This window comes from Prunus avium, chromosome 6, assembly GCF_965620075.1.
Source record: "Prunus avium chromosome 6, drPruAviu1.hap1.1, whole genome shotgun sequence".
In the NCBI taxonomy this organism is placed as follows: Eukaryota; Viridiplantae; Streptophyta; class Magnoliopsida; order Rosales; family Rosaceae; genus Prunus; species Prunus avium.
Genome location: NC_142289.1, coordinates 9,751,321 through 9,822,862, shown reverse-complemented (window position 1 = coordinate 9,822,862; position 71,542 = coordinate 9,751,321). Strand labels below are relative to the sequence as shown.

At 36.0% G+C, this 71,542-nt stretch overlaps 7 protein-coding genes, 1 long non-coding RNA gene and 1 pseudogene across 10 annotated transcripts; 4 read left to right on the top strand and 5 right to left on the bottom strand.

Moving 5' to 3' along the window:
* The first annotated feature begins 5,666 nt into the window (after nt 1–5,666).
* Nucleotides 5,667–6,544, top strand: LOC110746106 (phytosulfokines 3). 2 transcript variants are annotated; one of them, XM_021946324.2, is made up of 3 exons: nt 5,667–5,880; nt 5,979–6,112; nt 6,407–6,544. In XM_021946324.2, exons 1-2 carry the CDS (start codon nt 5,764–5,766, stop codon nt 6,105–6,107), a joined length of 246 nt encoding a protein of 81 aa, XP_021802016.1. In that variant the 5' UTR covers nt 5,667–5,763; the 3' UTR covers nt 6,108–6,112; nt 6,407–6,544. The 2 variants fall into 2 exon arrangements, with proteins under 2 accessions (XP_021802016.1, XP_021802015.1); XM_021946323.2 differs by lacking the exon at nt 6,407–6,544 and having other exon boundaries at nt 5,672–5,880; nt 5,979–6,189.
* A 4,313-nt stretch (nt 6,545–10,857) lies between these two features.
* Nucleotides 10,858–14,660, top strand: LOC110746107 (uncharacterized). The gene is made up of 2 exons (XR_002524927.2): nt 10,858–11,977; nt 14,284–14,660. It is a non-coding gene; the product is annotated as an uncharacterized LOC110746107 (long non-coding RNA).
* A 979-nt stretch (nt 14,661–15,639) lies between these two features.
* Nucleotides 15,640–17,922, bottom strand: LOC110746188 (protein PHLOEM PROTEIN 2-LIKE A10 pseudogene; annotated as a pseudogene). The gene is made up of 2 exons (XR_015836675.1): nt 17,700–17,922; nt 15,640–17,523 (listed from the first exon to the last, which is right to left on the bottom strand). The product of XR_015836675.1 is annotated as a protein PHLOEM PROTEIN 2-LIKE A10 pseudogene (transcript).
* Nucleotides 17,923–32,602: 14,680 nt separating this feature from the next.
* Nucleotides 32,603–37,053, top strand: ACR1 (ACT domain repeat 1). Its single transcript, XM_088254351.1, has 8 exons — nt 32,603–32,774; nt 33,357–33,534; nt 33,632–33,677; nt 34,543–34,657; nt 34,888–34,955; nt 35,324–35,959; nt 36,076–36,180; nt 36,354–37,053. The coding sequence occupies exons 2-8, from the start codon at nt 33,464–33,466 to the stop codon at nt 36,741–36,743; spliced, it is 1,431 nt and encodes a 476-aa protein (XP_088110477.1). The 5' UTR covers nt 32,603–32,774; nt 33,357–33,463; the 3' UTR covers nt 36,744–37,053.
* A 1,077-nt stretch (nt 37,054–38,130) lies between these two features.
* On the bottom strand, nt 38,131–40,488 carry LOC110744319 (BSD domain-containing protein). Its single transcript, XM_021944296.2, has 3 exons — nt 39,818–40,488; nt 39,206–39,393; nt 38,131–39,075 (listed from the first exon to the last, which is right to left on the bottom strand). The coding sequence occupies exons 1-3, from the start codon at nt 40,386–40,388 to the stop codon at nt 38,377–38,379; spliced, it is 1,458 nt and encodes a 485-aa protein (XP_021799988.2). The 5' UTR covers nt 40,389–40,488; the 3' UTR covers nt 38,131–38,376.
* Nucleotides 40,489–42,944: 2,456 nt separating this feature from the next.
* EMB2001 (P-loop containing nucleoside triphosphate hydrolases superfamily protein) lies at nt 42,945–45,885 on the top strand. The gene is made up of 4 exons (XM_021944297.2): nt 42,945–43,577; nt 43,668–43,737; nt 45,176–45,338; nt 45,422–45,885. Exons 1-4 carry the CDS (start codon nt 43,115–43,117, stop codon nt 45,629–45,631), a joined length of 906 nt encoding a protein of 301 aa, XP_021799989.1. The 5' UTR covers nt 42,945–43,114; the 3' UTR covers nt 45,632–45,885.
* Nucleotides 45,886–46,343: 458 nt separating this feature from the next.
* On the bottom strand, nt 46,344–47,277 carry LOC110744321 (uncharacterized). Its single transcript, XM_021944298.2, has one exon. The coding sequence runs from the start codon at nt 47,166–47,168 to the stop codon at nt 46,581–46,583; it is 588 nt and encodes a 195-aa protein (XP_021799990.1). The 5' UTR covers nt 47,169–47,277; the 3' UTR covers nt 46,344–46,580.
* A 4,085-nt stretch (nt 47,278–51,362) lies between these two features.
* On the bottom strand, nt 51,363–52,263 carry LOC110744322 (VQ motif-containing protein). The gene has a single exon (XM_021944299.2). It carries the CDS (start codon nt 52,121–52,123, stop codon nt 51,539–51,541), a length of 585 nt encoding a protein of 194 aa, XP_021799991.2. The 5' UTR covers nt 52,124–52,263; the 3' UTR covers nt 51,363–51,538.
* Nucleotides 52,264–59,313: 7,050 nt separating this feature from the next.
* On the bottom strand, nt 59,314–62,009 carry LOC110772858 (U-box domain-containing protein 30-like). The gene has a single exon (XM_021977338.2). It carries the CDS (start codon nt 61,266–61,268, stop codon nt 59,919–59,921), a length of 1,350 nt encoding a protein of 449 aa, XP_021833030.1. The 5' UTR covers nt 61,269–62,009; the 3' UTR covers nt 59,314–59,918.
* Nucleotides 62,010–71,542: the final 9,533 nt, after the last annotated feature.

Here is a 71,542-nt window from a genome sequence, read left to right as displayed (position 1 = left end):
AGTAATAATCACACACAGTAATTACATATATATGTCATGCATCTCTTCCTAAATTAATAGTTTTTCAGAAACCACAGTTGCTATTGAGTTTTGAATGCCACCATCCTCCTTCTCCTCCTCCTGGCTGCCATTAAGAGGGATGTAGAAAATATCATCAAGGTCATCTTTTGTGTCGATGTGAATGCAAGAGCAGCGTTGAAGAGATGCAAAGAAAGCTTCTGCCACGTAGTGGAAAAGCCAGGCTGCCAATCCGTCGAGCTTTTTGCAGACGGGAGGAACTCCACAGCTTGTGTTTGATGATGCTGTCATTTCTTTGGGCTTGCCGTCCACATTGGCGTCTGCGCAGCCTCTGAAATAGCACAAGTTGGTGCAGCCTTTTGGATTGCTTATTGAATCCATTGATCGAGAATGAAGAGGATGGTAGCTAGCCATACCTGTAGAAAGTGGTGAGAGAGAATTTAATATTGGGGTTTTTATGGCAGTTTGGATAAAGAAGAAGTTTCTTCATTCTTTGTATGGACTTTGTATGGACAATTAAAAAGTTGCGTTGAATTGAAAGCTCAATATTACAATGGTAACAGCAAAGTGGTGTAACTTGAAATGGAGAATAAAATGGCAAAGGAGAATCAGGAAAAGGATGGCTTCATCTTGGAGTAACTTGAAGAATTTACACTGGAATCTGAGCACCGTTAGTTTTAGCACTTGTGGGTTTAGAAGCCATACTTTGCCTACAAATTAGTTTAAGGATCAAAGCAGCAGTGGAATCGGGACTGCAGGTAGAAATTATAAATGAGGAAATTATGAATCAGGCAAGCGATGAATAAGGAGAGAAGGAACAGATAAGGGACTCTCTTTTAATCAATCTAATTCGTAGTTTCTCACTAACGTGGAATCCACATACTTTTTAATTCTTTATGTGACACATCTGAAATTAGAAATTGAAATAATCTCAATACCTATTATACGTAAACATGTCAGAGATGAATCTTGTTCCATGAAGTTGACTGGTATAGGCCATATGGTATGGGAAAATGGATATTCTTTCTGAAAAGTTTTATACCGCACAACTTGTTGGACCACTTTTAATAGATCACGTTGGGCTTGTAGCTGGTCTAATTATCTCTATTCCTTCTTATGCGACGAGCCCAACTCAAACAAACTTACGATAAACACACAAATTCATGATTTGACATAGGGTTCGAACTTGTGCAAGGGCAACTGGAAGTGAAGTGAACCCAACTTTTGAAGGGGTTGTTCATGAGTGGGAGAGGTGAAAAATCATTTCAACTACTAAGGTAAAACTTCTATTTCCGGTTTGGAATAATACTCTCAACACGCACGCATCTCACTCACATGTGAGATTTATCAAGTTAACACATAGATAACACATATATGATTGTTGGGTCTATTAGGTAGATAACATGCTCTTATGATATTATAATAGAATGTGGACATTCAACTCAAAATCAACTGATGATAAACGTAGAGATTCAAAATTATTTAAACCAGTAAAACAAGACTTCAATAATTCGATGTGATATACTATCAATTCAACATAACCCACCTAACTTACTCAACCTGCAACATTAGGAGGTGCGCGTAAAAAAGATTTCTTTCAAGTTGTTTGCTTACATCGAGGGTCACCCTTGACGTAATTCCACTAGACATGAACTATCAGTTACAGAGATTGTTTGCACCTCTATATTGGTATAAACTCTCTTTTTGGTTCAACCCCTCGGTCTTGTTTTTACATGGAAAAAAGAGGGCACGAGTAAATGACAATCCATTTTCCAGTTCCACTCAAACGAAGAAGAAACCAAAACTGAAAACAGACAAGACCACACTAAACAAAAGTTTTCATTGTTTAATTGTATATGTTGTTAGTCTAAGTCGTGCTGGTAAATTTATCTTTATGAAATTCTAGTAGTATGAATCGCATCCCTTTGATTTGAGGGCAATTGATCAATGCAATATGAGTGTGGGGCACAACTGATAGGGCCTCTTTTCTTTTGTCATAATAAATCCCTTTCCCCATATTTGTCCTCTGCACTTTATATTAAAGATGTGTAGCATAAGTTGAGAATCATATTTTTCTTTTGTTTGATTTGATGTTCTGTTCACACTAAAAAACAAGCACCAATTTCTACTCTTTGACTCTCTTTGCATATAAGTGGTGATCAGTCATTGATCAGTCTTCCATCCAAATCCCAATTATTCAAGAAAAATTTATGTCATGACAGTAACATCGTATGATATTACGAATCTACTCAAATTATAATATCTAATATGCGAATAGTATAGTTAATTTTCGTATTAACGATCAAAACTTTTCATATATATGTAATAGTTTTGCAATCATTTTCAAATCTCCCCTCCTAAATTATTACATGCTGATTGCACTACACAGCACTTTCACTATGCACCTCTTTTTTGTTGCAAACGATGGAACGTATGTATTGTCAAGTCCAAAAACTTTAGGTGCAGCTCTATGTCCTAATGCGCTGATGAGACAAAATTAAGGCTTGCTAATTTCCACCGACAATGGCAAGCTTGAAAGGCATGTCCATGAAGGCGAAAGACAATTATAATAAAACCATGCATGCTTGAAAATCGATTAAGGCAAGCAATGAAAAAAGGGCAACTGGGAAAATGACACGAAACCACATCTTTTCTCTTGCATATGGCAAAATCTCAGCTTGTAATGCAGACCAAGAGCCAAGTTTTGCATGTGTTTTTATGCTGTAGTCAAAACTCGTTTTGGTTTCATATGTGCGAGTTCAGCCCAGGTGGGGAAGCTCTTATGATGGTTTCTGTCATGGAGCCCACGGCCAACACAATCATGCAAAGTTGTGGAAAAGCATTTTTGTTTCTGTTAAGTCGTGGCTGATTACATATGTATCAGTGCCAGAGACGATCACTATTCATCTTAGGATAAGGATTGATTGGAAGGCGACCTAATAATTGAAGATAGAAGGAAGATTTCACATGTGTTTTTCTAGGTAATAATTTAAATTGGATTTTTCGTTACAATTAACTTTGATTGGTCTCATCTCATCATGAACTATATATAGTCTGTTACTTCATTAATTATCAACCTCATATGCATTACAACAATTGAGTGAATCAACTATTAAATTGTACTGTTTTGTCCACTCGAAAAATTAATCTATATATGTAAAGGGAGAACGAGAGTATGGTGAAACATTCAAAATCCTAAAAATACCCTAAATAAGTTCGGAAAATTTTACTGTTCTGTATACTTCAGACTCAATATATTTTGCAAATTTGCGACTAAAATAAAACCATCCATGAAATCAAAACCTTTGACCTAAAACTACAAAATTGCTCTTTTAAAGATTAAAAGTTGTATTTCTGTCAAAACTATAACAATCCACAGTATTTCACAAATCATACAAGTATGTGATATTTTTATAGTTAAACCATTAAGTTTTCTATTCACATTCCTCTAGTACTCACCAAGATTCATGCACTTCAAAATTCTCCAAACCATATATTCTCAGTCAATATTTCCAACGAAGTATATGGAGTTTGTCTAACCAAATGCTCACTTTACCAACCGAAAGAACTTCAACTATAGAAACTCTTTTGACTCGTTCAAACACTGGCTTTCGGCCGCACAAAACCACTAGCATTATAGCATATATAGGCAGGCATGCCTTAACCCCTACTCTATTATCCAAATATTCTTTCTTTTAGCAGCTGCAATAATTAATATGCTTTATTCATTGTCACTGTCTTAATTTGGTCCAATTTCAGTAAACGAAAGGTGTAGATTTTCTGCTCTCTTGCTTAACCACACGGCTACAGAATTGTCTTCTCAATCGGATGCCGACCTTACGTACAACGAATTAGGTGATTTCATTTTTGCATGCCGCCAAAATAACGTTCGTATACACAAAGTTATATACATAGTTTCATTTCATTTTTTTTAAATTTTTCTAGAAGGTACGTCATCACGACTCATGATTCACGAGGCCATAACATATACATACATACGTACATATTAATTAATAAGGATCTCAGTTGATAATCGGTATAAAAACAAAACAAACTTATGCTTTCATTAACCTTGATTGTTTCCTCTGTCAAAGTAATACGGCATGTGTCACGCATCGGATTATGTCATGGATGATGGGTTCACAGTTTAATTGATTTTATTTTTTTGGTCGACACAGTTTAATTGATTGTTGTTAGACTACAGGTGTGGATGGAAGGAAAACTTTTGATTCTTATATATAGCATATATAAGATTGAATCAATCTTACTTTATCTTCCGTGATGGAATATCTTTTTTTAATTTTTAATTTTAATTTTTATAAATTTATAAAATTTAATATTATTTTAAGCTTAGAACTTTCCAATGGGGGATAATGGAAATATCTTAATGTATGCCACTCAACAAGCAAAAAATTCTTAATTGGGGCCATGAGCTTGAAATGGGCTCGGATATTACGATGAGATCATCGTACATATTTTCACTATTTTTCCTTCTGACTTTGAGCAGTTTGTAGCTAAGGGCCACCTTTGAAGAGATCACACAAGAATTGAGTCAACATCTATCATTACACATAATTCTTCTGAGCTATTTGAGGGTTCTGAAGTCGATCGGTTATTTTGCCACTCAATTATTTTTGTTTTTGTTTTTGTTTTTTTTTCATGCTAAAAGTCATCATATTTGGTCCTGAACGAACAAAAAAAGAGAGAAAAAAAAAAGTACACCATACCCATGTCATGGTGACTCAAAACATGGTTCAGCAAACGCTGAAAAACGAAGGAATATGAATGCTAGGGCGTTCTAGAATACACGGCTGTCAATTGGATTTGAATAATCAACCAAATTAAAAAGGTTCAAGAGCATTCTGAGTACCATATTTACTTCTCTGGTCCTTAATGTTATCTGGTCCATAAGAAAAAATGTTGATCGCCGAAAAGAAAAGAGGATTTATGCAAACTCTTGGTTGTCTGTGGAATGGTTGTGTGAAGATGTGAAGAGAAGAGTCCTAGATCGGAATGTTAAAGAGACTTTGCATATTGCATGAGCTTATAAGGAGTTTGGCAACTCCTCCATTGTCAATTGGTTTTGGGATAGATCCTCAACTTCCTTTATGATATCAGATAGGATTTGTTTATGTTTGAAGCTCAACGACCAAACGTGCTCCACATCACCCAATAAGAGCCTTCGATTCCAAAATCAAAGAGAAATCAAAATGTAACATATGTACATAAACATTTTTAATTACGTCCTTCATTTTAAGCCTCTAGGAATTGAGTACTGTAATTGTAAAATCATACCAAAACAAAACTTAATTACGTCGCTGAGAGTCTGACATCATTAGCTGGTGTTTATTGTTTAGCCAACAAGGAATCAGTTTTGGATTCTATGTCTCTGTTTTTTTAGTGGACCGAAAAAAACCTCTTCATGCTGCCAGTCTACAAACAACATGCAAGCAATTCAAATCCCCGGCGATATCAACGACACCAATTTGTTAATTTGGTCATAGGGTAGAACAATACAAAAATTAAAATAAAAAATTGGAAAAAAAAAGAAAAAAAAGTCTCTTTTATTAATTATGTCATATCCTATTAAATACAGAGAGTTTGGGTCCAACAGACTCTTGCTACAGAAAGTCTGCCTCTTCCCTTCTCCAGTTCACACGGCCTTATCTCCTTAGTCCTTATCTCATTTCTATAAATTCATTCAATCTGACCCTTGTATAATACAATTTAAAACAAATAGGAGAAATGGCCAGAGTTAAAGCCCTCTTCTTCCTAGCCGTCCTCCTCTGCTCTACTTTAGTCTATGCAGCCAGACCAGAACCAGCTTTTTCTGCAGCCACTTCTGCAAAAACCCAATTTGAGGTTTGTGGAATTTTCATGTTTTTAAAGTTTACTTGTGCATTTTCATTATAGGGTTATGAGTTTGATATGTGGGTTTTTGTTTTTTGGGTGTTGAGTAGGGTGTTGAAACAGAGGTTGATGAGGTGGTGAATGAGAGCTGTGAAGGAGCTGAGGAGGAGGAGTGCTTAATGAGAAGGACTCTGGCAGCTCATGTGGATTACATCTATACACAGAAGCATAATCCTTGAACTTGGTTTGTTTTGTTAACAATATCTATTTGTGATTATGTAATACTTGTAAGCAATATCAAGTTTCCCCTGTGTTTTTTTATTTATTTTTTTCACTTTTTTCTTCAGATTGTCTAGCAATGTGAGACTGTGAATTTGAACCATTGATCAATTTCAATGCATGGTCCAAATGTACAGTTTCACAAAGTATTTATCTTAGCAAGAGAAAGCATAATATGAGAGTAAGATAGTGGAGATCAAGAACACAGTTTATATATACAACTGTCATTATTAATCTCTCTTTACTACTGCATTTATAGTTCATTCCTACAGAAGAACTGCATGGTAGTAAAGAACGATGATCAAACGGGAGAGACATATGTACACAGTTTTCTTGGTTCATAATGTTGAATTCTTGATTTAATTATAAATAAAGCAAAATACCACAGTTCATGAAACCCTTCTCTTGTTCTTATACTAAATATCCTGTAATCTATAAAGTTGGACATCACGTTCTAAGGTCATTTTTTCAGTTTGTTTTCTGGTCTGTATGGCAAAGAAAAATAATGGAAGAAAATCATACCAAATTTTTATCTTTTGGAGAGGAATGCGATGGATTGCATTCATAATGCAGGGTTAAAGGCCCGTCAGTCACAAAGACCAATACAAATAACCACAAAAGGGTTTTTACAAATACAAAACAAAGTAACCACAAGGGGTTAATTCAAATACGAAGGCTCTACCAGCAACATGTAGCAAATACAAATACAGACTAGAAACATGCAACAAGTATATAGAAGCCGACATGACACCGCGTCGTGACCAAGATAGCCAATCAGAGACCAAAACGTCCAAGCAACCACACAACGTAGCCAAGAGGAGGGGAAGGACTAGAGGGGATGAGCGAGGAGGAGAGGTGGAGAGGGGAGGGGAGGTCTGGGAGGGTAAGGAGGGGAGGGAAGGGGAGGAGGAGAAGGATGGAAGCCACCAACCAACATGGGGAATGGCGGCTGAAACTTTTCTCTTTTAAAATCATACCAAATTTAAAACACCATGTAATACTTTTACCAGGCAGAACAATATTACAGATTGTTCCAACTTACATAAGCTTAACATTTTCCCTTAAAAGACAATAATTAGAGTCAGTTTAAACCCGTAGATATTAAATGTGACTTTCCATCTGTTGATCTTGATTTCTCAGAAGCTACCCGCTGCTTTCAACTGCCACTTTTTCTTTATTGATTTTAATTAAGAGTTACTTAGGAAGTAAATAAATGGAGTGACAATGAGTGCGAACAACTTGTAAATTGAATGCTGGCTTGTCTGCCTTCTCTCCATCCACCTGTAAGATATTGAATGTGAACATAAACTTTTTTCTTAGAGAGCCATAGTATTTTATTGATAAGAGGACTTAAGTAAGTACAAAGTAATTATGATGCTAAATATGAATAAATCTTCTCAAGTGACTAAATCCAATAACAAGTTGCATTAATCTGAAGAGAGTTACGCACAAATCACGAAGTGATTAAAATTCTTGATTCAGCAACCGAAAGCATGCCTACTCATACTTGCAATACAAATGTATCGTACGATAAATACGTATTGGAGGTTGAAAGCTCAAAAGAAATAGTCTGCTAAAGTGAAAATAAAGTCTCCCAAACCGAAAGTAATTTCGGTTGGGGTTCTTGCCTTTTAGTTTCCCCTTTCAAAAGATGAAAATTAAAGCAATAAAAGCCACAAGTAATTGCTCTCACCTAAAACGAAAAAGCCACAGAGTTGCTGAAGATGGTAATGGTTGAGTAACAAAAGCTTAAGTAATTGTAATAAGTATAGCGTGAATAAGTGATAGGAAAACATCCAACACAAAAGTTTCAAGCTTTTAGGTGAAAGTACTTATCTCATAAATGCATACGCTAGATCCTACTCTTGTCTTGACAATTTTGGTTTACTAATATAAGTTTAACGATGATATATGTTTTTAATTGTACAATTAGATTTTAAACAAGATTAAACAACTTAGATTAGTAACTAAGGATTTTCAAGACAAAGAGATAATCCAAACAAAGTGTATGTTAATTAAGCTTTTTTTTCTCCTTTGAAATCCCCTAAATAAACATCTACTTAGTCTACAAATGATATGTGATAATTGTTGGAACTTTTCTTAAACAATTTAAAGACGGGTTAGTAGGCAACCAGGCAACTAGGCATGAAAATAAGCAAGAAACAAAGTGGAGGAGCAAGATGCCTTGAGAAAGTTGTGAAGCGTGCATGGTAGGGGGGATTAAGATTCGAAATAATCCAAGTAGTTGGCATGCACTTCCGCTTTTGCAGTTTGCCTTTTTCAGTGAAGCTATATAAAACCAGAGGAGAATGAAGGTCTTCTTGGGAGTTGTAGTGGTCCTGCTGCTCTCCCACTTATGCAGCGCCACTCTAACTTTTGACTCATGACCATTCACGCTTCAGTTCAGCATATATGCTCACATTCTATGGTCCTTGCATTGCATCAGTTGAACTCTATTGGTAACTCGCATGGCTGCTAATTAAGTAAATTAGCATGCAAAGTATGTATAATTGCGATCAAACAACAAATTATGGAAAATCTGTATCTCACACCATGCAACCCGAACATCCTCACAAAAGCTTTTAACATCACTGAGCCATAAAATATTGAAATAAAATTAGAAAATGTAGATATGTCGTGCCGTAATTAAAAATTGCTAACAACCAGGCTAGCAGTTTGAATTATATAGGTTGGGTACAGCCTAAATTAGAATGTGAAAAGCTTATTAACCTTTTACCAACGCTTCTTCTTCTAGTCAACTAATGTAATTGCAAGTTGCCAATGCGCGTGAGCCCAACTGGTATACAAGTTTGGTACACTCCTCCAACCAAAGTTCTCTCCCACTGAATATACTCTACCTTTTACTGTGGGTAGAGGTACTGTTGCTACTGCTGCTGCTGCCATAAGTAAACAAAAATACCCACTTTCATCATTGTTTTTGAACCTTGTGTTGGAAAATTACTAACCATTAATTAAGTTTCCAGCTTCATTTCCACAACAATTTATATAGAGAGAACTTTCTGCATGAGGACAAGCTGTGCAGTTCTTGGGAAAATATTGAAAAAACTATATTGTTGGTTCCTCCCCCAAGTAATAAATATATATTGTTGGCCTGCTAAGAGCAAGGCAGATCTACACCTCCAGTCCAATCCTGATTTTTGACTTAGAGGTGCAACCCAACTTAGGTAATTTAAAAATCAGCCCAGCCCTCTTGGCCATCTTGCTTCACCCTCACACACATCATACATTTTCTCTACCCCACACACATACATACATCGTATTTTTGTTTTGTTTTTTTAAAATATAATATAAACAATATTTATTAAGAAGATATCCAAGATAATAAAGGGCGGTCCACTAAGCCCAAACATCCCAACGAAAAACGGGAGCTTCTATAATGAGGATGCTATTTGAGGAGTTTATTTGAGGAGGCCCATCTCACCATCAAAAGGGGTGTGGACCCCCCAATGCACACCCCCCCATGTGCTTTGTTTTTTGTTGTTGATGGTGAGATTTCACCTCCTCAAATAACCTCCTCATTCTAGCCTTTCCAACGAAAAACAAGCCAAACAGACAGACAAAAAGGCCTAAGCCTAAAAGCACTAGAAAACCAGAGATATCAGCCCACCTTTAGAAAGTTTCCTGGGTCTGTCATGGGCTAAGAGCATTTATAACAAGCACCCTAATCACCTTCATAAACAAATTTTAGGGAGAAATTTTAAAAATAGAACTCCAACCATGGTCCTTACCCTCTCCTAAAATAGAAAGATCTCTATATATACTAAATATCCTGTAATCTAAAAAGTTGGCCATGACCTCTTAAGATCATTTCTTAGAGCATCTAAAAGAGAGATGTTAAATCCAACGTGACATTTTTAGCATGTAGAAAATATAGTTGAGACTCACTCCAACAGAAATGTCAAATTTTACGTGGAATAACATTTCTTTCCCTTTGTGGTTATTCTACTTCTGAGTTTTTATTAACCCCATGTGGTTATTTGTATTTGTATTGGCTAACAGCTTTTTTTTAGCATAAGCAATAGTTTAAACTACAGGGGAGATGAGTTTCTCACACACGCACACAACTAAGATGTCATGAGGGTTCGAACTCTGAGACTTCTTGTCTGCAAGTAAAAGCCCTTTTTCACTAGGCTAGACCCCGTTGGCTTGGCACTTTTAAATTTAAATTATGAATGCAATATTGCCTTTCTGTATTTTTTTTTTTTTAAAAAAAACAAGGCTTAATTGTAGCAATGGTCTCATCAATTATACTTAGAGTTATATTTTGGTCACTCAACTCCAAAAATAGTTGCAAAGGTCACCCAATTACTTGTCGTGTTGCATCATTGGTCTTTTCGTTAAACTATGTCAAATTTTCTATAAAAAGTGAGGGTAAATTCGGAAATTCATCCACAACTCTCCCCTTCCTCCGCAACCCTCCCTCCCCTCCGCAACTCTCCCCTTCCTCTATTGCCGCAACCCACGCCTTCCTCCTCCAATTCCTCTCAACCCCAATCCCTCTCTCTATCACACTGGGCACCCACCCCAGCCCGTATTCCTCAAAATACACCAGACCCAATTCTCACCGTAACCCTCTCCCTTCCTCCTCCCCCTTCCCTTCCCCACCTACCCCTTCTTATCCAACAAAAACTTTAAAAACCTATAATTTAAAATCAAACAAAAATAACTATTAGAAGTTTTTGAAAAAAAGGAGATCTCCAATGAGCTCACATGAGAAAGCGTGAAGTGCTCTCTCTCTCTCTCTCTCTCTCTCTCTCTGGGTAATTACTATGATTTTTCATTTATGGATGTTTATGGTTGATAGTTTACGGGTTGGGGTGGGAGGAAGGATTGGGTGGCGAGTTTGGTACAAGGGAGGAGAAGCAATCGAGTTGTCTTTCTTTTTTCCTCTCTCTTTATTTTGGTTTTAGTTTTATTTAATTTTTTTTTTGTTATTTCGTTTTTATAAATATTTGGAATGAATTTCCAAGTTTACCCATGGATTTAATGGAAAAATAGACAAACTTGACGAAACGGACCAATAGTGCAACACGATACCTAATTGGGTGACTTTTGTAACTATTTTTGAAGTTGAGTAACCAAAATGTAACTCCGAGTATAGTTGAGATTGCTACAATTAAGTCAAAAAATAAAAATCATCATTTTTGGGTAAGATATATTTTTCATTAAACTCGGGTTTTAGATTGAATTAAAAATTTCATTTTATTATTTGTGCCAATGAAAGTTGGTTCAGTTGGTAATGTCATTGCACTGTGTGTAGCCCCACTATTGTTCGAGTTTTGCTACAAGCAGTTCTCATTGGTGCGTGATCCATAATTTCTTATATAAATTCATACCGGTGGCAGCTTGTAGTTGGATGTCATGCTTAAATCCTTCTAGTTCGAGATTGTGGGTCTACCCTGACGTTGGTGATCAGAGTAGCCAATCTCCCCCTAAACTTTTAAAAATTATATTTTATTATTTGTATTAGTATTAAACTGCATTGAATATAGAGTAGAATCAATACAGCCCCTAAAATGATTTAAAAGTCCTTACTCCTAGTCAAAAGTTTAAAGACTGTTTACGCATTCACAAAAAGGGTAAAAACACATCTGGGTGGAAATAGAATTCACCTCCGAAAAATTGCAGAAACCGGTCCAGAAAAAAGGATCTTTTCATTTCTAAAACCCTCGAAGAGCAAGAAGCTGAAAAACCCTAAATTTGAGAAAGCATACAAATTGCAACAAAAACCAGAACTTTTGTATTGAAATTTGAAAATGTTTGGTCGAAGCAGATTCCTCTCGTTTCCTATGGTAATTGGAGCAGTCGTGTAAGTCCCTTTCTTTACAAATAAATTTGAGTTTTATAATTATAAAATCGAGCATACCCTTTATGTTATACTGTGTTTATCGGCTGTCCTGCACTATCTGTAAGTCCAAGAACGCTCTAATTTGGTCTTTTGGGTTTGCCCCAGCATGATATGCTTACACATTTAATGGTTTTGTTGATAAATAAGTTAACTTTCAATGACCCATTATTAGGTTCCTTTTCTCCTATCTGATTTGCTTGACTATAAAATTAGCAGAATCATTCACGTATTGGGTTTTGGTTAAATACTGTTTGTTTTGTTTTGGTTAAAAATTGTTTGGGTATGACTATGTGAAGATTAAGTAATTTACTTAGGTTTCTGTATTGCATGACTGAAGTTCTGTCATTGTTAATTTTGTCATCCATTTCCAGTGAATTAGATATGTAAAATGGCGGGAAAATGGCAATGTGAAGTTTGGTATGTTCAGTTGTCACAGATAAAATCAATGAAAAAGGAAAATAAATCTTTATGTGGTGTTTGTATTATGAGTTAGGACATGAGACATGGCTTCTTTACGACCTTCGTAGCAGAACGTGGTTTTCAATGCTGCGCTTGTAGGACTGCTAGGCTTAGTTCATGAATCATGAGTGAATCCTTCACAGTGACAAAGATTGTTTCAAGCAATCCTTCTTTTCTTTAAGTTTTTTCCTTTGTTATTTCTTTTTCTCATTTTTCCTTTCCTTTATATATAACATTGGGAATTTGGGACCCAGGGGTTGATATAAGAATCTGCCTCTTACAACGGTCTAAATTGATAGCCGGGACCCTAACAGGCTAACACCATGAGTTACTTTAAACTCTACATGGAGGTTTAAGTATTCAAACTGGATCTGTCTTTTTGGTCCTATGCAAAAATCTGGTTGTCTACTTATTGTAGGTTTAATTTTCTGTCTTGCATGTTATGCAACCAGTGAATCTGGTAGTCCTTTTTTCATTCTCGTATCTCTTTACTGAATTGGTGAGGTTACTCTCTTGAAAAATAGACGTACTTCTGTCTGCGTGTATGATTGTGAGGGTGTGTGTGTATCATTTCTGTTTTCAAAGTACCGGACGATAAATCACATAGTTTGGTGGCCGTGTTTACATTCTACCATCTGTTTACTGGATTGGTGAGATTACTGTGTGCTTGAGACAGGGATGACAAGAGGTAGTGATTGGGAAATCTTGAAGGATACTGATGTAGTGGGGTGACTTTCATACAAACAAATGAATTACTAAACACAACTTGCATCGATTTAGCAATTTTTGCCAGAAAGCGTATATCTATATTGTTCTTTTTTACTACATATCTATGCATGAGGAATCTGTATTGTGCACTGAGATTCACTGCACGCCCACTATTCTAATTAATATCCAAATTGCCTTATTGTTCTAAATGCATTACATCCCATGGCTAATCTTCTCCAATTCGTTGATATTGTTACTGTTTTTTCAGTCCTCGTGTCTAGAGAAAATGATCTAACATCTTCATCTAGTTGGTTGTTAACGAATGAATCATTAAAAAAAACACATTTCTAAAATAAGATGGTGCCAGAAGTGGTTATGTATAATGACGCAGAACAGAAATGAAGGTAGGCTACATTACATTCCAGTTGGATAAAATTACATCTAATTCATCCATAGGCTTCGGAAAAACTTTACTGTGAAGAAATTACCTTGTCAAAACAACCCCAACTTGTATGGTAACTTTATGACTTAGATTTTACCAGAAAAAGAATAAAACTTCATATAAAAAATACATGAAAAATATACAATTTTTGAAATATATGAAATAATTAGAATTTAGAATACAATAACGTATATCCTGCGTCAATTGTTAGTCCTGTATGGTAATAGCTCTGGAGCACTGAATCTGCACAAAAAAGTGTCTCCCAGAACTTTGTAAAGATGTATATGTGTGGCATTTTTAGGTATAAGATACAAGTGAGAAAACCTAGAAGCTGATAAAGCATTGGTTTAATTTCTAAAACATTGTGGCCAACCTTCTGCTATGAATGTCCAATGGAAAAACGGGAGCCATAGTGCTTATTGTCTTATTTTGGCTGAATTTTCTGCTGAGAACGGGTTAACCAAAGTTTTAGTGCTGTGTTATACATGTTTTTTTTTTCTTGCGTTAGTGCCTTAATATTGCCCCCTCAAACTTGCGGGCAGCTATATAAACTTGTATTCCTGATGAAATCTACTTGGAATTTTAAATTCCAATGTGAGTAATGTGATTTTAAGTGACATTTATTCTAACCTAAAGAATTGTATATGGGGTTTTGCAGGATTGGAGTTGTTTCAGGCAAGGCAATATTTGGACCCCCACTTGATGAGTACTGGAAAAAGAAGCAGCAGGAAGAGGCAGCTGCAAAGGAGACTGATGCAAGCTCAAGTTAACCAATATATACTGATCTTCTCATGTTTGATGACGTCATAGAGGAGTTTTGCGCAGTGATGCGGGTCATTCATTAATTCAATTACGCACGTTTAGACACTAGGATCAAGGCAACTGCTAACAGCTAGTATTTTGAATTCATGGGATCCCCGATGGTTTGTTGAAACAGTCGTAGTTGAAGAAGGTACTAACTACTTTGCATTTGCTGAATTGTATTTAAGTTGTAACATTCCAATAAATGGTGTTTTTGAGCTTTGCTTTTTACAAGGAGGAAAATTTCCCTATTATATAACCTTCAAGCAAACTCATTTCTTTGCACATTTTTCACGACCCCCAAAAATATAATAATTTTTTTTTCTTTCCTTATTTTCATTTAGCTCAGATTAGAGGTAGACGACAGTCGAATTCTTGTCGTGGATGGGGTGTGACCATGTCATTGGTCAATGACTACAACTTTTGCAAACCTTTGATTGTTTAAGGTGTTGGATAATTTTTGGAACTCTATCTATGCAGTATTTTCTGTTTTCAGAATGACGATGCAAAATCCTGTAAGGAAGTCCAATCTTCTACGAGGCAAAACCATCCAATATAGATAATCTCTCGACATCATGTGTGGATTAGAATCTGGATAGAATATTGGACTTTTCTATAGTATAACCTCTCAACGGAATGGCTGTTCCTTCTCGACTTGTTGGTTCTTCCCAATAAAGCAAGCAAATTTCCATGCAGCAGACAACTAAGGCCTATCTTTTTAGGCTGATTTATATGTCATCTCCATCACGAATTTTCACACGGATTGCAATGAACTTTATAAGTACACCTAGAACCAAAGTTGCGACAGCGAAGACCCCAAGTACACATATATGTTATGGCCACAAAGAAAGTTAAACTTTTCACTAATGTTTGATTAACACAACAGGATATGTACCAATCTACAAGAATCAAATGTTTGAACGTATTTGCAAACAATCGGAACAGATGTTTTGCTTCTTTTTAATGTATATGGATTGCAACAAATTCACTGTGAATTGCAGTGGAACTTAATCTTCTCTTTGAGGCAGTCGCGCCAGTCTGGCAGAAATGAGAACCGCAAATTGAGAGGAACTGTGAGCAGGTTTCCGTAGCAGAGCTCTAAAACATCTTAATATATGAACTGCCATGTGACTCGAAGAACCAACACCTCTACCCGTCACTCCTAAAGAATGCAAAAGATATTAAACAGTGACGTGTTTGTGCTCTGTGCAGATGCGCAAACAACCATATTGACAGATAGCTGTATTCATATAATGGAAATGCTAAATATTCTAGCTTTAAGAATGCTAATCTTTACACATGACCTAAAGAACAATGAAGTTTCTTTCTTTACAAATTCTAAAACATTCGATCTCACAAACATCATCAACCAGTGAAGACCAGCATGTTAACGAGGTTGGATCCATAAAATCTCCTCCAGTCATAAGCAGCATTCCCTTATCAGTCCATCAATCCTAATGAAATTTACGGATTTGGGTGAAATATACACAAGCATCCACCATCCAAGCAGTTGCAGAATGCGATTTTTTGCCTATATGCACTTGTCAAATGAGAATATACTTAACAAGCTAAGCTGGCACCAAAGCCCATGGGCTGTCCATTATGTGTAAACACAAAGATAGCCATACAGTAGCAATAACAGAGGACTTTCCAACAGCATATCTCACTATCCCAAAACCCTTGTCCATAGTTTCCTCACGAACAGAATTAGCATATCTCACTATCCCAAAACCCTTGTCCACGGTTTCCTCACGAACAGAATTAGCATATCCTTTCATCCCATCAAATAGTTTCTCCGACGAAAACTCCAAGAATGATCTGACGGTTTCGGATGCAACCCTCCCAGTCACATCAAGAACAAACCTCCTATTGCTTGGCACTGCCAAAGAAGAAGACACTTTTCCAACCCAACCACTGTCTTTCGTCTCATCATCCACATTTGTTGCCTTTGAATGCATCGATAATGCCTTTTCGCTGAAGCCCTCATCTCGAGCTGGAGTTTGGCTTTCATCAATTGCCAGATAAGAACTCGAATTCAAATTTGAAGGATTGGCCTTTGAAGTTGAATTTGCCAACACTTGGTGAGATGTTGTGATAAGAGTTTCCACCGCACCATTACATACAGATGACAACATGTCTCTCACTTTTGTTTCATGCTTGGGGTTAGTTAACCCAGAGAAGATGTCATCATAGGTGTTGATATTCACAGTCTTGTCAAGATAAACAGCAACAGCTGTGCTTACAAATAACTGGATACAATCACCAATCAGGTCTCTGCACTTTTTGTCACAAACCACATCCACCCATGTTGGAACAGAATTTGTTTTCGAAACAAAATGGTCCATACTTGGGGAATTGTTTGAATTAGATCCTCCACCAGACTTCTCATCAGAATAGAAAGCTAATACCAAATTCCTAGCAAAGCTTCCAACAACAACTGAAACAAAACCAGACCCGGCAGTGGTAAAAAGCTTATCCATAACCTGGTCTGTAAAGCTTGAATTACTAGAAATTCCATTGTCACCATCATTCCTTGCCTCCGATCGATAACCCCGCAAAACTCCCAAAGTCACAGCCTGTGTGAGCTTAACAACAGATTCTGAAAACTCATCCGACCTTGTGATTTTGGAAACTTGCTTTAAGCTATTTGGAATTTTGTCAGAATCAGATTTCAGAAAGCCCCTCAAATCCTTAGAGACAACTCCAATTGACTCAGCAGAGTCTGAAACTACTTCAGCTATAGAAACTAAAGCTCCTAAAAGCTTTAAAATTCTTTTTCTTTTTTGAGATACTGAAGGCAAGTTATAAACCCTGTACACGCCATAACCAGAGAAGCCTAAAGCGGCAGCTACAAAGAGCCATTTCTTCCTTTTCCGGGCATGATCAAAACCCTTTTTCGCCAATTGATGGTCCATCAAGAACACAAAATCTCAAGTACCCAATTTTGATTTAGATTGAAACTTTCCACCCGCTATTTGGTTGGTGATAAAAGTGTGTAAAACTTACGTCTTACGCTGTTCAATTTGGAGAGAAAAGGAGAAGTATTTACCTTAACTGAGACCAATAGTTGAGCCAAGTTTCTTTGTTCTGCATGGTCCTAGACAAGCAAAAATTTAAGATTATACATAACAAGCAGAAATGGGCACTTGGGTTTTTCAACAAACGATTGGCTGTCGTTTATAAACCCTAAGACTACGTCAGAGAGAGAGATATATATATATAGAGAGAGAGAGAAAGAGAGAGAGAGAGAGAGAGAGAGAGAGAGAGTCGAACCTGTGAAAGTGAGAAGGGGATGACCTAAAAGCCGTTGCAGAGAGATTCGTGCAGGAAAGGAAAAGCTATGTGTAATTGTGTATGCGTGTACTTGTCTCTCTGGTTCAGATATCTGAATGGGTGAGAACGCCCGACGATCTTCAGCTTCATGTTCCTAATGTTTAACTACCACCATATGCTTTATTTATTGGTTTTCTGTCTACATCCAACAATTATATATAAATAAGTGATAATCTACTTTAAATAAATCTGAAGTGCCCTGAAAATTGAACTTGAGTGTAAGAGGGTGGACTTAAAGATGGCAATGGTCAAATTGAGGGTGGGTAAGTCATTCCCTTCCTCATCCTTTTTAATCATTTTTTCTCATCCTCCATTCTTGTAATATTCAAATCGGAGATTACCCATCTCTGCCTTCGGTGGGGAATAGACTCCCCAACTCACCCCATTACGAAATAAATAAATAAACTACTTTGTTGAACGAGAAAAAAAACACTATAAGTACAACATATGTATCAATTCAATTTTTATTATCTAAAAATATTGACTATTTAAAGAAATTAATATATGTCAAAACTACATCTTCAAGACATGATATCATTATAGAGGTAGCACCACCATCACATAGCTTATTTTTTTGAGTTGATAGTTTATTATATCATCATAATTTATTTTTAAGAACATTATATATGGTATAACAATTATTTTAACTTCAATTTTGTTTTTTTAGGTACATTTTTTTGTGTTGATTTCATGTTGTGTATTCAAGTTATTTATATAAAGTTAAAACAAATCTACCTAAAATTTTAAAGTTCCACGCAACCTAGACATAGAGACAAATTAATGCGTGTTGATGCTATGATATAGTCAACGTGTTGTGCGCTCTTGGCCAACACACATGATATCTGATCCCCAAGTCCAAAATTCTTAGAACCCACCACGCGGCATTCATCCAGCGGACGAGATACAGTTCAAATATGTACCGTTCGATTCAGACGATCCAGCAATCACAGTCTTCCTTCACACCAAAGGGATCATATATTTGGAGCGGTTCTGTAGCACGAACCCAATAATAGCGGGCCGGTTCGGGCCAAAAACTCTCACATCTAGTTTGTTTCAAAAGTAGCTTGCCCATGTTCGAATCTCAGGATTGGCTTCATGTTCATTGGTTTTTACTCGAATTGTTTTGTTTTTAAGTTTTCGAAAAGGTTATAATGAGGAGTTTAGAGTGATGAGCTTATTTGAGGGGTTTAATCCTGCCATCAACAAATGTGAGGAAATCAATGAACTTAAACATTTTAAATGGTTTGATGGTTGGATTGAATCCTCAAATAAGCTCCTCACTCTAAACCTAATTTAACAAGAATTTTTTTTTTTTTTAAAAGGAAAATGCTTTTAATTTCAAAAGCATATCATTGAATTTAATGGAACCAACAAAGACCATATGAATTAATTTAAATAAAATGATATTTTCTTTCTACTGATTTACTTGATATACAACCTCTTTAAGAGGTATATACAATTTCTAATTTTTCTAATGAATTTTTATTTTTTATTTTTTACACTTTTCTAATGGCTAATTAGTTAGACAGAAGCGTAATGAAGGTTTTTAAATTCTTCTAAATTAGAAAACCAAACAGAGTGTGATGAGCTATCTATAAAATAGGTATTCCATGCCTCCAGTTTCTAATATGATCAAACTAGGGGTTATTGACCGAAATGGTCCCCCAAGTATTGCTCGAGTTTCCTTTTGATCCAAGAACTAAACTTTTTCATTTCAATAGTCCTCCAATTCTCCATGTAGTATCAAAACGGTCCTACTGTCAAAGTTTGTCAATTGTTCTGTGAAATCGAGGGGCAAAACCGTCTCTCTCTCTCTCTCTCTCTACACTCTATTCCCTTCCCGTCCCACCCCCATGGCTATCCTGATTTTGAAGATGAGAGAAGGCTAACCATCTTTATCTTGCCGCATGTCCATTTAAGAAGCTATCAAATTTCTTCTCAAATAAGACAATAATGAATGTAGCTGAGAAAAGCAACAAGGATCCACATAATTGATTTTGGTATCCATTATGGTTTTCAATGGCCTTGCCTCAAACAAAATCTCTCTTCTACGTCTGGTTACCTTAAAGCTTCGGATTACTGGGATTACTATGATTGATCTTCCACAACTAACTCCAAGAAGACGAGAGAAAGAGGGGACAAAGAGGTGGGTTGCACAAACCCCACCTCCATAGCCAAATCCCATTCCCACCATCAAACTTTTTATTTTATTTTAAATGAGAGCAGAGAATGTAAGAATACACCTCTAGCGGCATATCAACATCACAAAGGATTACAACATAAGACTTATGCAATATTAATAACAGATTCACTATTGATACATAATTGTCAAGGAATACATAGATGAAACAAGAACGATCTTCTACTCTCTGCAAGTCTCAATATGTTCTAGCTATCAATAGGTCAAGCCCAAAATAGAACTTGGCGACTTGTGAGTGCAGGGATCAGGTCCTTTTATATTGATCAAACCTTAACCATATCTCTCCTATTATAGATAGAGTTAGTGTTTAAACAAACTGATAAACGTAAGCAATTGAGTCCTTATCAATATAATATAGCTACCAAGTCTGTCAAAACTAGGAGTCTTAGTACAACTGATAAATACAAACCCTATTATCTTGTTCTAATATGATAAACACAACATGTGATTATGCCAACTCACATAAGTCATCTTACATTCTCCCACATGAGTGTAGCATAATTACATTTTACCATATCAAAACAAGACAACAATGATCACTGGGTTCATCAACCATCAGTGTTACTCCCAAAACAGTTGTCGAAACTGATGCATATGCAGAATCTTAGAAAACTTGACACAAATTCAACTGTACCAGCGCTCCAAGATCACATACTCATACACCAGAAACACATTACTGTAGACATAACGGTATAAGTGAAGAGTTAGGTACCAAAATAACTCCCACATTTCTGATCCAAATAATAGAGTTCCCAAGAAACTCCTAACATTGTTTCCAGTATGGAAATTCAAGCTTGAACAACAACATAACTTAAAATAAACTTGCAAAGTTCAATAAAGAAAATAATAATCACGAGGAAAAAGCATTGCATTAAAGAAATAAGCTAGGTATGTAGAAATTACCTTGCTCTTCCGCATTTAATTTGAGTCAAAAGACTCATGTAGACCCATGTGCGTCACAAAATTCTTAAGAGAAAAAAAAACTTCACAACCAAAACCTCAGTCAAAGAATCTTAACACCTTCTTAGCTAAAACCCAGTATGACTCATCACGATTTGCTTGAAAACTAACAAATAAGCTGAGTGCAAATGACAAGTCTTGATATACATATGCATATATATATATATATATATATATGTAGAATACAATGAAGTGCTGAAGTGTGGCCATTGAATTCTGTCCAAATTATGGAGAGACAACCAAACACCCTTAATTTTTTTATTTTATAAGACAGAAACTTACAAAATGAGTGTCTCTGATGAAATGCTTGATAGTAGGCCTAGTAATGAGGTGAAGCGCTCCTCGTCCTTCACACTTGTGTTGTACTACTCATCTTTGTACCATGCAACCGACTCACAAAACAAACGCATACCATAATATGATATATTCTGAAATCTCATAAAGTAGTGGCTGCATCTCTGGTAACCTTAATTTCCTGTCAAAAAACAGCTATATATTGCACAACCTCTTTAGTTCCCTTCACCTCATCAACCTTTAGATGCTACTGTCTTTAAACCTGTTTAAGACCATGAAGAAACTTATAATTTGCACTCATAACTTTCTTTCCCCTTTTCAACAAATCCTGGAGGCTGCTGCTACATATATCTTCCGTGAGATCCCTTTTCCAACTTCTGATATGTTTATGAAATTCAGGAAATTGACGCCAAACACTGAAGACTTATTAGATTTCATAGAACCGTTACAACAGAAAACTATGACATAAGGTTGTCTGTTGTATTCAAAATATAGAATACGGTTTCACCTTTGGGCAAGAAACTATTCTAAGAAGTTTTGCATAGCCTAGCATAAATTCACAAGAACCAAAACTACAAATTCCAACACCTTTAGGCAAGATGAAATTTATACCTTTCAAGGTCTCCATGACTCACTATACATTAGTTTATAGTAGAACCCAGTAGATAATTTCTTTGGAAATCAATCTACTAGTCATATTCCATAAACTACAAATCTGAGTTTTCTAAATAATCCTCTCAGAACAACATCAAATAAGCTACTTTGGTAGATTATTAAGTTGGTCCAAAATAATTTTAAACAGATATCGAGTTTTTGAATAACAAACTAAATTTCTTTTAATACTTTAAAAGAACATAAAGCCACCAGCCAAAACAATTGAATGAGTCAATTGAATCCTAGTGTTTGTTAATGCATTAAAAAACACAGCAATCATCACTTAATTGAATCGAACTCAATAAACAATTTTGTGATGATTTTGACAACAGCTGCTTTTCCAATCATAAACAACATGAAATATATATATATATAAAATTCAATTTGATACCTATCACCAAAAGGATGCATATATATACACATATATTTTTAAATGAAAAATAAATAAATAAATGAATAACTCTTCGATTTTAATTGCGATACATAATCAAGAGATGGGTTTTCTTTTATATTACAAAAACTATTATAGATTTACCGAAACCAGAAGGTAAATGTTGCTCAATATGTGTCAAAACAAAATGTATAAGGACACACAAAAGTATATAATCACATCACAATTTTGGTTTATGAGAATTATTAAACCACTTTGGCGAGGAACGAAAATCCTGCTATTAAACTTTAGCCAAAACATATCTGCTATTTGAAGGGAATCAAACCCTTTTGATCAAACTTAGGAAAGCTAACAATAATCAGGCATTAACCAAACATAATCGAACCAGAAAATATAATTTGGTATTACTTTATGCCTAAAACAAAAAACAAAACAACAAAAATTGGTCCTACAATATAAAGAATATAAAGAATCGACAGTAAGGCACTCTTGATAATATGAAAACTTTCAAAACATACTGCAACCTTGCAAGTTATTTCCATGTCAATGTCAAAAGTGGAAAAGTTGCAGAAAATACCAAAATAATAATAATCTGATTATTGTTCAGAATTTTCCTGAATGCAGCAATCGAAAAACATGAATAACTATAACTCAATCCAATCTTTATTCAAATTATATAAAATTATTGAATTGAGTGTTCGTATGGAAGAATCAAAATTAGTCCTTTTTTCTCCCAATACAGAGCTTCGCGGCTCTGTCATGCTTGTTGCAATTTATATTAAATAATTTTAGCAACCGTAACTGATGAATTCTAAGAATCTAAACATTAATTTATGAAAAACTTGACTAGGACAAGCAATTGAAAACAACAACATTGCCTTTCGTGCCTCTATGTACCATGATAATTGGACTAGGAGTTCAACAATATGGGGAAGCGAAATATCCAATTCAATCGATTTCAAAACGAGGAGGATAGATAAACCAAATCAATTGAAAAAAAAACCTGTCCTTTGATACTAATTGAAAAAACGATGCAAGCAAGTACAGATAAATTCAGTAGCATCTCAATCACATCAATAGAATGGGCAAAACTCAAACTGAACAAAAATTATACCTTATGTCATGCCCTGACAATATTCATCAATGCCGTTAGTCACAAATATAACATAATAGTTGGTTTGATACTTAATAAGCCAACATCAAAAGTTGATTTGTGCCATAGAATGACAGATTCATCATTAGCATTATTGATGAATATAGTTGATTTTATTCATTAGGAAACCAATATCAAAATGGAAATGTGTCATACTAGATATATTGACTCAAATCATGAAAAAAGACTCTTGCAAAATTAGTTCATTATAGAAAAGAACTAATGCATACAGAGAAACAAAAATGTAAAAGAAGAAAACAATTGAACTATAACATAAGCTTTAAGCAAATACAAAATTTTCAATAACTGCAACTTTTCAGTGCGAATCTTAAAGTGATCCAAATAGAGCACAAGGACAAGGGAGAGTGCCCATGAATTTGGTGAGTCTTTGTACGAGGCTTAAGTACATTAATTGAAAAAACTCATGGTACAAAATTCTGACTTGTGCCAAGAAACAAATTAACTCAAAAGTAAGCAAAATAGTAACATGTTCATCAAAAGAATCATATATCAAAAGTGTCTATGCTCGTTGATGACAAAAAGAAGTTAAATTGTCAAAATATACAACAGAAAAGATCTAAACAACAAAAACAACAGATTTGAAGTATTAAGTAATCATTTCACGTCAAATCCACATCCAATAAAATTTTACAAAGTGAGCAACCCTAAATTTACAGCCAAAACCAATCAAGATCCAAACTTTTGAATCAGAAAATTGAAACCAAAATTCAAAGTAATCTCAACCCAGAGGTCGAGTTGTGGAAATAGTACTACACGATAAGCCAAAACAAAAAATTGGTGAATGAAATGATAAATAATTTGCGGAAGCAAAACCAGAATCATAAATAAATAAAAAGACGATATGTTAATATCAAAAACAAAACCCATGCCATTTTATCCATCTCATTTGAGTTTCATTGAAGGATATTAAAAATTGAACCCTAAGGATGTTGAGTTGGCTCTGATACCACATGTAAGAATACACCTCTAGCGGCATATCAACATCACAAAGGATTACAACATAAGACTTATGCAATATTAATAACAGATTCACTATTGATACATAATTGTCAAGGAATACATAGATGAAACAAGAACGATCTTCTACTCTCTGCAAGTCTCAATATGTTCTAGCTATCAATAGGTCAAGCCCAAAATAGAACTTGGCGACTTGTGAGTGCAGGGATCAGGTCCTTTTATATTGATCAAACCTTAACCATATCTCTCCTATTATAGATAGAGTTAGTGTTTAAACAAACTGATAAACGTAAGCAATTGAGTCCTTATCAATATAATATAGCTACCAAGTCTGTCAAAACTAGGAGTCTTAGTACAACTGATAAATACAAACCCTATTATCTTGTTCTAATATGATAAACACAACATGTGATTATGCCAACTCACATAAGTCATCTTACAGAGAAATCATAGAGAATAGAGAGGTGGAGGGAGGGCGAGGGAGGGAGGGGTGGGGGGAGCCAGTGATTGATTTGGGGATGGGGTGATATCTGGGTGGTTTTGCCAAGAGACAAAGAGTAGAGAGAGATGGAGATATTCTTTTTAGTTTTATTTTTTTAGATGGTTTTGCCCAAAAAGACGATTTTGCCTCTCGATTTCATGGAATAATTGACAAACTTACACAGTAGGATGATTTTAATACTAAATGGAGAGTTGAAAGACTATTAAAATGAAATTTTTAGTTCGTGGACCAAAATAAAACTCGAGCAATAGTTGGGGTACCATTTCGGTCAATAACCCATCATACTAATATACAAAACTTGCACCAAAATAGAAAATAAACTAATATTCAAAATAAATAAAAAAAGACTTGATAGACCCTGCCACTAGTGGACCCATGAATTTTTTAACGGAGGTGCAATTTTGAAAGGCTAAAAACTCTTTCTGGATTGAACATCTAAGATTTTTTTCATACCTAGATTGACCTTAGATCCCTTCATGCATTCATATCATACATGAAAAATTGTTTTATGTACAAATATTGACTAAGTATGAAAAATGGTTTTCCAGAATAATCATTTTCTCAAGATAATTTTTGGCGGCTTTTATTCCCTACACATCAAATAAGAAAACTTGATTTTATGGGATTTTAGTATGAAGTATATATTTACTTAATGAGCTATCATTTTTAGCCTAAATCGTATTTTGCACTAAAACCAATTTTTCATATTTTGATTTGGTGGGAATTTGATTTTCTAGTATTTTTATTTGAATCCAAATGGGAGGTACTTCCTTATTTACATTGTAAACTTAAGTAAATGGAGTAATATAAAATAAATGATTGAATGTTTTTGTTTCAAGGATAACTAATTATTAATTTTTGCACCGTACGTAGCATCAATCCTTTTGATTCTCTTTAGGTTTTTTTTTTTTTTTTTTTTTTTTTCTGGTTTTGTTTTTGAGAGGTTAATGCATTCCTAATATATTAAGAGAAAAAAAAAACCAAGAAAATATATGGAATATCTGGGAGATCAACATGAAATTGAATGATCTTATAAAATATAAAAACAATTCATAGATAAACCTGAAAAAAAAATATAACAATAAATAAACATGATTCTATCGAATTGTTAGAATATAAAAAACTTAAATAATTTAATAATATAAACATATGACACATCTTTTCGAAAAGTGTAAACTACGAATTATCTTTGTATAAATTCTGGAATTGAAGTTGAAAATTAATCTCACTTATATATTAGCAATTCTGGAACATGATGATGAAAGAGGCAATTTTTGTTATAATTGTGGCAGCAAAAACAATTTTGCTGCCTACAACAGAAGCAAAATTGTACATAGCAGGAGAGAACCATGGTTGGACTGTACCTCCATTCCTGGACTTTTATTATCATTGGGCTTTACGATATAATTTTTTTGTTAGGGACGAACATCGGGCTAGCATTTCCGCTAGACTAAACACCTCATGTTTTCATCTACACATAATGCATCTCAAATATGCATACATATATATATATATATATATATATATCTGTTCTCTTGAATCCACCCTTGGATTTAATTTAAGGGCTCAGAAAAAACTACATTTTGTTTTATTTTTTTACTGCATGATATATTAATTTAACTTAAATAAAAAAGTGAATCAACATGAAACACGTTCTTTTGAGAACGTGTTCTTCCTCTCATTGCTCGTCATCACAGCACCTCAGACTCCCACGTCACAAACAAAATTCCAGAGCCACCCACCCCTTCGCACTTCAACGGGATTGAACTTCGAGGCTCCGACAACCAAGCTCATTTTCTTGCTATTCTTCCCATTTGCACTCAATTTTCTGATTTGAAATCCAAAATCTGAGTGGTTCATGAACCTAGGGAAATTTTCAATTTTTTTTTTGGGCACTTTTATTCGATTTGAAGGAATATTTCTGCATACTATATTTTGACGAATAACCATAGTTAAAACTTTAAACTTGGTATTCTAATCCAAAACATTCATGAATGGCATATACAGGCAATCAAACCACAGCATCTGAAAGATCAAATTAAACACCTTTTAGGTTTACATATTAACTCCATATTTGAAAGCATACAGAAAATCAGAACCAAACGCAATCACTAATCCAATGGATCAAATCAAACTAAATCAAAATCAAAACAAATTTTCTCCATGGATAAATCAGAAGTATGGGGATGGGTGTTGTGTCGGCGAGCGGTGGGAGGAAGATGAACACATTCTTAATTTTTGGGCTTTGGGCTGAGAACATGTTTCGCTATGAGTGACTTTTTTGTTTTTGTTTAAGTTAATTTAATATGTCAGTAAAAAGTAAAACAAAATAGATTTTTTAAATTAGTTGTTTTTTAGCCCTTAGATTAGATCTAAGAGTGAGTGACCACAAGTCTATTGGACCATAGGGATCCAAGAGAACGAGACTCTATATATATATATGCGGACATCCGAATGTTATTATTGTGCGGACGCCATGTATTTTGTATTACCCCTCTCTGCTTTCCTGCCTATTTACAATAGAATCCACACGATAATAACATACAGACATCCGGATAAGAGAATAACTGTATATATATATAATGGTTGATCTAATCATGCAAGTCCTCATTTGAACTTCTCAATTTAAGTAACGTCAACAACATCAAACACGAATACTAGTGATATAAAAAAGTTACTTATCTTTTTAGGTGCTCTTTGTCATATTTCCTTAAACTTAAAAGTTTGGCCACTATATAATATTTTAATATATATTATTTGTATTTAATAATGTGTATAATAAGTGAATTTTGTGTGCATTATTGAAAATTTTGTAAAAAATAAGTGTATTAAACATGAAAAATATGTACGTACATGTTCAATACGAGTATTGTACATTTGCTTTTTAAAAAATGTGAATTTTACCGCCCGGCTATATTGTTTTAATTTTTTTTGGAAAAACCGAGTATAGTTGCATGAATATACAATTTCTTTTAAAAAATAGGAAGAAAAAAAAAAGTATCGCTGCCCATCTATACAATTTCTTTAAAAAGAATTTAGAAAAATACGAGTATAGTTGGGGCCCTATACTGTTTTTTAAAAAAACTAGAAAAATCCGAGTATTGCCGTACAACTATACTATTACTTTTATAAAAAAAATTGGAAAAAAACCCGGTATAGCCGGTCGGCTATACTATTTTTTTTTTAAAACATTGGAAAAACTGGGGAATAGCCTGGTGGCTATACTCTTTCTTTCACAAATAATGGGAAAAAACCCAATATAGCTGCGCTTTTAAAAAATATTTCGAAAAGATTTTAAAAACCATAGTATAGCAGAGCGGCTATAATATTTAATAAATAATAATAATTAAAAAAGGATCATCCTAGTTGCATTAGTTTATCCTTTATAGATATAATTTTGGTATAACCTCACGCCTATACAAATAAAATACGTATGTGTTTTATTTGGCAACATTTTGGCATATTACAACTTAAAAGTTTGGCCACAATATAATATTTTAATATATATTATTTGTATTAAATAATGTGTATAGAATTTTATTGCGCGCCTATACTCTTTCTTTAAATAGAATTTAGAAAAATACCAGTATAGACGGGCGTTTGTACTGTTTTAAAAAAAAATTTGGAAAAATCCGAGGATAGCCTTGCGGTAATACTATTTCTTTTTGAAAAATTAGGGAAAAACCTAGTATAGCCGCATGTCTATACATTTATTTTATAAATAATTGGGAAAAGCCTGTATGGCCGTGCGGCTATATTATTTCTTTTTAAAAAGTGGGAAAAAACCCAGTATAGCCGTGCGAAATACTATTTCTTTACTATTTTGTAAAAATTTTTGGAAATATCCGAGTATAATCGTACGACTACTATACTATTTCTTTTTAAAAAATTTGGAAAACCCCAAGTATAGCTGCCCGACGATACTGTTCCTATTACAAAAAATTGGAAAAACCCAATATAGCCGAGCTTTTGAAAAATATTTCAATTTTTTTTTTAAAACCGTAGTATAGACCCGTCTATACTATTTAATAAAAAAAATTATGAAAAAAGGACACTCCTAGTTGCATTAGTTTATCCTTTATAGATATGAACGGCAAAGTACACCTTAAAAAGTTCAGCCACAATATAATATTTTAATATATATTATTTGTATTCAATAATGTGTATAATACATGAATTTTGTGTGCATTATTGAAACTTTTGTAAACAATATTCTTATAACCGGACGTCTATACAATTTCTGTTTTTAAAAAAAAATTTAAAAATACCCAGTATAGCCGTGCGAAAAACTATTTCTTTTGAAAAACTTGGTTAAAACCGAGTATAGCCGTGTGGCTATACTATTTCCGTTTCGAAAACTGGTAAAAAAACCCGAGCATAGCCTATTGACCCACCTATTGACCCGCGGCTATACTATTTCTTTTTAAAGAATTGAAAAAAACCCGAGTATAGCCTGGACCCTATACTGTTTTCGATTTTTTTTTTGGAAAAATCCGGGTATAGCCCTGCGGCTATACGATTTCTTTTTGAAAAATTATTGGAACATTAAGGAAAAACCGTATCGCCACACGGCTATACTATTTCTTTTATAAAAATTTAAAAAACCCAGTATAGCCGACCGGCTATACTATTTCTTCTTAGAAAACTGGAAAACAAACCCGAGTATAGCCGACCGGCTACTATTTCTTTTTTAAAAAGTTGAGAAAAACCGTGTATACTGTTTCTGTTTTAAAACATTGCTAAAAAACCCAGTATAGCTGTCTGAGATACTATTTAATTTATAAAAAGTTGGAAGAAACTCAGTATCGACCCGCGGCTATACTATTTATTTTTAAATAATTGGAAAAAACCCGAGTATAGCGGGGACCCTATACTGTTTTCGAATCTTTTTTTGGTTCTTTTTGAAAAATTAGGGAAACATTAAGGAAAAACAGTATTGCCACACGGCTATACTATTTCTTTTATAAAAATTTAAAAAACCCAGTATAGCCGACCGGCTATACTATTTCTTTTTTAAAAAGTTGAGAAAAACCATGTATACTGTTTCTGTTTTAAAAATTTGCTAAAAAACCCAGTATAGCTGTCTGAGATACTATTTCTTTTGAAAAAATTAGGGAAAAAAAAAAGTATATCCGCGGCTATACATTTAATTTATAAAAAAATGGAAGAAACCCAGTATCGACCCCTGGCTATACTAATTATTTTTAAATAATTGGAAAAAACCCGAGTATAGCCAGGACCCTATACTGTTTTCGAATTTTTTTTTTGGAAAAATCCGAGTATAGCCGCCCGGCTAGACTATTGATTTTTGAAAAATAAGGAAAAAACATAGTATAGCCGGTCGACTATACTGTTTTTTTAAAAAAAATTGGAAAAATCCGAAAGGGAAACATTGAGGAAAACAAGTATAGCCACACGGCCATACTATTTCTTTTATAAAAAAAAAAAAAAAACCCAGTATAGCCGTCGGCTATACTATTTCTTTTAAAAAAATAAAAAAACCCAGTATAGCCGAACGGCTATACTATTTCTTTTTAAAAAATAAAAAAAACCCAGTATAAGGGGGAAAACCGGGTATAGCCTATACTATTTCTGTGTTTAAAAATTGGAAAAAAAACCAGTATAGCTGTGCGAAATACTATTTCTTTTGAAAAAATTGGAAAAAAAACCCAGTATAGCCGTGCGGATATACTATTTATTTTATAAAATAATTTGGAAAAATCCGCGTATAGCCGCTCGGCTATACGATTTCCTTTTTTAAAAACTAGGGAAAAAATAGTATATCCGCACGGTTATACTATTCCTCTTATAAAAAATTGGAAAAACAAACCCAGTATTGCGAAATACTATTTCTTTTGAAAAAAATTGGAAACAAACCGAGTATAGCCGAGTGGCTGTACTATTTCTTTTTTTAAAAATTTGAAAAACCCTGGTATAGCCAGGAAAAATGCCATTGAGATTGTCTTTCCTAACACTAAGCATCGTTGGTGCTTATGTCATATAATGAAGAAGCTTCATGAAAAGCTTAAGAGTTACAAACACTATGAATCTATTAAATTTGCCTTGGAGAACATTGTGTATGATTCATTGACCAATATTGAGTTTGAAAATCATTGGAAAGAGATGATTGAGGAGTCTGAGTTACAGAGTAATGATTGGTTACGAGGCCTATATGATGAAAGATGTCGTTGCGTGTCAAGCTTTGTGAGAGTATGAATGCAATTTTTGATGACCACGTAAATTCTAAGACTACCTTGAAGCAATTTGTGGAACAATATGAAAATGCATTGATGACTAATGTTGAAAAAGAGAACCAAGCAGATTATAAGTCTTCCTCTGCAGATATCCGATGTAGCACCCATTACTTTATGGAGAAACAAGCTCAGAGTGCAACACAATGGAGGAATGGAATGCTGGAGACGGGAGGAAGAGTTGAGAACAGACGTGAGGCCACTTACCAGGGACGCTAGGGTTTTTTAATTTGTTTTTTCAGTTTTTATTTTTTTATTTTTTAAGGATTATTAAAGGGAATAAATAAAATAAAATAAAATACACGTGGCAACATTCATTAATTAACATAGCATGACATATCAGCTGCTACATAAGGTGGTCAGCTAAGGTGGTCAATGTTGTGTGTCTAAATAGCATTACTCCTTCTGAGTACAATAGCAATGGTGTCAAATATTAAACATAATAAATGTTAGTAAATACGAACAATATTTTAATTTCATAGATACATAATATAATTTTTCACTTGAAGTAAAATAATTTTATAAAATTGAAGAAAACTCATGGAGGCTTCTAACTCTAGTAGTAAACAGTATTTAAATCCTCTACTGTCAGCATATTACACACATCTTTTCATGAATTGTAAAATAGGAGGAAGGTGCTCTCTATAAATAGTGAAATTTAAATTGGAATTTAATCTCACTGTCATCACTCATCAAGGCATGATGAAGGTGGAAACAATTCTTGTTATAATTGCGGCACTGAAAGCAATGTTACTTAAAGTTATCAACAAAATTCAATCGACTACTTCCGTCAATTAAAACCCAACCCACATGCTGCGTGCGTGCAGTGACATTATTGCCCTTTGACCAAAGATGGTAGGAGAGAACTAGAGTGTTTTTCATTCCATGGTAGAATTCTAGAACCACATATATGACTTGGGTAGAAGACCCACTGCAAGTGGCACTATATTCCAATCCAAGACTCAAGACTCAACCAACTCCAGTGCACCATGATCTTGCCACGCCAGCACAGGTGCAAACAGACCTGTCTTTGTGGCCATTGGATTGCGTGCGATGGTCACTCTTATTGGAGATGAGATGAGATCAGAGCCACATCAAGGCTGACTGGGTAAAACCTCAAAATGACAAATGAGTCCTAGAAACCTCTGTGTCTTCCAAAGAATTAGCTGTAAATCCCGAAATAGATTCTAAACCACAATTGTGAACTTGTTTTTGATGAAATTTGATGCCGAGCCGCCGCAGTTGGAAACATCATATGATCGTGTAAATTTGAAGGACGTCGGTCCCTCTGCCACGTGGCGGCAAGCTTGTACGTGGCTCAAAAGCAACCAAACTTCGAGTTCTCCTAGGAAACCTCAATCGACCGCGTGGCAGCACGTGTGTTGAATAAAAACCTAACAACAAACTATGATATAAATGTGAATGGAAAATGATTAAAACTTGTCAGCTGATGAGGCAAATTGAAAAGGAAGAAGAGTTTTGGGTGGGTTATATAATTGATCAAGGCACTCATTCTTCATTTATATATACTATATGCATATATAACAGAGAGCACTGTTGTTCCAAGCTGCGCTGCGCGTTCGCATTTGCCAAAATTGCAAAGATTTCTGCTCCTCCTCTATCTATCAACTGGTCAGTATTGATTTTATTTATGCTTTTCTTTCCAAGTTTTGCACAAGAGTTTTCATCCATAAAAATATTTAGATCAATGTTATATTATGTTGATGGAGTTCTAGAGAGAGAGAGAGAGAGGGTGCATGTGTGTTTTGATCTGGGTTTTATAAAAAGTTTTCAACAATCCTGGTTTTCTTTTCTTCTTTCTTCCTTAATTTCTGGTTAGAGATTTGGATATATCCGAATGAATTGCCACCAGTATTTCCGGGTCAAACCAATTATATTTCTATACAATGCATTTGCCGTCCTTAAAACGACTTTGAATATTCCAAGCTAATCATCGACAAAATCTTGGTCTTTCTAGCTCCTTCAATAAGAGCAAAGCTGGGGATCCTAGATATTCATGAAATATTTTTTATTTAATGATAGTATATATGTGCTGTAATTCATCTAATGTCATATGATTTGACTTAAGAAACAAGCTTTATATAGACGACGCCGCTGTCTTATCCCTTGTACAAGTTATTTTTTTTAGACGCGTTGTTTTCAGCATGTGTTTTGAAAGGTCTCAAACTCCTCCATATATGTATTCATATACAGCTATCAACAAAACCAGCAATGCTATCTCCTTGTCGTTGTGATAAAGTAGCAGAAAATTACTCCTACATTCGCTAAGGAAGGAAGGAAGGAAGAAGAAGAAGAAGAAGATGGAGATTTTTTACCGGCCCTATATCGACCCCGAATTCGAATGCCTTATTGAAAGAATCTACCCTCCATGGTATTACATTAACTTTTATCATTCGTAAACTTAATTTATTTTATGCTGGAAGCATCGATAATGAATGGCTGGTATGGTTTGGTTTTGCAATTTGCAGGGTTTGTATCGACAATGACTCATACAAAGATTGTACGCTTGTGAAGGTTAGATGCATATCATCAATAGTATTAATTAATTAACAAATTAAATTCATTCATAGAGTCTATATATATAAATTATCTTGTTGGTGGTTTATGGATGTAATTCTTCGCCGTTGTTTTCTATTTGCCTAGTTGGGTGTCCATGACCCATAGAGATGTTAGAGGAGATTAATTTATTGTTTCGTCGCTAATCTGGTTTAAAGGTCATAAACCCATAATCCCACTTCCCTGAACTCAACTAGACTTATATATATACAAGGACCAATAATAGAGAGAGAGAGAGAGAGAGAGAGAGAGAGTTCTGTGTTGTCTGATATCCACCGACACCGAGTGGAGGGCCACTAGAAAACTAGGAACCATTATTATTTTGAGAGAAAGTGTAAGCTTTTGTTGTTGTCGTCATTTATTTTCTTTTTCGCTTTTCAGTTTTCACGCCAAGCCAGGCCTTGGTTAACAGTTTCCATGCACGTTATATATCGTCACTACAACTTAATTGTCTATCCATACACAACTAAGTCCTTCACAGGCAGTGGCAAACCCTAACCAGATGACGCCATCTAGTTGTACAGAAACCTAACTAGACCATAAAGCCTTGAATTTAAACTATCTGAACCTCTAAACCTCATGGCACTTTAGTATGTAGTGTGTGTGTGAGAAATCTCCCTCCCCTTATCATTTAGACTATCGCTTGTATTAAAAAAAAAAAAAAACCTATCTGAACCTTGACCCTATTATTTTACATGCAACAGAGTCGTAGAGTTGAAAAGGTTCCTTTGTTAAGACATAAGAGTAAGAAAATGACATATGCATGAGAGGAAATATACTGATGTTGTTGTCGTTTATATATTGATTAATAATTAATTTACAGGTTGACAGTGCAAACAAGCACGGGATTTTGCTAGAGATGGTCCAAGTTTTGACAGATCTTGACCTTGTTATTTCCAAATCATACATATCCTCTGATGGTGGATGGTTTATGGATGGTAATTACACTTCCTCGCCACCTTCATCACACACAGTGGAATTTTATTATAATATTATCCAATTTTTTATTTTTTATATATTAGACATGCTTTAGATAATTTTATTTACTCGTTTTTATTGAGTTTTGTTGTATATAATTATGATCGCTTTCTGAGCTATGTATGAGTTATCCACGAGTAGTGGCTGCCGGATTTTCATGTGGGTCTGTTTTGATTGCATGGTGGTGCAGTGTTCCACGTGACGGATCAACTCGGCAACAAAATCACCGACGAAAGCCTCATACTTTATATTCAGCAGGTCTTTCTCTCTCTCTCTCAAAAACTTTTTTTTAACCGACGTAAACACTATGTGGCATGTTGTTCGTGTCCACCTAAATTATAACATAAATCACATAGGTATATGTGAATTTGTAACACCACATTGAGTTATCACATAGGAACTAGCACAAAGAGTAATTTTTCCTCAATCCATCCGGCTAATTTTAGAGGTGTAAATTGAGAGTCGAACTGAACCAACATGATCCAAAACATTTGTGGCCCGGTCTCTTCTAAATTGGCCCCCAATGAAGCCATGTCGTCCCAGACAAAGCGCATAATATATATTTCCTCCTCATACACTAGTTCTGTTGTTTCGTTTTGTTTTAATCATAACTAATAAATTTGCAGGCACTATGTGCTAGCAGGGGAGGGATTTCAAAGGAGGTTAGACTATGCCCAGGAAGAAATGTGACACCCGGGCTGAAGGACCTAGCCCTAGAAATGACCAGCAAGGACCGACCGGGCCTAGTGTCTGAGATATCCGCGGTCCTTGTTGAGTTGGGCTGCAACATCACTACTGCCGTGGCTTGGACCCACGGTACCCGGGCGGCCAGCATTTTCTATGTTGAAGATGGGCTGGAAGGTGGGCCCATAACAGACCCAATTCGGCTGGCCCATGTACAGGAGCAGCTAGAAAATGTAGTTAAAGCCCATCATGAGGAGGGGGAGAAATGGAGTGTAAGGCTGACCACCCCGGCAGGTGGCCACACCCACAAGGAGCGGCGGCTCCACCAGTTGATGTATGCCGACGAGGACTATGAAAGTTGTCGTGGTTGTGACGGTATTGGCAGCAGTGCACACAAGAAGGGTTGTGATCGGACCCATGTGTACATAGAGAGTTGTAAGGAGAAAGGGTATTGGATTGTGAATGTGAGGAGCAGAGACCGACCCAAACTACTGTTTGACACCGTGTGTGCCCTAACCGACTTGCAATACGTGGTGTTCCATGCGGTGGTTGCCTCCAGGGGCACCCTGGCAGATCAGGTAGGCACGTTATTAATTGAGCTTGTGCATAGCAATTAGTAACTGAAATTTGTCCCATGTTCTGTCTTTGTATGGTGTTTGATGTTATTTGAATGTGAAATATGTGACATGTACAGGAGTATTTTGTCCGTCATAAGGATGGCTACACTTCGAATAAAGAGAGTGAGAGGCACAAGCTTACCCTGTGCTTGATTGCTGCAATAGAGAGAAGGATCTCACAGGTATGTCTTAACTTGTTATCTATTAGATTTTCTAGTTATGATATATATGTGCTCATTATATAAATTCTTATAGTCATTCCACATATTAATTATCATATATCAAGTTTGTAAATGTGATATTTCTAGCATTACTCGTGTGTTACTGAGTGATGACGGAAATAATACTTTGGCAGGGCTTGATGTTGGACCTGTGCGCTAAAAATAGAATGGGATTGTTATCAGACATCACAAGGGTTTTCCGAGAGAATGGACTATCAATGTCGAGGATTGAGATTGGAACACGTGGTGAAAGAGCAGTAGGATCAATCTATGTAACGGATGCTTCGGGGGATGAAGTAAATCCAAACGCAGTGGAACTGGTGAGAAAGGAGATTGGAGAATCCATCATTGCAGTTCACAAATCCCACAAGTGGGCTCCACAGGCCTCCTCCTCCTCAAGGACAAGCCACAAAATACACAACACAAGAATAGAAGAACAAGACAGGCCCAGATTCTCACTTGGAAGCTTGGTCTGGTCTCATCTGGAGCGCCTTTCTAGCAGTTTTGGGGCCATCAAATCATAATTAAGCTCCTAAGTAATCAATTAATTAATGTGGTGCTTTTAATCAGGCTTAAGGTTGTGTCTGTAAATAAGTGTGTGATCAGGGGTCAAGGTAGTTCTCTTCCTAGACAGCTTGTGTTTTTTCTTTGTACAGATTTGTTTTATTACTTTTTCTTTTTTAAGTAACTGTAGGAAGATTTGAACCTTAGATTTTAGCTTCAGCCTCATCCCACGCCACTTGAGCAAAGTCTCATGGGCATTCATTGTACAGATTAGTTTCAAATCCAAGAATTTTTATGCATAATTTATCTCTAAAATGAGGAACATATTTACATTATACAATCTGCACTCCACATAAACTATCAAACCAAAATATGTTAGGAGAACTACAGGATCAGCTGATTTAACGATTTTTCTCTAAAAGCTAATGGAATGGAGCAAGTTGATCACAGAATGGAAGTTCAGGGGGTTTTCGAAAAACCACAGGAGTATTTCAACAAATAAGCCTAAATAAATATATATTTGTGGAACCCCTTGTTCGAGTATTTCTATATAAATATATGTTCGACCCGACCCAAGATATAACCCTTTTCACATGCAAAATGAGTTATAAAAGTAGAATTTGGCAAACTCAGTCAAAATAGTTTGTCACTCATTAAAATAAGTCATTTTCATACATTTCCCTAATATATATTGGCAAAAATCAGAATTAACTTATTACCAAAAAAATTGATTTGCATTAGGGTTATGCTAGGGAGACCAACTTGGGATACCAACTTGTGTACCAACTCTCTAATAGAGGTGAAGCCCACCAACACAATGGGTCCCATGCTCTATTAGAGAGTTGGTCTCCCTATCATTTTCCTTTGCATTAACAACACCAAAGGTTTGAACAGGAACTGTTATACACATCCTCTCACCCCCATTTGGTGTGAGGAAATCACCATTCTATTAACGACATTCACCAAATAAAAAAGAAAAAAGAGAGAGAAAGAAAAGGCATTCACACCTACTCATGAACATTTTACAAGAATGGAAACCAATGGCTAGTACAGGTTTGAACCAAACCAATGCAAGACCAAGACATAATCAGAATGTATTGAAAACTACGCCTATCATTTTCGAAGACATAAAAGTAAAAGTTTTCTATGTTATATGTTATATATAATTGTCAACACGGTTTACATCTCTCAGGTCACCAGCTATTACTGAACTTCTCTACACAATCAAACAGCACATGCAAATTTTCTAGACTTCTTTTAACAAGCGAGGCCACATTCTTTTCTGTTTTAGTCTTATAAAAATCTTCAACCTTGATCTTGAACGAGTTTCTCACGAAACTTAACCTTCCTGAAGGAACAAACAACTATAAGAAAAACAAAAACAAACACTACCAGTACGGACCAGGATGAGCATAACAAAGCACAACTTTATATGAAATAAACAAATCAAGATTATTGCGTGGTGCTGTATTTTGCTACACTTATAAATACATTCTTCATAAGAAACAATTATCCAGTATCAGGCGTTATGTACAATAATACAGTTTCCATAGCCAAACGAAGACTAAAGAAACCTTCCACAATCTATTCACAATAACAGATGAATGGGAAGAATAGGCCATATTGACCTAAAAAGGGTTCTTATGGAAGTAATCATATAACATCAATGTCTTCAACGTCAAGCCAGTCATTAGATTCTTTGGTCTCCAGGTTACAGGAACTTACCTGCTCAGACCCAACATGTCTAATCTCAACAGAGTTGATTTCCTTGTCTGAATCAGCAGAGGTTCTGCTTAGCTGAACCCAATCTCTTGAGTCTTTTGTTGAAGAATCAGAGCCAGATGTGACCTTCTTGTAACTTGAGGGCGCCTCTCCATCATCATCCTCAAGATCACTGAAAGATACATCCTCGTCATTCTCTATAGGGATGGAGGTTTCCCCAACACCATCTATCTCTGAAGTTTCCTCTTTCAACCAATCATCAGCATCATCCTCATATTTCTCATCCGCAACTTTGGAGGAAGAATTAGAAAGTGGCTGTTGAAATTTGGTCTCTTTCAATGGTCCTTCCTCAATAACAGGCTTGTCAATAATTTGGATCTCACTACTCTGAACTGTGTGCTTCTCAGTCTCAAGATCAACTGCCGCTGGTTGAGGAGCTGATCTGATGGTAGATGCATGGGGAGGCACTAGGTCAGATTGAACACTAGGCGGCACAGAAAGATGCTGTTCTTTTGGGGAATCAGCAATTCCTTTCGCATAAATAGTGCCACTTCCAGAAGGGTCTGATTCTTGCTTTTCATTAGCTCCCTTCTTCAACTCATAAGACAACATTGCTCTAGCTTCCACTATCTGCAGACATATCATTAAGTCAAGCAAAGCATTGTTGCTGGCAAAAAAATTAATAACCCACCAAAAAAAGGCAATGAACAAGAACAATGAAAAGGGAGTTTTGGGTCAGTGCCGCATAGAATCAACTTACCTTGGGTGTAGACAGAAGCTCGGCATCATGTTTACTGAGTCTAGGATGCAAGAGCACGAAGTAAATCATCCAAAAGTGAGCCTCGCTCATATGCTCAGGGCAAAGTTCAATCCTGAGAGCAGCCAATGAAGGTGCAAGCCGTTCAACAGCCAGAGCATGCTCTTGTTGGACCTCAGACAATTCAAAATCTGGAAAAGCAAACTCACAAGTCACAACAATCTTATTCCAATTCCCCACAAGTTTCAATGGAGAGAATAATCAACGACATGTATTATGACAATAACTTACTTGAATAAATTTAACTCAGCAACAAATTCAACAAAAGTTCCATTGTCAATTTCAATACTATTAAAGTTTTAAGCCCTTAAATCACAACATGATGAACAGATATATACCTTATTATTCAATCCCTTCAATTCAAATTAACAATTGAAACAAATACGAAAGGAAAAATCCACATGGGCAACACAAATACCTCAAATTCATGCTTTACGAACACTACATTGACCATAAATAACACAAATTTACAATAAGATGAACAAATGATTCATCAAGCCGACGCACATTGAATTGAATTACCCAAAAAATTGTCAAATTCGAAGCGAAACATACCATCTGAATCTTCATCATCGGAGAGAGGGAAATCCAGCCAAGTCTCCGGATGCATAGAGACATTCCTGACGAACGCGAGAACCTCCTGGGTCACTCCAAGAGCAGCCCCAGCTGCCTCAGCCTCCTCCTCCGATCCAAACTGAAGCAAATTCGAAGCGATCTTAGTGAACTCCGAGACCGCTATGTTACTCGACAGCTTCGAGATCCCGCTCTTGAACTTCCCTCCGATCTCAGCAAAGTCGCTGCGAATTCCCGCGATGACGTCCTCATCAGCAGGTTCGAGATCGGCGGATTGGGGCTGTGCGGACGGGTTAGGAGGATGGGTCGGATCGGGCGGCGGGGCGAGGAAGGAGGCGACGCCCCAGAACTGGCGGGACAGGGTTTTGGTGAGCTCGGAGAGGTCGCCTTTGACTGTGGGAGTTGACGGCGAACCGGATTGGGGGTCGGGTTGCGGATCGGGTGGCGATGAATTTGGGTCTGTATTGGAGCTAGGGTTCGTATTGTGGTAAACGTCGTCGTCTTCGTCGTCGAGCTTGAGTGAGTTAGCGATGGATTTCGCGAACCACGCCATTGAGAAATGTGGATGGATAGAGATGATCGCCGATTCACAGAGCCAAGGCTAATAATGCTGTTCCTTCCCTCAACTGACTTGCAGAGTCGGCCTTCTTAACTGGGACTTAGAGTTTGTCATACGTCGCCGTTTTGATATATCTTAATTTTATATTTTTTGGTCCGCAAATTTACATTATTGTACTTCAAATGTATGTTTTTTTTTGCTTTGCTTATTCTGAAATGATATGTTTCGTCTAGTCTTTTTGTTAGGATTTCGGAATAAACCTTCATGAAATTTGTTTTGGCATAGTAGGCGGATCGTCAATTTAACAAAATAATAATGCAACTGTATAGTATTTCCCTGTTTTGGACTAGAAGTCTGCTTGTGAAAACCAAAAAATAAAATATAAGAAAGACTTACTTAAATTGTGCTAATGCCACTTGAAACTTAAAAAGAGAGTGGAAAATAAGAGGGCTGGAGAATGTTGGAAACAAGAGAAATTTCATTGAAGACTGGAGAGTTGGAAAGCACTAAAATGTAATGGATCAGGCGTGCCTGTTACTCCAAGGGACTGCCCCAAAGTGTAACTAGTGTGCGAAGTGTATTGGCAATAGAGTATCATTGCAACCACAAGTTGAGGTGCAGTTAGCAAGCTAACTGGTGTCTCAATGGTGGGGTTCGAAACCCATTAAAAGCATTTTGTGGCTAAGAGCAAGCCGAACTCCAAGCGGGGATTAATTTCACCCTTCGGGTGTGAGGACACCTAAATGTAACTGCATGTGTAGACATAGTATAACTGCAATGTAATAAGTCTTATACTTTTGAATTTTTGTTGTAATAGTTGTAGATATTATGCAATTGGCCCCAGGGTAGTCTTTTGATACATGTATCAAATGCACCGAAACAATAGGTGAAATAGTTTCACATTTACACGATGGTAGTTGATTTTCACCTGCACATGCTCAATTTTGTGTCATGTAACTTCCTTATATAAAGGGGACGATTGCTTCAACATTTACACTTCGATCATACAAAGAAAAGAGGAAAACTGATAGTTAAAATACTTCAGTGTAATATCACAAAGTAAATACAATTTTTCATGAAGAGACTTTTAGCTTAAGTGGTCAAGAACATTGAGGTCATTTCTAAGTGAGGGCTATATTTGAGGATATAGCCCAAAATCCCCAAAACTCATTTTTCAAAAGTGGGCTACACAAAGGGCTACAAAAAAAAAGGAAGGGCTGCAAAATCCCCACACCCCATTTGCATAAGTTCTATTATTTGTACTTCATATGAGCTAATGTCACCTAGCCGTTAGCTGACATTAGCTAGAAGTTTTTTTTTTTTTTTTTAAATAAAAAAAATTCTAAATTTTTTGTATAAATACCTACCTCATTCTTACATAATTTCTCACAACATCTTCATCATTTTACATATTATCCTTCCTCAATTTCATCATTTTACATAATTTCTCCCATTCTCTTCATTGTTTAACAAACTATCCTTCATTTTTTTCCATTTAAATTAATTTTTAAGTTGTTTTTAAAACAAGACGTAGACTTGAACATGACAATGTATTGTCAATTATTCTTTGTTTTTAAAACAAGACGAAGACTTGAACATGACAATGTATTGTTAATTATTATTAGTTGCAAACACAAAAGACTAGCTAATGTCATATGTCATAAGGCCTTCATCATTCTAGTGCTCGTTTGGCCCAAAGATGTGCAACAAGATCCTTTTGTAGGTTGTTGTTTGAGGTACGAGAGCGTATTGACCTGTTGGGACGTTTCCTCACACACCCAAGATGAGGCGGTTGTTGCCATAAGGTCGTTTTTGCGCCTCCGAGTATCATCTTCTTCATCTTGCTCCATCAGTTGGCGTCTCCGCTCCTCTCATTTGTCTTCCAATTTAGAATTGGAAGATGAACCCCAGTTGGAATCCATTGCAGAATTGAATTAGAATGACAAATTATACAAAATTAAAGCGAGGAATTGGAGAGGAATTAGATGAAGGTGTGAGATATGAAACCTAAAACATCTCTTTTATTGACCTTTGAAGCTGAAGATAAGATGTGCCACGTGGACAAAAATCCAATTTAAAATATGGAGGGCTAATCACGTAACGACACGTGGCTTTCAAAAATCCAATCTGAAAAATTGCTGGGATGACATCATTATAAGATGTGCCAAGTGGAGAAAAATTCTAATCATAAATTTATAGGGTTAATCACGTGCCGACATGGATGTCCAAAATCATATCCCAAAATATTTCTCTTCTAAATGTATTTTAAATAGGATATAAATAGTAATTTAATTAAATTTACATGATATACTAAAACTTATTAAAATATTAAATTTAGCCCTTTATTGTCGGAATGGTTAAAATCATTTATTAGATGGCTAAATATAGCTCTCCCCACTTTGAAGATGGCCTTACCCCTGCACTCAAGGTCCTAAATTTGATTCCTCACTCTCCTAATATCGCTTGCATAAAAAATAAAATATAAAAAGTAAATACAATTCCACTGCTATCATACTCTGTATATTTTGCAACAACTTTTTCATTTTCGGTCACAAGATTTTTAAGTTTAAAACTGAAACATTAATGTATTGAATCCAAATTTGTTCCACAGATAAGTCGAGCCACCGAAAGCTCAAACTCAGCCTCCAATCCGTTGTCCAAAAATGGCTTAGATGGCCATTTTTTTATAGCCTCTCAAAACCTCTCTTGAACCCCAAAAAATGTTACTGAGAAACCGCCTCCTGCGCCCGCAAATCACTTCCTTCTTATCACCATCTTCCTCTCCACCTCTAAAAGCTCAGCCCTTCACTCTCTCGTTCCGAACCCTCATCTCAAACCCGACCCTTCGAAACCCAACCCCAAACCGCCATGTTTCAGCTTCAAAAGCCACAGCTAACCCAACAATCTTCGACAAGACCCTCCTGTTTATCCCGCCCGGCGTTGACCCGGCCGAGGTGACCGAGAACATGGTGCTATCCGGGTCGAATATCGTGCTCGGACCCTATGCGGGTGACGCCAAGATTAAGGAGGTGGAGTTCGTGAAGAGCAGTGCTAGAGCTAAGGATTGCCCCAAACATGACCGACCCGAATTTGCTATTCTGGGTCGCTCCAATGTGGGCAAGTCCTCACTTATTAATGCTTTGGTTCGCAAGAAGGATGTTGCACTTACATCTAAGAAACCAGGTTTCTTTTAGTTCTTAGAATTTTAAGTTTTTGCAGTTTTAATGTGTTTTAGTATCTGGGTTTTGCTGAATTTTGTGTAATTTTGTGTAGGGAAGACCAAGCTTATCAATCATTTCTTGGTGAACAAAAGTTGGTACTTTGTGGATTTGCCTGGTTATGGGTAAGGCCCTCATCCTTCCTTCTTGTACTATTAGGTGTAATGTAAGGTTTAAATTTGCAAAAGACAACCTTTTGCATTCTCTGCAACCTTTTTCCTATTTGGGATTCATGATCTCTGACTGGTATTTATATGGTAATAAAGTTGTATGGATCTCCATTTCTGAATGTTTGGAACTAGTTGTACATAGGAAAACTATAAATATGGCTGCAGAAAGTCTCGAACTTTGTTGGAAGTAGGTGCTCTAAATCAGTTCGGTTTGTGCTTTTTCATGCAATGCAATAATTTTTCTTTTCTTTTCTTTTCTTTTCTTTTGAAAGAGGGGATGCAAGAGAATTTTATGTGTCAGTGAATTAATCAAGAGTAAGTATTAGTTATGGGAAGACACATGAAGCACATAAAACTAATTTTTCACTCAAATACTGTTGTCTAGCATCTTATGTGACATGTATTTCAAGGCCTACCACTTCCTTTAGACTACAGCTCTCTGCAAGACCAACCAACTCTCTGTAGGATCACAAGTAGTTGTGATTGAGGCTTTTGTGATTTGAGTTTATAACAAACGTTGAATATTTATGTGTTATAACATTAATATTTTTAGTGGTTTCAATAGTTCTTAATCTAAGCGACTAAGTTTTCTGAACTTGGTTGTGAGCTGAATTTAGTAACAGTGGTGCACACAGTTTGCTTTGAGATCAGATACATGTCTCTGCTACTAAACTTATTTTCGTGGTATTTTCCTTTAAATTACTAGTTCTAAGTTTCAGATTGTTTGGCATGCACTAGTTGGCATCAAGGAATGAACTCCAGCTGATATGCATTGTGATTATTTTTCTATAGAATGGAGATTTTTCTCCATTAAAAAAACCACCTATCTCTGCCTTTAGTAAATTGCTTACAAAAATATTTAATTAGAATTTGAATGCATCACCACACTCTTAGGGAAGTCAACTGCTTATGAATCAGTGTTCAATTCAACTAGCATTGAATGCATCACCGCTCTCTTGGGGAAGGACTAGCAGTTATGACCATGGTGCTGGAGACTCTGCCTTATTCACTCTAACAAACATAGGCATAATTAATGTTAACAATGACCAATAGACCTTATATAGTGCTGTAGATAAGATCATAGAATGATCTGTCAAGAGCGTAGTGAGATGGCCCTAGCCATATTCTGGTTGATATTCTTTTGAAGTTTCAGTATGGGCTGCAATGTTGGCAATCAGTTGTAAACATGAATATTATGTTGGTAACAAGATTGCTAAGCCTTGATCCTGGACTCATTTTATCTCTGTTTGGTAATTTTGTTTGAATTCATGTGTAAAAACATTTCAAGCAAAACAATGAGGAAATCCTGTTGTTTCAATACTGGTTATTGTTAGCTTCTCTGCTCTTTCATTTTTTTTACTTTTCTATGTCTATTGATTTTCTTTGTTTGTAGGTTTGCTAAAGCTCCAGAAGCAGCTCGAATGGATTGGTCTGCATTCACGAAAGGTTTCTTTTTGAACCGAGATACTCTTGTTGCCGTGTTACTTCTAGTTGATGCTAGTGTTCCACCTCAGAAGATCGACCTTGACTGTGCTAATTGGCTTGGACGTAACAATGTACAGTGCTCTCTGATATTAAATCCCTTTATGTTAACCCCTTAATAAGATGCTCATGAATTTTCTGCTCTTTCTGCTTTTAGATACCAATGACTTTTGTCTTCACCAAGTGTGACAAAATGAAGGCGGGCAAAGGTAAAAGGCCAGATGAGAACCTCAGGGATTTTCAGCAGTTTATTCGAGAAAACTACCGGGTACAACCCCCATGGATAATGACTAGCAGTGTAACTGGCTTTGGCAGGGATGAACTTTTGCTTCACATGTCACAGCTTAGAAACTACTGGGATCAATAGCTCTGCATAATTATAAGACTTGCTGATTAATTCCTCAACCTCAAAGGGGACACAAAGAACAAGGGACTTCAACTCAGTTTTACTGTGTTTTTTTTTTCTTTTTTGCTGACAGTTTCTGTTACTGGTTACCATGAACTTTGCTGAAAAAATCCCCGACTAAAATTGATTCATATTTGTAGCTTTGGCTGTGGTACTATTCTTTGTGTATATATAGATGAATGATGTTTTACAGATTATACAGAAGTACTTATTCATTTTGATCTTGGCCATTTAGCTAATCGTTTTCAGTCCTTTTTGCCCCTAATAATTTTTTCAATAGCGACAAACTTGTGCCATATCTTTCAATTGTTCACTTTCGGCTGTACCAAAGAAAAAAAACAGGAAAAGAACAGAAAATTTGTTTAGCTTTCCACAACAAAGTTATTATTGGTGGTGACATATGACGGCTACCCCATGTCCTCCACTCGTTTGCAGCCGCCTGTTTGTCTTTGAAATCCTTTAATGGCAGCAAATTTTGAATCCTTCACTTAAATGTTAGTTGAGGTTGATCTGACGAAGTTTGGTACATGTAATGACTCTCATTGACGGTAATCCCATGTGCTGTGGCCAGAATTTGCCGATGACATCTTCGTTCGTTTGCGTGCATATCAAGTGTCTCATAAGTTTGAGCAACAAAAATCGAAAAAACAATAGTTCATCAACTTCTCCATAATTTGATTTAAAAAGATACTCACTTTAATTATTTCATTGATTTCATAATTAGTGTCACATTCACATTAAAAGGCTTCTGAAGCAGCTAGCTTAGCGTTGCAGCCAAAATCACATCATCACATACAGCCTCTATTCTTACTATACTAGGATGCTATAACTTAAACCAGAAATATAAAGTTTGAAGAAAAAAAAAAAAACGCCACAATTGAAAGAAATTGGGATTTTGAAATAGGTCCTCCTAAAGCACAGTGCTCTGTTCCAGGCTGGACAGAGTCCCTGGACTGAGCAGGGGAAAAGAAAACCAATGATGGGAAGATGGTGACTGCAAGTTCAGTCTCGGATAACTCTGGTCCACCATGCTATCATGTACCTTCTGATGATGAGGCATAGAGCTCAGCTCCAATGTATCAGCAGCCAAGTCCTTGTACATGGCTGAAAATGGTGAAATAATTTTTGATGCAGGGGAAGAAGCAGAAGAAGGAACATGGTTTAGAACAGAGGCGTTTCTATGAACATCAATCGGCGCCGGCGCAACGCTTTGGAGAGTTCGAGCCTCAAAAGACTCCGGCGGGCCGGTGAGGCTCTGAACAAGGTCTTTGAAGTTAATGGGGTCCACTTTGTAGATTCTTGGCCGAGTTGGCGGTAGTGGAGCCACTGCCGGCTTCCGCCACGGCTTCGACAAAGACCTTCGAACAGAGTGGAGTGAGGATTGCTGATATGGAAGTGAAGTTGAATTTGAGATTGAACCCTTTGTTGGTTGCATGGTTTGAGACAAGTATGTGGTGGTGGAAGAAACTGAAGAAGAAGAAGAGGAATGAGATTCCATGGGGATTGAAATTCTGGGTTTTGGAGAAGACTAAAGTCTCTTATGAAAATAATGGAAGCACTAGTTTGTGTATATATATATAGATTGAAAATGAGTAAAGAAAGGCAACAACCTAGAAGTGAAGCCGTTGGATAAGGGAAGGGAAGATAAAGAAAAAGAATTTCAATGCTGGTTTTGTCTTCAGCCGTCGGCGGGTGTGTGTTCTGGCGATTTTACACGTGCAAAATTGCAATGTGGTCAAATCAATTATGTTTGACTATTTATATTATAAGCAGATTTAAATGTGTTCCATTATTGGACGTTTTCTCTCTCTTCTCCGTTGATTCTTTGTGTGTTTTGGTAGTGAGTTGGCCCTAGCCATATTCTGGTTGTCATTCTTTTCAACTTTCAGTGCGGGCCTCCAATGTATATGTAAAGCATTTCAAGCAACGTTGATACGCGTAATTGTTGGGGACCATGTTCTTTAGACTGGTAGCTAGAGAGAGCGTATCGATATTGTCCTCAACTTTGTCATTTATTCCCGTTAGGATTTGACGTTGGGAGTTTATATTAGTGCAATTTAAGCAAAGTTACCACATTATGGACAGTACATTTTTTGATGTGGGACAAATGTATTTGATCCACACAAGATTGCCAAATACAGATGCTGGAGTCCTTTTCTCACAATTTTGTTATGTTGTTTGAACTGATATGTGTAAAACATTCAAGCAAAATAAACATTGTTTAGTGAGGATATACAATATTCTTGTTTTTTAGTTTTCACTTTTGTTTTATGCCCCGTGACTTGCTTCTTTTCTAGATTTGTTAAAGCTGCAGAAGTTGCTTCGAATGGATTGATCTTCATTCAGTGAAGGTTAAGGTTTGTTTTTTAACAGTAATTCTAGTTGATGCTAGTGTTCCACCTCAGAAGATCGACTTAAAGTTCAATTCCACAGATATATTAATTCATGTAAGATCACAGCTTAAATTTCAATTCCACATAAATATTCTTTCATGTAAGAACTTCACATTAAAGCACTTTCACCTATTTGTCATGGTAAAGCGCAAGGGCAAGTAAGGGTGATTACTGTTCACGTGAATAATATATGCCCTATCAATTTTATTTTTTTTATTTTCTACCCATTGTCATGGCAACCCAAGGACAATTACTATTCACATGGGATTAATTTTATTTATATATGTATGAGATTAATAAATAAAAAATTGCTAAGTATTTATAAATAAATAAATAATTCAGAATTTTTTGATATTTTTTCAATTTTATTCTTCGAGCCTGTCCATTCTTAGAGCATCTCCAACGCGCAAGGCCAGCTCGGGTAGAAGGGGGCCCAAGGGCCAAAATCCAACTCCACCGCGCCAAGTCCAGCCCGGGCAAGGGGTGGGTCCCACGAGCCCAAGCAAGCCCACGGGTATGTTCATCTCGAGCTGCTGCTTGGGCAAAATGACAATATGCTGACGTCATAATGACACCAGCAACTAAAAAAAATTGGAAAAAAAACCAAAATTTTCAAAAAAAATTATTTTATTTTATATAAATACATAGCCATATTCTTTATTTCCCACACCAAAAACTCTATACAAATTCATCTTCTCATATCTCATGTGAATAGTAATTGCCCTTGCCCTAACCCAGAGGGGTGGAAACAAAATTGCAAAGGTTGCCACTATTCACGTGAATAATGACAGCCATTGCCTTGTCTTTGCCCATAGAGGTGGAAGTGCTCTTAGTGATGCCCACTTCCTGCTCGGTCTAGATTTGCTTGGTGGCTTGAGTTTTTGCAGCCAAGGGCCTTTTGCCTTGGCAAAACAAACAGCTGGAAGTGCTATAAGAACTTCACATTACATACTACTTCTCGATGACTGACACACACTGAAGAAACCAAACGTGCTTAACTTGTGTCATGGACTCATCTACTTATTGTTGTATTCTGTTTCAATTTAGTTATGTCATAGATGTTAAAGAATTTGTGTTGTCCCTAGTTGATGTCCAACGGCTTGCGGAGGAGATTGAGGAGCAATTGAATCGATGCTTGCACAAAGGATGCAAAATTGGTTGGGCTCGAAGAGAACGGCGAGACTAGTCAAACTCACCCTTTTGCTGTGATGTATGGAACTTTTCGGCCAAATAACTTCATTTACTAGGTCAAAACATCATTTTAAGTTTTGACATGTTTTGCCAACGGGATCTAGTCTAGTGGAAAAGGGCATTGACCAGTGGCGGATCCATGATTTGAAAGCCGCCTGAGCGAAACTTACATATTAAACTCGACGATACAAGTGAATTTCATTAATAAACATAAAAAGATACACCCATAATCAGGGGACGTAATGATTGTTAACTTCTTTATCCTTTCATCTGTCCTGCCTCTCTATGAACAAAGTCGCAAAGAGTAACAAGGAGAAGAGAATCTGTTGATGGATGGTTGGGCAACTAGAAATAGGGTTTCTTCTTCTTCATTTTTTTGGATGGGCTAACATATCTACCTTTTTTGTTGAATATTTTCAGCTGGTCAACCGCCTAGCCAAAAACTGGCTAGATCCACCTCTAGCATTGACTTGCATATTAGTTGTCTCATATTCGAACCCCTATGGCATCATAGTAGTGTGTTTGAGTAAGAAATCCCCTTCCCATGTAGTTTAGACTATCGCTTATACTAATATAAAAAAAAAGGGCTTATTATCACAAAACGTTCCTAAGGTTTACGAAACTATCAGATTGCATCCTTAATTTTTTTTTTTCTTGTCATTCGTGGTCCTTAAAGTTAGTATGTGTGATCACAAATGGTCCATGCCATTAGGTTCCGTCAAAAACTCCGTTAGTTTGCTGACGTGGCATATATATCACAAAACATCCCCGAGGTTCACACATCTATCACAAATGGTCCCTGCGAAATTTTTAATTTTTTAATTTAAAATTCATAACATTTTGGTTTTATTTTTTATATTATTTAAATATATATATATATATATATATATAGTATTTTAAATACATATGACACTATATTTTTGAAGACGTGGGCTCTCCATATATGCCACATCAACAAACTAATGAAGTTTTTTAAAAATAATTTAAAATTCATAAAATTTAAAAATGAAAAAACCATTTATAGAAAGATTACATGGAGGACCATTTATGAACCTAAACCCTTGATTTTTTTTCATTTTAAAATTTTATGAATTTTAAATTATTTTTTTAAAACTGCATTAGTTTGTTGATATGGTATATATGTGGAGCCCACATCTACAATAATATAGTGTCATGTATATTTAAAATACAATATCTATTTTTAAATAATTTAAAATTCATAAGATTTAAAAAAGAAAACCAAAATTTTATGAATTTTAAATTTAAAAAATTTAAAAAATTTACACGGACCATTTGTGATAGGTGCGTGAACCTCAGGGATGTTTTGTTATATATATATATGCCATGTCAGCAAACTAACGGAGTTTTTGACGGAACCTAACGGCATGGACCATTTGTGATCACACACACTAACCTTGAGGACCACCAATGACATGAAAAAACATTAATGATGCAATCTGATAGTTTCGTAAACCTTATGGACGTTTTGTGATATTAGAAGTTTTGAGATGTTTTTGAAATTTCGTTATTTTCATTTTTGGGCTTTAATTATAATTTATAGTGCTTCTAGGATTTGAAGTAGTTATATTCCAACTTTAGTTAAGGGTTTAGGGTTGTTATCACCATTTTCGTTTTCGTCAAAAATAAACTTCGAAGTTTTCTCATATTTCTGGTGGATTTCAGTATTCATGCTTATTGAAACTATCGTGGATTTCAATATTCATGCTTACTGAAACTATCTTGCCTTTAATTGTCACGTTGCGTGACTAATAGCTTTCTCAATAGAAACAAACTTTTGTCATATCACTTAATTGTTAACATTCAGTTTGTGTCAAAGAAAGCTTGATTATGCAGTGCCCCCTGAAACATAGAATCCCATATTGTCTCATCGGAAGTCATTTTGTCGCATCCACTTGATTCCCTTCTTGTGTCTCACGTTGTCTGCTGCCCCCCACCCACCATGTAGGCCGTCATAAAAGTCCATCAGGTTCGCTAGGGTTGCATTATTTTGCGTGACTAGTTCATCAAATTTTGGATTCAGAAAAACTGGCTAAGAATTTAAGAACTCTGAGCAAACAAGCCATTTGCTTGAATCCCATCTGATTTCATTGATTCATAATTTCACATTCAAATTAAAAATGGCTTCTGCGCATTTATATCAAACTCCCTACAACATAACAGGATGTTAAAACTTACAACTTAAAACAAAAAGGCCACAATTTATAGAAATTGGGCTCACATATTTATATAACTGGCTCATGCCTAGCTAGGGTTTGAAATAGTCCTAAAGCACTGTGCTCTGTTCCAGACTGGACATAGTTCCTGGGCTGAGCAAAGGAAAAGAAAACCAATGATGGGAAGAAGGTGACTGCAAGTTCAGTCTCAGATAACTAGGGTCCACATTGCTTTCATGCGCCTTCTGATGATGAGGTGTAGAACTCATTTCCAGTGTTTCAGCCAAGTCCTTGTACATGGCTGAAAATGGTGAAATAATTTTCGATGCCGGGGAAGAAGAAGAAGAAGAAAGAACATTGTTCAGAACAGAGGCATTTCTCTGAACAACAATCGGCGCCGGTGCAACTCTCTGCAGAGATCGAGCCTCCAAAAACCCCGGCCCGCTGGTGAGGCTTTGAACAAGGTCTTTGAAGTTAATGGGGTCCACTTTGTAGATTCTTGGCGGGGTCGGCGGAAGCGGAGCCACCGCTGGCTTCCGCCAGGGCTTCAAAGAAGGCCTCCGAACAGAGTGAAGTGAAGATTGGTGATAAGGAAGTGAATTTGAGTTTGAGATTAAACCCTTCGTTGGTTGCATGGTTTGAGACAAGTAAGTGGTGGTGGAAGAGGCTGAAGAAGAAGAGGAATGAGATTCCATGGGGATTGAAATTCTGGGTTTTTGAGAAAAATGAAGTCTGAGATCACTGGGGATTTGATTTTTGTGTTATGAAAATAACGAAGCACTAATTTATGTATATATATAGATTGAAAAATGAGTAAAGAAAGGCAACAACCTAGAAGGGAAGCCGTTGGGGAGGGCAAGGGAAAATAAAGAACAGAATTTCAATGTTGGTTTTTGTCCTCAGCCGTCGGCGGGTGTGTTTGTGTCTGTGCTGACAGTTGTATTTGTGTAAAATTGCAATGTGGTCAAATCAAACTGTTTGACCAATTATATATAATATAAGCAGATTTAATTGTGTATTATTGGTTTTTTCTTTTCTTCTTTGTTATTCTTTGTGTGATTCAGTGGCGGTTCTAGATATCAAAAGCCGATTGGGCAAAATTTACATACTAAACTCAACGGCGAGTGGATTTCGTTCATAAGCATATAAAGATCCACATAGTCAGAGGGACGTAATGCGCCTTAGCCTCAAATGCATCTCTACCAATAAATAAAAGTTTAACAAATACAAAAAATTTGACAACATAATCATGGATCACACTTAAGCTAATTGATATTAAAATCTTGATCATCATTGACTCTTTGATTCTCAACTCTTTCAACTTGAGACTCAATAATGGAAGATTCAGAAAGATTTTGCTATGAAGAGATATCAACATCTCAACAAAAATATACCAATTCTCATAATACCATCAATGCATTTAATCAAACATACCAACACAAATCAAACATCCCAACAATACCAACAACAAATCAAACATCTTAATAAAACTCCTAAAATCAAAGCCCTAATTAATTTTCAACAAAATCTCCAAATTTTAATTCATTCCTAATTAAACCCTAGAATACTCAATTTCAAATTAAAGATGCATAAGATAATTAAAAAGGAGAGAATGAGTTGAATAATTGTTGCGAAAAAGAGAAGTTATTGCTAGCAAGAGGACAAGTTGATGTCTACATGTCAAGAGAAGTAGAGGAGAAGTCGTTGTAGACAAAACAAAAGGAGAAAAGATGCCCATTCAATATTTTTTATGGAAAAATTTGGCCTGAGTAGCTGCCCAACCTGCCCTTAGTGTAGAAACGCCCTAGGTGTGATTTGATCATTTTGTGTGTGATGGGGAATGGAACGGTAGGATCAATTCGTTGATTAATAAAGAGTTAGTAGATCATTTGAATGAATAATTTAGTTGAGAAACTAAAATGCAACTCGGGTATAAATTTGAGGACTATTTGAATAAATAACTCTATTAATAAGATATGGTGTTGGAGCTGTAGGGATGGCGAAGCAAGTTGCTTAAGGTGGACCAAGCCGCCATTATACTATGCATTACCGGGCCCTTCAATTGTTACACGTGCGGTTCTTGTTCTTTGACCAACACTCAAAACATTGACCAATTATTAATTTATGTGTCTTTGATTATGATAGTAAAAAAAAAACCCTTTGTTGATCTGGTCTTACTGCACTCATTCATAATGGTCGGTTCCAATGAGCATATTGTATATTTAAGCCTATGCTTGCATTACAAGCAAGCATATTGTTGTCGGCTTTTATTTTGTTGGATTACGATATTGGATTTCTTCTCCATCTTCTAGTAGTGATCATCAAGTATTTTCAGCAATGTCTAGGGCTCTGAGGGTCTTGCAGGCCTGCCTCACCCCCAAAATGGAACGGCTTCGTTTCGAAATCGAAGAATTTGGTAGATATGATTGGTTCAATATATCCAAATCTAAGTTTTCATTTGTTCAAAATGAAGCAATGAAAGAGTTAAGATTGCAGAAGTTTAGATGAATATCTACCGGAAATAATCATAAACCAATATAACACAAAAAATGGTGAGCAGTCTACAAATACATCAAACTGAATGCATGTCCATTTAATGTAATGATGCTTGTAACTTTTCTTCTCTCTTTTTTTAATGGATACGAATTTCTTATGAATATATGACTGTTTGACTTTTTTTTAACAAATGGAATTTTTAAAATATATGTCAAGATCAATCCAAATCACCCTTCAGTTATAAATAATTTGAATATAATTAAAAGACCAAGATCAATCCAAATCACACTTAAATTATTCGGTATTCGGTGTAATAGTAATACTCTACTCTAAAAGTTTGATCAACCACTTTTCTCTCTACATGCATGCATCTCTCTTCTCTACTGTAGTCTGTTATTTTGCAAATTGCATGCCAAATATGTGACGAAAGCAGATATATTAGTTGGGAAACTTTTGCTTAATCTTCACCAAAAGATGCTAGCCTAGACTATACAACCACAATTGACACAATTTTTAGCATTTAAATTAATGATGTGGGAACATGTGAGGCCGTTTGGTATGGTACGTGAAAATAACGAGCTATAATATATACCATGATAAAATGAACATTCAACATTATTCAAAATTAATTAATGGATAGAAACGCTCGATAGTCAGATATCATGATAAAATTAGAATATCTAATTGGTAATAAGTGTAGAAATCCACCTTATATGATTATCCCATGATATGAATTAAAGGCAAAAATCTACGACCCAAAACATGGATGAGACTTTCTACATTTTTTCTCTGCCAATAATGCACATAACAAGTATCTAGACATTGCACTTCTTTTGCATAATTGTCAATCATTTATTACCAATTTTTGGATGCAAATAATGTGACAAGTATAGGAACAGAGTATGATGGCTATCCATATTTCTGCTGAATATCAACCAACCAGGCACTTCTTCGTCTTCAATTTCTGAGTCCAATGTCCAAAAATGACAAACGCGTGACGACCCATTTTCCTCAAGCAACATGTGCCCTAGAAGAAGAACCTTCCAACTCATTATTTTATTATGCATGGAATTAATTATGCCCCATCCAGGATCCAGCCAGTCACAGCAACCACCCAAATCTTCTAATTAGGATCATATACAAATATGTTGTTTTCAGTAAGCACTGACGCTAAGGCATGGTCATAATTTCTTATTGTTAATTTTGTTCGTGTTTTTATTTTATTCTATTTTATTTTTCTGTGGTCATACTCGTGGCTCTATTAAGTACTCCAACAGTAAGGGAGCATTTATTTAAAACCCTTCAATTGATAACGAAGTGAAGGTGACTAAGTCAATTTTGTGCAACATTTTTTTATGTTTAATAAAACAACAACTAGGCCGATGGGAATGGCTATAACTTAATTGGTTGAGCTCTTTCATCTTCACCCATGTATACAAAGATTTGAAAACAGCTAGAGTCCCACGGGTCAATCTGGGCACATGGGATTCACATATAAGCTTTGCTTCAGGGTTCGGACTCCCGTGAAACAATCAAGACCTTCTTGGCTCTTCAACTCATGTTTTTTTATTATTATGGAAGCCAAAGAATTAATGTACTTTCTTGACCCAAGCTCATGTGTTTCGTTTTTATTTTCTGTTATAAAAAAACATTATGAACAAACCAAGAAACCAACCCAAGGTCATATCCCAACATCAATCTAGAATACTATAGTAAAAGAAAAACTATTCTTTCAAGTTCTAATATTTGAAATCTTTTGCCCAAAATTTGGTGCAGAGAGTTAAATTCTTTGTATACTTGCAAATACAGCTGTAATCCAATTAACTTGTTTGACTCAAAAGGATCCTACATTCAAAGGATATATAAGAATAACCAATTACTCTCTAATTTAGTGGTATTTGTCTCCACTTGATTGTAGTAGATCTTATGTTCGACTCATATAAATTGTAAAAACGATATATACTTGTGATGAGTTCAATACTCAGTTCTAGTTAGACTCAATATGGAGTAGTATATCCCAACATCAATCTAGAATACTACAGTAAAAGAAAAGCCATTCTTTCAAGTTCTAATATTTGAAATCTTTTGCCCAAAATTTGGTGCAGAGAGTTAAATTCTCTGTATACTTGCAAATACAATTGTAATCCAATTAACTTGTTTGACTCAAAAGGATCCTACATTCAAAGGATATATAAGAATAACCAATTACTCTCTAATTTAGTGGTATTTGTCTCCACTTGATTGTAGTAGATCTTATGTTCGACTCATATAAATTGTAAAAACGATATATACTTGTGATGAGTTCAATACTCAGTTCTAGTTAGACTCAATATGGAGTAGTATATCCCAACATCAATCTAGAATACTATAGTAAAAGAAAAACCATTCTTTCAAGTTCTAATATTTGAAATCTTTTGCCCAAATTTGGTGCAGAGAGTTAAATTCTCTGTATACTTGCAAATACAGTTGTAATCCAATTAACTTGTTTGACTCAAAAGGATCCTACATTCAAAGGATATATATGAATAACCAATTACCCTCTAATTTAGTGGTATTTGTCTCCACTTGATTGTAGTAGATCTTGTGTTCGACTCATATAAATTGTAAAAACGATATATACTTATGATGAGTTCAATACTCAATTCTGGTTAGACTCAATATGGAGTAGTATAGCTTTATTATGAAGAAAAAAAAATGAAAATAGAGATGAATGTTCGCCAATTACTATTGATTTACTTTGAACACTAATAAATTATCAACATCAACGAATGTAACCTAACAAGTGGAAATGGGGTTTTTTATTTTTTTGAAGTGGAAACTTTTTGTCTATTGGATGCACTAAAATCCAGCCTAAACGAGAAAAGCGAAAGAAAGCAGCCCCACACCCACGCTTTAATTATAAAGACTAGAAAACAACTTGAGTGCAAACATAGAAATTGGTTAAAGTCAATTTGCTCCCCACTTTGCATCCGAATTCGAATATCCTTTCTTATAGTTTAGATTAAATTAAAGTAAAATATCGCTTATATAAAAACAAAACAATGGGAAGTAAAATGTAAACAGCCACCTATGCTAATTTTTCAAGTCTTCTCCAACCGACCATGACGCTAAGCAATGGTCGTTTTAAATATTTATCATGCTATGTTAAGAGCTTGTGATCACTGATTACGTCAATTATATGGCAGTTGGGTAATTATTACATAAATTATTAGACTAACATGTACATATTAAGTTTTTATTATTATTAGGGGACAGGTTTTGAATGGAAAAACTCTTTCAATATTAGGAAGAGAAGTACCACTAAACTAAGTGTTAATTGACAACATGGCATAACATGTTAATTGACAACATGGCATAACATGTTAAGTTGATGTTGGAAAAGAAATGGTGATCCATTTGACATATTGTTAATGGACTCGAGAGCAGTGCTAGCACTAGTTTATACGCCGGAAAGTCACTGTGGGTTATTAATGCAAGTGAATCTTACCATGCATCAACGGCTCACAATCACAAACGCTACTTATAGTAGCTTAATTGTACCCTCTAATACAGTAGAATGCAGGGATGGACCCAGGATTTCAAAATGGGGTGGGCTAAATTTTAGGTTCGGTTAAACCTTATAGGGAGGCTTATAGAATTGATCGTAATATTATATAAATTTAATTTAAGAACATATCATTTTTAATTTTTTTATTTCAAGAGTCCAATTTTACACCAACAATGCCAACAACAATTGATTATATATGCTTAAAATTAACATTAGTTGACAACACACAAATCATATTGCAGCTTATTCTTCCTGTTAGTATATGTCTTTTATACTAACAATAAGAAAAGAGAAACACTCAGGTGGGCTATAGCCCAGTTTGTACATACTTCAGGTCCGTCCCTGGTAGAATGTATCTTAGTTGTTGATGAAAGTGGGGATGGCTGGTCCCCATTTCATTAAAATGGGTCTACAGAGATTCAGAGAAGCATTGTGATGCAATCTGAATGCAGAGTTTGTAGTACCATCTTATTGAGGCAAGCCGTAATTAAATACCAAATTAATGTCACTATATTCAACCCCGTGACTGACGAAACCACTTGTCAAGTGTGCCGTGAGGAAATGAATCAAAACAAAAGAAAGGGTACTCATCTTTACCTATTTTGCAGATTAATGCGTGGTAACTAGTGAGTAGCTTAAATTTTATGCAGAATCATATAAGCATACGAGGAAATGTTATCTTGCTTGCTAGACTCGTGATTCTTGTATCAATGTGAGATTCAAATTTACAGTTCTTCGATATAAGAATTTGTATCTCATTATTAGTCTTGTAAAAGAACGTTACCCTAAACACATGGACCTATTAGATTCAATGGTTGTATACCTAAGTGTTGATACTCTAAAAAGGCAGGCCTTCAAAGCCCAAACCCAGCTCAAATAAGAATTGGCTGCTCCATGAATTTGGGCCTATTAACTGTCGTTCGAAGATGCTCTATGCAGGTAATTGATTCCTTTATACAAAGGGGCTTTTTGGTCAAACAAGACAATGGAGGTGGAAATTTCTTGTTGCTTTCACTTGTCCCCTCCCCTCCTGTGGAGAATTGACACAAATGATTAACCAAAGAAAGAAAAGTAAATAGTGAAAGACTGAAAAGCAGTATTCCCAAAGATGAGGCTTCAAAGATCTCCCAGGTAATGCAAGACGAAGGGCCCACTCCCATAATTTTGCACCACAAAACCCAAAAGAAAACAGAAAAAAGAAGAAGAAAAGAATCTAGTATTGAAGGCTAGGATCCAATTTCACTATTTTAATAGTACAATTTTTATTTTTTGTATTTTCAAGTGTAGATAAATAAATCAATTATAATTCATACATTTGCTGTAGAATCATTAAGTTGCACAACAACAGTGGTAGGGCTTGGCTCTCAAAATTTGGAGGTATTACTGAAAACCAAAACGAGGCACATCACATGGCAGCAGCTTCAACTTTCAACCACACACACAAAGTGCAGTGAAAGCTCTGAGCTTTCATTTCTTTCATTTCAATATTTCATATCAGTCAGCAGCTCAGCAGTGAATGAATGAATGAATGAATGAGTGAGTGAGTGCAAGCAAGGTATCATCGATTGGTCCCGTTCTCAAAGCAAGTACACACAATGCACGAAAGCCCTCTAGTGTTGCCCTAAATAGTAAACTTCAGCACATGATGTAATCAAGTCTAGGACCTGCACCTGCAACCTGCAACTCTCTCTCTCTCTCTCTCTCTCTCTCTCTCTCCCCCTACCCAATAGCCAATATCCACCAACTTCCTCACACTCATTGAGAGTTTGGGATTGGATCAGCAAGCCTGAAGCAAACCAAAAAGAGGGGAAAATCCAAACTTTGAAGGAGAAGGAGAGAATCTTATATACAAGAACCACAGAATGTGAAATTATATTGTAAACAAAGCAAATAACTGGGGAAGGATATTGTTGACTTCAATTCAATGTACACGTTAAAATGGAGAACAGAACCCAAAGGCTCTACTATTTCTACAGTTAGTGGGTCAAAAGCAAAACTCCCACTTAAGAAAAGAAAAAAAACAATAGGAAAACTGGGAGCTACTACCAAGACCTTAAGGAGAACAAAGGGAACTAAAGAGTGGGAGCCAAGCAATTTCTTGACAATTACAATTGTAATTGCAAGCTCCATATTTTTTGGAGCAAATTCTCCTCCTAACAAGTATCTTTATCCAACAACTAACTACACTTTCTTCTTTCTTCTGGGGTTTATTCGACAACCATTGACGCCAGTTGAGCAAATTGCATGATTGCATTAGAACCAGCATGGTGTGTGATGTCCACATTGTGAGACTTCTTCATGAATGTTGAATCAATTGTTGGAACAAACATACTTTTCAAGTATATACAGGTGAGCTGATTCGTACCTCACACCCCCGATTTGGCATTCTGTTCAGGGCCTCATATCAGAATCAAAAGGGTCATATACATATCCAAGTAAAATTTCCGTCATTGGATTGTCCTTGTGAGTTTGCACTTGGAAATGAATATTGTATCAGTATAGTTTAGACTACAAAGCTTCAAGAGCTCTGCAGACTGCTGCTTCAGGACAGGACCGCAACCACTCTGTATCACAAGGAGGAGCTTTGCCGCTAGACCAGCATCCAGAGCAATTGATGAGCATTCTTCAGGGGCATGTTTGCATACAGACCATAAAATTGACAGTGCATATTGAGTACAACTTTCTGAAATTCTCATAAGAAGCCTCACCATATTCGGAATGGTGTTTGAACAATCCTTCAAAGCTGATATTCCCTCCGGTAGAGAGGACAGTGCATCCAAGACGAAAAGAGCTAGTTCTAAGCATTCATGGTCGAGAGAAGGCAAACAATCAACTAACTGAGGCACAGCCCCAATGTTCACCATCAAACCCCTTACTTCCTTATGCAAGCATATTGTTCTGAGGAGGCTAAGTCCAGGCAAGATTCCGGCTGTATGCCTCTTATCTTTCACCAGCCTCATTAGTCCTACCAAGAGGCTATGGCTTGAAATAATTTCTGATCGAAAATCCTTCTCCTCCATCAGCATTTTGATCAACCGGGTACAATTGATTTTCGTCTCAATGGACCCCTCATTCAGAATGTCCACCATTAATGAAATTTTTGCGGGTTGCATCAAACTCGTTCTCGATTCTGAATCAAGGGTCAAATTGACAAGAATGGCAATGACTTCGGAACCAACAACATGTGAAGTAAATGGACCTAGCAGGGATGAAACTACAGTAGCCCCACCTTTATCAATCAGTGTCTTTCTGGCAGTGGCGTGAGCTGCCACAACTTGATGAAGCTCCTTGAGGGCTTGCACCCTAGCTTGACCCTTCACCTTCTTTAGTGTCTCGACAAGCTCAGAAGCCCTTCCTTGAACATCTTCAGACCTCTTCTTCATGAGCAGATACTTCTGGGAAAACCAAGTGTAGATTAGATGGTAAAGGGTCCTATTCGGGGTTATCGAATCGTCCCAGAGCTCCTGCATTGTGGTGGGGCAGGTGAGGTGCCCCAAATTGAACCATTTGAGAATGTTGGAGCTCTCATAGGTTTGGCCAGTGCAAAGGGTCACTGGGTCTTGCATTGGCTCCAGGGAGATTGGGCAGATGAACACTGAAGGGACCTCAGACAAGTCAAGCTCTTCAATCATCTTCCTCAGATCCAATTTCTCACCAACACCAGTAGTAACAACCCCACCACCAACACCACCCAAAACCCCATCCTTCACAGCTGTGTCCAGATCTATCACATGCCCATCTCCACCACCATCAAACCCAACAACCCCATCCCTCTTTGAGGGCTGAAACATAGGCATTCTTGAAACTCCTTTTGAGAGAAAAGAAACCCAAACCCTCAAAAATATTAAAAACCCAAAAAAACCAGAGAGAGAACTAAAAAAATACCCTCAAAACGACTGCAATGGCAAGCTCCCTTCAGAGCACATTACATCTGGATAGCACATGAAATGTATGAAAAGGGATAAAGACAGAGAATAAAAATCCCACCTGTGTTTCTCTCATTGACAATATACAAGCAACAATACTCTATTTATTGCACACACACACACACACACAGCTTCTGTTGCTTTTTCCTAGTTTGCTTTTTATCTGATCTCTTTCTACGGTCAAAAGCATCATTACAATCATAATACACACATCATAAAACACACAATCAAGCTCGTTTCACTTCATGCTCAAGCTTCAAAAGGGTTCAATCAACAACCCATTTCACCAGAACAGAAAAAGATGTGCAATAAAGCAAAGCAAAGGGGGAAAAACAAAAAGACTTAGACCGCTCAAAGATAAGCAAACAGTGGAGACTACAAGTAAATCTAAAGGGGGTTGTGCAGAAATTGAGAGAAGAAAATAAAATAAGCAATACCCAGATCTCATAAGGCGGAGAAAATGAGGAATTCGAAGAGCTTTAAGAGAAAAAACTATGTGAGGGGCCGTACCGCCAAAGGCAAAGGTGGACAGAGAGACCAAGAGAGAGAGGAGCAGAGAAAAGCCATAGCTCTTCTTTTGGAGAAGTTTTACTGAAAGCTCTTCCAGTCTTTACCGAAAATAATAAATTTGTTTATTTATATTTTTGTTTGTTTGTTTGTTTTTTTTTTATGTTAAAAAAATTAAAAATGGGGACTTTGAAATATCGGATGACCGGGAACCACGGGCTGCAGCCGGTGAATAAGCCCCTCGGCCCGCGCAGCACACGTGCAGTCATTTCACTTGTCTCCTTAATCTCCCGCTTCTCTGCTAATTACCTGCTTTATCCATCTTTATTGTCCATTTACAAATCTTTTCTGCATTGACAATTATACCCCTGTTTGGTATTTTTTTAAACAAATTTGAAATGAATTGAACTTGGAGTATCTTTCACAATTGTATGAGAGAAGTGTCACTAGTTATTCATACCATATTCGCTTGATCATCTTTATTTTTTTTGCATCTTCTAAAACCTTGTTGCAATTCGAACCCTTTAGTTATCTGTATAATTAGAATTTTAGCTTACTTTTTTTCAAAACTTGTCCTCTAGCATTTAAAATGTTAAAGTTCATATAAGTCAGTGTCACAAATACATCAATAAAAATGACGCAAAATTGACATGTCGTTTAAATAGAACCCTTCTGCATTTGAATTATTTTCACCCCAAGCCATTTCCCATTGTATTTATTCATTTATTGGATCACAATTAGACGGACAACTTATTTATTTTTATATTTTTGGACAGAAATTCTTTAACATTTAATATTATGTAAAGGACTCTTTCGGATTTTCATGAGTCAAATGATATTTTGAGAAAGAGGACAAAGTGGTATTTTGAGAGAGGAAAAGGAAAGTGGGTCAAAAAGACCGCCCAAATTGGGTAAAGTGTACCCACGAGTCATCTGAGTCATGACCCAACCCCCACGAAGGGGAGAGACTAGTCTTTTTGCCCACGTACCACTATTTACTACTTTACTATTTTACTAGTTACTAGGAATGAGGAAATTAGGAACGGCCCACGATGAGCTTCCTACGTACGATGCCACATCTCGATTTAGCAAATCGAATATTTCAGACACTTTTTCTCTCCAAAAAAATTATAATAATTACTAAGTAAAAACCCAAGTGGAACCCACCAACCAATTTTCCACTTTTTAATATTCAAAATAATAATATTTTCCTACTTTTATTTTTTCGGGTAAAGGTCCCAGCTAAGCGTTTGACCGCGACAGTTTTGCTTTGACTGTACGCCTCCGTTGGCTTATCCGGTCTTTTGCTTTGACTGCTTTTCCCCATCTCCCACTGCTCTCTCATTCTAATACGTTGCTGCTTCCGTTGCCCCCTCACTCAATCATACACCGACACGTATTTTCATCTAATTTTTTTTGGGTGGATTAAATATTATTTATGGCTTTTGGGTGGGACTGGGGCACGGGGGTTTTGTGTGGGTCCTCCCAGACTGGACCCTGCCCACTGCCAATTTTAGGTTGGATTCATTACATAATAATAATAATTATAAATTAATAATACTAATTAATTTATTGTGGCACAGAACAGAACAGAGAGTGATTAGTTTAATGAACAATGTGTGAGCGCATTGTTATGAGTGTTAATGGCTTGTTATTAAAAGATCATCCAATCATTATTTTATATTAAGTTATAATCTGGATGTCCAAAATATTGGAATCAAATTTGCTACACACCTACAACATAGGTGTCACATGACCCACCAAACTGAGTTCCTCGTGAGTAGGGTTACGAGGATGTCTTGAATTGTTAGGGTTCTTTGTTTATTTGTTTTGTTTTTATTGTTTTTTTTAATTGTTAGATTAAGAAGTGCTATTAGGTCTAACTGAAAAGATGTGCTGGAAATGTGTTCACACTTTTTATCTTATTACTTTAATCAAATCAACTCCATTCGTAGTCAAGATTCAAGCAAGCTTTGGGCCAAAACAGGGTTATGAAAAATGCTAGACACATCAACTTTTAGCAAGAAATTATGTGATAATTTTTTATTTGTTGTGAATAAATATGGTTTATATAACTTATAATAGATGGGGCATCATCTAAGGGCCTTAGATAAGGCCTTCGTTATAGAATTCGACCATTAGTTGGTGCTCTCTAATATTGTTAGTACGAAGAAATAAATAGTTACGTAAACTAATGATCATTTGATGTAGTAGCAACTAATCTTCACTTCATCAGTAGAAGTTATGATTGATAATCTCATAGATCATAATTGTTAACAAAAACATGAAAAAGAAGAAGAAGAATATCTTTATAATATGGCTTTTCACACATATTACACTTTATTTTGATCCCTTTTTTTAAAAAAAAAACAAGCGATATTGGGGGAGGGGGGTTTTCTCATACACACAGGTGTCATGGGAATTCAAACTTAAAACCACTGGTCTGCAAGTCAATATCCTTTCCACTGGGCTAGACCTCGTTGGTCTCTTTTGATCATATCTATTTTTTTTTTCTAAAGGAAGGAAATAATTTTTAAAATTTGTAAAAAAGCGTTTGATAATGTAATGTTAGTTTTCTTTCCCTACTCAATGCTCATAGGCCCAGACATTTGGAAAATGCTTGTTGGGCCCGTGAAAATGGATACCAAACAGACATAATGGTCAAAATGGTGTGTATAGGGGCCTACATAATTGATGAATGTTTGACGTTTTCCAACTTCGGCTTGGAGGAGCCAATATCTGGGCTCGAGCGCTCACAGGCCCAATACTTGTGTGATGCGTTCTACAACATTTGCCATTTTGAGAAATAATAAGGACGGTATTGGTATTTTAATAGTTTCTTTATAGAGAACCGATATTTTTATAAAAATCAGTTTTGGAGAAGCTACTTCTTTTTTTTTTATGAAGAAAATGGGGGGAAACCCCAAGCACCAACACAGCAACTAACCAGAACTAATCAGGCGGGACTTAACAGTTCCCAAAGAATCATTAAGCAATAAAAAATCAAGCCAAGCAGGGCTCTCCTCAAGATAGTAACAGCCTAGATCCAAATTGTGACTCCAAGTAGCCAACCCGTCAGCTACATCATTCATCTCTCTATAGATATGTTGAAGCTTGATCCTTCGAAACAAGTTCATAAGTCTTTTACAGCTACTAATCAGCCCTGCATTAGGATGACAAGCATTCAAAATCTTACTCTGAACAAGAAGCACCGCAGTCTCAGAATCCATCTCAATAACAATATCCTCTACTTTTTTCTCAACAGCCAAGTTCATCCCAAAAAATAGCCCCCACAACTCAGCTTCAAGAACTTCTCCCTGGCCTGAGTTGACAGAAAATCCACCAATCCACTGACCCAAATGATCCCTCAAGACTCCTCCAGCACCAATGGCACCAGTACTGTTCATGCGAGATCCATCGACATTTAACTTGATCACACCAATTTCAGGAGGAGCCCAAGCCAACAACACTTGCACCTTATTAGCTCCACTATTATTACCAGTAATGGCTTGAAACCAATCCTTTGCAGCAGTAAAGATCAAATCTTTGGGATTGAAAGGCAAGTCAGTATCATCTTTAAAAATAAAGTCATTTCTCCATTTCCAAATATACCAGCAAATGAAAATAAACATAATTCTCCATGGAATCTGAGCAAAGTGAGCCTTGGAACACAAATTGCTTAATAGCCAAGGATGAAAATCAGTTTGGAAAACAGGTATAGCTTGCGTAGAGTTCATAAATAGACCCCAGACCTTTCTTGCTCTAGAACAATCTCTTAAGATGTGCAAGGTAGATTCAATAGGCCACTTACAGTAATCGCAGGCACCGTTTCCAGTGAGATGCCTTCAAACTCGCTGCTCATTGGAGAGAATTTTCCCCTGAAAAACCAGCCACAAGAAAACTTGGAGTTTGGGAGGGATTCGAAGCTTCCATAGAACTCTCCACCAAGGGTTTAGCCAATCTGCCTCCTGAAAAAGCAAGCTGTAAGCAGACTTGACAGAGAATAACCCATTAGAAGTAGGTTTCCAGATCCGGCTATCCTCCAATAATCCCTGAAAATCAGCTGAACAACCAGTAACTTTTTCGACCCATTCCTCAGGGAGAACACTCCTCAACTTCTCCACATCCCACCAACCATTCACAAAAAAATCAGAAACAAGGGAATTCAAATTGAGATCAGGAGCAAGGTCCACTGTCTGCATCAAAGGTATATCACTGATCCATTTATCTCTCCAAAACTTAACCTTGTCGCCTTTCCCGAGTCTCCAAGATAATCCTTTGTCAAGCAGTTGAGCACCAAACATAATCCCCTTCCAAGTAGGAGAACAATTTTGTTTTGGGGCCAAATTAGGCTCACAAAAGGAATAGCTCTTAAAATACTTCTTTTCAAAAATTTGGGCCCATAACCCCTCATCCTTCCTCAATAACCTCCAGCCAACTTTAGCTAGTAGAGCTTGATTCATATCATGAGTTTTCTTCAAACCCAACCCTCCCTTACTTTTGGGTTTACAAACAAGGTCCCACTGGCACAAGTGGATCTTATGCTTCTTCACACTGCCTCCCCAAAAAAAATTGCGATTCACTTTATCCAAATCCTCACAAGTGCTCATAGGGAGTTTAGAGGTTTGCATTGCATAAATTGGTATAGCTGAAGTGACAGCTTGAATTAGAGTAGCCCTTCCAGCTGTAGAGAGAACCTTACTTTTCCAAGAAGCCAGCCTGGCATGCATTTTGTCCACAAGATTGCTATAAGTAGCCTTAGCTACCCTAGAGTGTAACAGAGGCATCCCCAAGTAATTGCCTAGGTTCGTAGTGAGAGGAGAACCACAGATACTACTAATATTAGCAGCCATTTCTTTGCTAATATTAGGGGAGCAGTATATTGCAGACTTTTCAAAGTTGACAATCTGACCAGAAGCTTTACAGAAGAGGTCCAAGCATTTCTTCATTATTCTTGCTTGGTGAGTACTAGCTTCAGCAAAGAGAATTAGGTCATCAGCAAAAAATAAGTGGGATACAGCAGGCCCAGCTTGGGAAGCTTTCACCGGTTTCCATATATTCTTTCCCACAGCCTCCACAATGAGGTGTGAGAGCTTTTCAATGCAAAGGACAAAAAGATAAGGTGAGAGTGGATCACCCTGTCTAATACCATTGAACGGAGTAAAAGTCGAAGTGAGCTCCCCATTCACACAGACTTGATAGGTGACAGAAGAAACACACTGCATGATCAACTGAATCAAGGTAGTAGGCAGACCTATTTCATGAAGAACTACCTCGATAAAATTCCAACTCAACCGATCATAGGCTTTAGATAAATCAATCTTCCAAGCCATAAACCCTTTTTTCCCCTTAGTACTCCGAAATTTAAACATAATCTCTTGGGCAATGAGGATATTATCTGTAATATGTCTACCGGGAACAAAACTCACCTGATGGGGACTGATTAGCTTAGGCAGAATATGCCTCAGCCTAGCAACAATCACTTTAGAAATCACTTTATAAAGAGTGCAGCATAGGCTGATAGGGCGAAAGTGCATCATAGAAACAGGGTTAGCCAATTTAGGAACTAGAGTGATGAGAGTAGCATTCAAACCTTTGAGAATGTGACGCTCCCTGAAAGCTTGAGAAACCAGGTCATAAATGTCATTACCACACATATTCCACTGATTTTGGTAGAAGCAAGCAGGAAACCCATCCACTCCAGGTGCTTTGAGACCACCTATATTGAAGAGACTTTCCTTGACTTCACTAATATCAACACGAGCCACCAGACCATTCAAATCAACATCATTGATACTTGGAAACAGATTAGGCATGGATAGCCCACTGTGATCCCTGGGAGTCATAGAGAAGAGGCCTAGAAAATAATTCACAGCAAGCTCTTTTAAACCTTCAGCCTCCTCTACCCACAAATCATTATCATTTTTCAGCTTTTCAATCCTATTTTTCCTTCTTCTAACAATGGTGGTTAGATGAAAGAACTTAGTATTACGGTGATTTTATTTGCTTTACCCAACACTTTTGTCATAAAAAACTGTGGGAGAAAGTGATTTTATGGGTTTTACCGGAACCCCAAGCATGCACTTATCCATCGTGGGTTCACATACCATTGAAGAAATGATCAACGAGAAATGCATGAGAATGACTATTTGGGCTAATTATATATAGTTGAAATCTCATAATATTTTTTTGTCAAACATATATTGACATATGTACGGAAAATGTAGATGAAGAAGACGACAACTTCTAGGGCATGCAATAAAAAAACTGAAAATAGAAAGTTGAACTCTTCTTGGACTTGATCCATATAAACTTGGTATTTTTCGATGGCTTGGACCCTATTGGATAGGCTGACCTTTTCTTTTACTTTTTTTTTTTTTTTTTGGGGTTAAGTATTATAGCCTTGAATCTCCTAAGGATAACAAACCTGACTCAGTCCTGAATCTTATGAACCATTCTGCCCCTTGATAATAACACAGTTGATCCAGCAAGTGGTAATGCATGAAGTTATTGGCTTTTACAAGATTTCTGAAATTGTCCTTTTGGGCATTTTAGGAGCCAAGCCAAGTTCCTATCCTCTTCTTTCCATTGATAAAAAAACAGAGTTTCGTTTTTATTGTTTTGACTTGGCAATACATAATTTTGGAGTGGCTACGCATACGATTACATTGAATGAGTTTGGTGGCTTGGTCAGTTCCTCATTTTGCTTACCAAGCTCAAGCTACATACAAGTACAAAAAGTGTGATTGAATCGGAAAAAATTCGAGTTTTTTTAATCATCAATTGGGGAAATTGACTCGGTAAATTTATTTATTTATTTATTGAGTGTGAAACTGTTGGTCGTAGATGTAATCTGAATTTTATAAAACAACAATTAAATTAAGAATCAACAAATATATATATATATTTTAAAGCCAAATTAAAGCGGACAAAAGCCAAACAAACAACTACAAAGTCTGCATTACTATTATTAACCATGAAATCAATCTAAGCTTACATGAATCAAAACTCTAAAACAATTGTCACTGTCAAACTAACCGCATCTAGCCTTGAAGACGATGTAGAACATGACAGATTTGGAAAAGTGCATCAGTCTCCAGCGATCCAATTGCGCATGTGGTGAATAAAAGTCCTAAGCTGACAACAATGACCAAAAACAATTAGGTAGATTGCATCAAAATCTTTCAAATTCGTGATAGAACTTTTATTTAGAGAAAATGAGAGAATGATCAGATTGATCAATTGGCAACAAAGAGGTGATGGGTGGAAGCATATATTGTTAACATGCTTGTGACTTACAAGTTTCAATTTCTACAATGCTTGAATAGACTCTTTCTAGTTCTAATGTGGATATAAAGAGCGTTTTTGCTCACCACTTTAACCCAATGTGTATTCTCATAACCCTTCTTAACACTTGACACATGTCCATATGCATAACCATGGTTCCATAAATACAAAGTAAAAAGTTAACTATGGTTATACCTATAGACACGTGTCAAATATTAAGAAGGATAGTGATGATACACCTTGAGCTAAAGTGGTGAGCAAAATTATTTTCTGTGGGTATATAAGTTTAGTGCAAAAAAAACCAATAATAGGTTAGTGCCAAATCCTTTTGGGAAATGTTCTTAAATACCACTAGTAATGTAACAAAATTCTCAAATAGTACCATAGAAAATTGACAAATTGACCATATATATCGACAAAATATTGATACTTTATTTATGTAACATCAAGACTATCTATGACTGTTTGCTATGATATTGATATAAGAGGATCTACAATCATACTCTTTACTTTTTTAGTTAAAATTAAGCTAAAAACACACAAAAGCTATTTTAAGTGCCTGTTTGGCATTGCTTATTTGGGGTGATAAGTGATTTTAAAACAAAATTGGGAAGTCCAGCCCGTTTGGTAAACTGTGAGAAAATCACTTATTGTTAAAAATTGTTGTGAGAGAAAGCAATAAGGGAAAGCAGCTAATGAGGAGCTTTCATTTTCTGATTATGCAGGAATCAATTTTGAATAGGCGCTGGGTTTAATGATTATGCCACAATCATTTTCTGATTATGAGGAAATCAATACCAACAACACTTTTAACAAAAAGTTTACCAAACGCCAAACTGCTTTCACTCACAGCTGATTTATCTTACAGCAAATCTGACAGTGATTATTTTCATAACACAGTAATGCCAAACTGGGCCTAAGAGTTCTCTATAAAATTTCAACTTCAATCTCTCTAGTTTAGGGAGTCATACTCTTTTTTTCTTTTTTTGCTTTTTTATATAAGCGATAATCTACTTTAAACTAATCTAAAATACGGGGAGGGGAATTTGAACTCGGGTGCAGAGTGGGGAGCCCATGTCTACCTCTTTCTTTAATTGAACATAAATGGTGCATCTCTATAAACAATATATATAAAATAGGTAATCTTAATTAAAGGTTTAAAATACTCGTTAAATAAGGCATTATTAAATTATAGGAGCCACTAAGAGTCCATTCTTTCTCCTCATATTTAGGAGCTCGTCCCTATTTTAGTAGTGGGATAGAGAGCATGGTTGGACTCGGAGGTGGGTTTTTTCACTTCCTCTCTAAATTTTATCTAAAAAATGGTTTAGGAAAATCCATAATGAGACTATTTGCTACAATAATACTGCTACTTGAGAACTTTATAGCAAACAGTAATGGTATTTAAGAACATTTCTTAATATTTTTCTTTATTATTTATGCAAGGCCCTGATTATAAGTATCTTGATGATTTGTTCCTTAATATTAAATTAAATCTTGATGATTTGTCAATTTCACAATTTATAAAATTGAAACTAAACGTGCCATGCACTATCATGTCATGCAAATTGAAATCATAGCGTCCTTCAATTTTAATGTGTTAGAGAAGGATACGTGGTGACTCAGTAGTCGCTGGTCCTTGGTCCAAACACTTCACTACTCGTTGATCTTTCTCTCAATTTTTTTTTCTCTTTTTGTTGTCAATCAATTTAAGGTTCTTCTGATATTCAAACCTTTTTAATTCAAAAGCACAATATTCTTTTGAGATCCCCTCCCTTAACTAATAGACTTTTATGCCGATAGAAAAAACAGAGATGGATGTTGCCGGCAATCTTCATACCGGCCGAGGCCGGACCATTCCAAGAAATAATAATGTAAGGTAGGGCCACTTAATATATCCACCCAAGAGCAAAAGTAAATTTTTTTATTTTTTTTTATTTTTACCGTAGCGAGATTGTATTACGTTATGAGGACAATACAAAAACAATCTGGCATCAACACACCTACCAAAATATTTTTCGACCGACTACGAGTGACAATAACCAATAATATAATAAATAGACTTTACCTTTCACATTGTGTAATCGGATATTGTGATCACAAAATAATGTCATCTTTCTAAAAAGAAATGTAAAAAGATATATATTTTAGCACATTGACCCACATATTAAGCAAACATGGCATTGGAAACACAGAAGTGTTGCGTGTTTGTTGTTGCAAGCATAGAAAACTCAACTATCTATCCTTATTATAATGGAAAAAAATTCAGTACACAAAACAAACAAAAACAAATGAGGGCTGCTACAAGTTAAATTATTTTTCTGTCTTTAATTTTATTTTAAGGTATCTTG

Bases quoted from the DNA above. Each gene is read 5' to 3' on its own strand.
- LOC110746106 (XM_021946324.2), top strand. From the start codon at position 5,764: ATGGCCAGAGTTAAAGCCCTCTTCTTCCTAGCCGTCCTCCTCTGCTCT. The intron at 5,881-5,978 runs GTTTGTGGAATT...GGTGTTGAGTAG, and splicing joins CTGCAAAAACCCAATTTGAG to GGTGTTGAAACAGAGGTTGA.
- ACR1 (XM_088254351.1), top strand. From the start codon at position 33,464: ATGGAGATTTTTTACCGGCCCTATATCGACCCCGAATTCGAATGCCTT. The intron at 34,956-35,323 runs GTCTTTCTCTCT...ATAAATTTGCAG, and splicing joins TCATACTTTATATTCAGCAG to GCACTATGTGCTAGCAGGGG. The intron at 36,181-36,353 runs GTATGTCTTAAC...ATACTTTGGCAG, and splicing joins TAGAGAGAAGGATCTCACAG to GGCTTGATGTTGGACCTGTG.
- LOC110744319 (XM_021944296.2), bottom strand. From the start codon at position 40,388: ATGGCGTGGTTCGCGAAATCCATCGCTAACTCACTCAAGCTCGACGAC. The intron at 39,394-39,817 runs GTATGTTTCGCT...TTGCTTTTCCAG, and splicing joins CGATGATGAAGATTCAGATG to ATTTTGAATTGTCTGAGGTC. The intron at 39,076-39,205 runs GTAAGTTGATTC...ATATGTCTGCAG, and splicing joins AGCTTCTGTCTACACCCAAG to ATAGTGGAAGCTAGAGCAAT.
- EMB2001 (XM_021944297.2), top strand. From the start codon at position 43,115: ATGTTACTGAGAAACCGCCTCCTGCGCCCGCAAATCACTTCCTTCTTA. The intron at 43,578-43,667 runs GTTTCTTTTAGT...AATTTTGTGTAG, and splicing joins ACTTACATCTAAGAAACCAG to GGAAGACCAAGCTTATCAAT. The intron at 45,339-45,421 runs GTACAGTGCTCT...TTCTGCTTTTAG, and splicing joins ATTGGCTTGGACGTAACAAT to ATACCAATGACTTTTGTCTT.
- LOC110744321 (XM_021944298.2), bottom strand. From the start codon at position 47,168: ATGGAATCTCATTCCTCTTCTTCTTCTTCAGTTTCTTCCACCACCACA.
- LOC110744322 (XM_021944299.2), bottom strand. From the start codon at position 52,123: ATGGAATCTCATTCCTCTTCTTCTTCAGCCTCTTCCACCACCACTTAC.
- LOC110772858 (XM_021977338.2), bottom strand. From the start codon at position 61,268: ATGCCTATGTTTCAGCCCTCAAAGAGGGATGGGGTTGTTGGGTTTGAT.